The 54,220-nt window shown below is 37.7% G+C and overlaps 2 protein-coding genes across 2 annotated transcripts in view; one reads left to right on the top strand and one right to left on the bottom strand.

Moving 5' to 3' along the window:
* LOC145764665 (ankyrin repeat domain-containing protein 45-like) overlaps positions 1 to 2,141 on the top strand; it is a 10,869-nt gene extending 8,728 nt beyond the window's left edge. Inside the window, exon 6 of the mRNA XM_082576311.1 lies at positions 1,244 to 2,141. Within this exon, the coding sequence (XP_082432437.1) occupies positions 1,244 to 1,275 (32 nt within the window). The 3' untranslated portion in view covers positions 1,276 to 2,141. The remainder of the gene's footprint in view (positions 1 to 1,243) is intronic.
* A 16,872-nt stretch (positions 2,142 to 19,013) lies between these two features.
* Positions 19,014 to 53,264, bottom strand: LOC145788182 (high affinity cGMP-specific 3',5'-cyclic phosphodiesterase 9A-like). The gene is made up of 8 exons (XM_082599870.1): positions 53,041 to 53,264; positions 50,960 to 51,417; positions 22,291 to 22,647; positions 21,927 to 22,065; positions 21,558 to 21,735; positions 21,205 to 21,397; positions 20,537 to 20,714; positions 19,014 to 19,983 (listed from the first exon to the last, which is right to left on the bottom strand). Exons 2-8 carry the CDS (start codon positions 51,361 to 51,363, stop codon positions 19,819 to 19,821), a joined length of 1,614 nt encoding a protein of 537 aa, XP_082455996.1. The 5' UTR covers positions 51,364 to 51,417; positions 53,041 to 53,264; the 3' UTR covers positions 19,014 to 19,818.
* Positions 53,265 to 54,220: the final 956 nt, after the last annotated feature.

Here is a 54,220-nt window from a genome sequence, read left to right as displayed (position 1 = left end):
GGCGAAAAGACTCAGAGTTCTTTAGAGTTTGACACCCCGGTTTGAAAATGACTGTTCTCTGACCTGATTGTGGTAGCTGGTGAGAGTGCAACAGCTGAATTTTCAGAATCAGAACATTTGGTCACGAAATCGACAGTTTCTGTTTGAGCTTTAACTGAGCCTACGCACTGGGGAAAATGTTTGATATCAATACGTTTTACAATTCAAAGACATTTCGTTGCTGAATTTCATGCGCAACTGTCCGAAGTCATTTCGCCTCTGGCATGATTTGATAGTTGCTGGCTATTTTCTATTCCATTTACTGTTGATCGCAAAGCAAGGTTGACGTCTTGTTAGCAAAATGCTGTGCACAAGTTTATTTTCCCAACTCAAGATTAACACGATTACAGGCTTGGTGGATTCGAAGAAGATATCATCAACGTTTTGTTGATGTTTTCAAACGAAAAGTCATTTCTATGAGAACTGATTTTAATTTAAGTGACTTTTTTCCTGGACAGCTCAGCAAATCAACCAGGGTTGCCAGCTCGCTGGTTTCCCGCGGAATTGGGTTTGTTTTGTGTTGGAGTCGAGTGACAATTTTGGCAGTTACGGGTTTTGTGGTGGTTGATTTCGTTTGGTTTCGTTTTTTTACAAACCAAATTTTATAAATACTATTTCTAGCCGTTTTTTGTTGTTTTTTTTTACTTTAATTTGTGCAAACTTTTAGGCTTATTTCAACTTGTAAATGAGTGGGCTACTTTTTACTCGCAATTGAACGAAAAGCGACCTTGAGCTGTAAGCGTGGCGCGAAAAAATACTTTATGGATGAAACACGTGTCTCTCGTCACTATTCTACAACCAACGGCCGAGATACACGGCCTTGTTTTGTAGATTCTCGTACAATGTAGTAGGGTAGTCTATAACTTTTTAAAGTTTTGATTTTGTGGTTAACTGATTAAAATATGAGATCATATCAGTAGCCTACTGCGCGACGTGCACGATAGAAGTAAACTTCTTTTTTTTGTAATCAGGTATAACGGGAATTACCCTTTCACAACATTTTTGTGGTTTTTCTTCATTAATTTTTACATTCGTGTTTTGTATCTGCGATGGACGCACACCATCTTGAGTTTAGACTTTAGACGAAGGAGATATAAAATGAACGCGTAAACTAGGTTCATTCACGGTACTAAGAACACTATGACACCCTTGTTTTAGGGTCCCTTGTTTTTTGCTAAGATTCTATTTAACTTATTGTTTTCAGCGCCACCTACCGGAAGTAGCGGAAAGAAATAAACAAACAAACTTTAACCCGTACTGCAAGTCACCAAGTGTCACGATAAAGACACGTCCGTCAATGCGCTTGCATGTTTCATTTGCAGCAACCACGGATGAGCTTACGGACATCTGATATTTTCTCTTCTTTGTTTGTTTTTGTGCGTCATTCGCAAAATTTCGACTATTTTCAATGTTTACTATACCACTGTGGTCTTTCATCGTTTATACTTTGCAGGTCATCAAGATCATAGATACACCAAATGAGCTTTTTATTTATTAATATTTGCGTAACATTTGGATAAGTCTATCAAACTTTCCAGGCGTGTGAGTTATTGGCGTTGTTAGCGCTAATTCCTTTTGGCAGATTTGAAAGCCGAATACTTATAAGGGTGAGCTTGAGTGATATTTTTATTTGTAAATGCGATCTCTCGTCAGACCACGTAAGATATTACACTCATCATTTCACTGTTTTGGTTTAAAATATAAGCTTTCTACACAAAAGTAGCCCATCAGGTTCCATGATAGGTATCGATAGTTGTCTGTCAACAGATTGTTTGTAGATGCAAATGGTTAATTTATTCCAATTTAAGTTTGTTTTCACTCAATCCTACTCTTTTTCAATCAATCCACAAGTTTGTATTGGAGTTTGAAAATTCACTTTTTTATTAAGTTACAATCACGTTTGCTCTAAATCGTATAAATTGTTATTGAAATATAATGTTCATGAAACACAGCAAACAGCATTTTAGTTTCATACATCGTTGATCCATTTTTGATGTGCTTGTGTTACATTGTTTTGTATAATCAATATTATCATCAAGTATTATCTTGGTAAGCGAGTATTCTCAATAAAATAAACTTGAGAAAAAAAACACGTCAATGCAACATTTTTTATATGTTAGAAGCAATAAGCTACTGCCAAGCCTACGACTTAACACAAAATAAATTAGAATATTCTGTACAAACCTAAATGCGTTGGTTTCTGACATTTTTGTTCACAACATTGTAAGATGGACAAGATTAATAAGTTTTCTTGACAAACTTCGTCAACATTTTTAAAACGCAGTCGAACTTTATTGGTGCGATGTGTAAGCTGGTATTCCTTGCTTATTATAACAACAATAGCTATCGGGGGTTTCTGCAACATTGGCGAGTTGATAAGTACTTGAGTTTTAGATACGCTATTGCTTTTAGATCTACATGGTTTGTTATGTCTACAACGCTTGATGTAAATTACCTTGAGGCTAAAGTTTCTACAAGTGAAAGAAGGCAATTGTGTGTGCCATTTGAAACATGGCCTATCTTGCTTGCATAGGCTCTTCTTTTTGGAATATTCTTTGGCTTTAATTGGCAGAATATAGCCTACGTTGTGCGGTACAACGTAGGCTATGAGTTTAATTACTTCTAACTTGGGGATTTTTATTCGAGGGGTCTGTGTCGAAGAACCGCAAAGAGTTTTCAAAGCAGCAAAACAGACAAAGTTACAAAGTACGGTACAAATGTCAGTTTGGTGACTCTTATCAATAGGCTACTGTCATTTATTATGAAATATTAGCTCATGATGATTAATGGCTGCACACCACTGCTTTATAATCTATCCTTAGTAAACTGTTTAGCTTCTAAGAACTTTGGGCTACCGCTAAATAACTTCTTTCCAGACAAGGTTGTTGGAACAGCATAGCCTTACAACTAAACTATTTAGACAGATAGTTTTGGTGGTGTCTGCTTCGCAGAATTGCTAATTTATCTGAGTTCCGAAAATGCAATCATTATGTTGCTCTGTTGGTGGTGTAATCATACCATTGAAAATCAATTGTGGCAATGTGGGTCATAATTATCGTGTAAGTTCCGTTTAATTTGAACCCTCCATCATTATCCGCGTACAGCACTTTATTTTCGCATTAAAATTCCAGTTCTGGTTTATAGCAGCCTGAAATCGTATGTCACAAAAATATAACAGTTTGTTTACATACAATTTTTTATTTCTTCTTCAGCTTTTGTGACGTATATGATAGTGATGGTTATCTGTCTTATTATGTCTCAAGGAGATAAGCTAATTATTTCCACATTCGATTAGTTTTTAACGACTTTGACGGTTCTGGAACCATTGATTTTACAGCTGACATTTGCTACAAGTCCTGTCAAACTAAGGTAAAGGCCCCATACTCATTTATTGAGCTTTGGGGAATGAGAAGATTAGGTTGTCATTATACAGCAGCCTACTCAGTCTTTGGCATCAACGAGAGTAGGGGGGGCAGTTTCTTTCTTTCGCCGGCGTTTCCTAAAGCAACTATGTCCACCCAAGTTATTACACCATGGGTAGAGGTGAGCCGTGTTTTCGACAACCAGCTTAAGCCGGGTGTCGAACCAGGTTTTCATAATTGGAAAACCAACGCCTCATATCCGCTACGCCATCCCACCGACACCAATAGCACAGGACAACCCTCCCTATGAACCTGCTGACTGCAGCGCTATGACTGGTTATGGGCCATTCTAGCATTCAGCCAGAGAACTTGCTTGCTTTGAATTTTGTTTGGTAGTCTATAAAAAAGTAGGCCTAATGCAAGGGTGGAAATCAAATCCACATCATCGAAATGACTAGTTCTCTAACACTCAAACCGCTAGACCACGCTGCCTACGGAGAAACGTTCACTTTCCATCTGACGTGCATGAGTCAAATGACTGCAATCAGCTGATTAAAATCTTGCCTTCCGATTGGTTACTGAACCTCATTTGCTGCAGTGACCTGCAGATTACAAATAAGCCTGCAGTAGTTTGGCTATTTATTTTCTGTCAATACAATAGCCAACTTAAAAAATTTTCAACTTAAACAATACTTTTTGATTTTGTATAACATACAGTAATGTTACTTAAACTTAAATGTCACCTACCTTGTGTGACTGATAAGCAAGTAGGCTATATATAGGCCTAGGGCTAGGCTATTATGTATCCTAGTTTTTTGTTTTGTCGAAGTTAATACAACGCGGTATAGCATGAGCTACTCAGAGGTTTTCTCCAGTGAAACAATGACCGTCTTAATAACGTCTAGTTAAAAAATTAATAGAAAACTGCAACGTAACTGCCGTTAAGTGAGTAAGCTTACGTATTAACAAAATTGGACTTAAACATTTTTCAAAATGAATTCTCACACTGGGCATGAACTTTACCGGTAGGCTTCCTAACCTTGTCCGACTTTTAACTCCTCTTTTTTGCCTGCCCTGTTGTACTCTTATGTACGCCTTTGGTGAAACCACGCCTAAAACGTCACCAGAAGGCATTCAAAGCCAAACTGTTAAATATTTATTTGTTTCGATTACTTTACAAGACTGAAATTGTAACTCTGCCAAGAAGACTTATGATACATCTCACAAACTGCGACATTACTGTGGCTTATCGCGTCAGGGTTCACGAACGAACTTTGCAAAGCCATCGATTACAATGCTAACATGGCAAAAACATGCAAAGTCAGCCACAAAATGAAATAAAAGTTGTTGCAAGTGGTGGAAATATTCGTAGTTGTCTTCAGGCCGCTGTAAACTGTGACTGTATTGGCAAAGAAATCATTGACTCAACTATACATTCGCATGACGTGGCTCATCTGATGTGTTCGGTGTGGGATGGTATGTGATGTCACAACGTGATACCACTATACTTGGAAATGAATGATCTGCTTGCCTGACACAGCTCTCACAACCATAATGAAATAAAAACATACGATTGGTTGTAAGCCCAAACCAGTTTACGTTTTGTCTACAATGAGGTCATAAAGAAGTAATTTGATTTCAACTGTTTCACTACAATAGGCCTACAGAGGATAATTCGGACCCGGTACCAATGCGGTTCTCGAGCCTATAAATCAAGACACTTCAGAGAAAAACGCACTATACAAAAATATGCGGTGGTTTTTTTAAGTTTTCAGGCCCCTTGAAAAAATTACGAGCTCCTGAAAACATTCCGGGCCCAGGTCCAAAAGTACCTTCTAGACCTCCCTGTCAACGCTACTGGTTGTACTGTAAGATTGATAGCTACCCCACTGTTCAAGCTTTCGTTTACTTTTCTAACCTTCAAAAACCAACATTTAAAAAACTGTTGGAGTGTAGGCTACTACATCATCCTACAAATGTTAGCCTACCAGCTTTGAATTTTTTTAAAGTCAAATTGCATAGATAGCCCAATACTATGTGGTGTAGGCCTATACGCAGGGCCGTTGAGACGGTAGTTTTGTCCAGGTGCCAATGAGATTCTTGGGCTCTAAATCAAGACGCTTTTAAGAAACACGAACAATACCCAAAGAATACGGGATGGTTTATTCAAACTACTGGGCCCCTTGGAAAGGTTGCCTGCCTCTGAAATCATTCCGGGTCCAAGGCACTACTGGGCCTACGATACCTTTGGTAGCCTATTGCTACTAACTTTGTTAGAGCCTCTATGCCAGCGTTTCTTAACCGGGGGTGCTAGCACCCCTTGGGGGTGCTGGAATTGAATTTAGGGGGTGCTAAATGCATGCAGTATAATATCAAAAAATGCCCTTTTACTTTTCTGCATTTTTTCGTCTTTCTGCCAGTATCAGCAGATTCGCAAATGGAGTGACGAATATGTCAAGTATGGCTTTACTGTATTCCTGGACAATCGTGGAGGACCAGACCGGGCACAGTGTATGACCTGCCATTTCGTCTCTTGCAACTCAAATTTGAAGCCTGCTAGACTTCGGCAACACCAGTTGAAGCATCCAACCGCAGAACGTGAACAGACTCTCGATACCCTTTTTACATTGCTTTCCTTTCAATAATGCAGGCCAAAGTTCAATGGCGGCACCGAAATTTTGACATGCTTTTTGCTCGCTGGCGGTATATTTTATAGTGAAGTTTCTTGGTGTCTAACAAACTGTGCTGTCGTTTCAAGAGAGTTGATTGACTTACATATGGTTATAAATAATTGAATTTCTGTTGGAAAATGAAAGTCAAATACCAAATCATGAATCAAAACAGCAGTACAGTTTGTTAGACAACAATAAGAGACATCATTACAAAGTATATCGCCATCGATGTGAAAGCATGTCAAGATTTCGGCCTCTACTAAACTTTTGGCTGGCACTGTAGTAGTTGTATGTTTATGATAGTTAGGGGGTGCTAGACTGTTCAAGCTTGTTTACAGGGGTGCTAGAGTCAGAAAAGGTTAAGAAACGCTGCTCTATGCAGTTAAGCTTCAGCTTACAACCTAGAAAATCTTTTTGTTACCTCACCTTTCATCTGTCTTTGTTATTCTGCTAGCCATCAGTAGCTGGCCAAGTTAATTTTCCAAGGCTATCTGAAATATGGAGTAGGCCTACCGTAGGCTACCGGTAGTCTATTTAATTTGACAATTCACTTCAAGATGTTTACAGCATTTTAGCCTCTAAGCGCAGAAGGCTAATAGAAGATATCAAGCGAGATATGTTTTGTCATCGCGTAAGAAGTGTTTTTTTTTTCAAAAGTGTTCCATCAATCAATTGAAGTTAAACTGTTATTGATGGAGCGAAAAGAATACCTTTCAAGCTGTTTCAACTAAAAGGAACAAAATGTTGCATCCCGGACCGTTGAGAGAAGTCGACTCAGGGACCAAATAGGCTAATTAGTAGCCTATGTTTTGTTTTTTGTTTTTTTCTAAAAAAATATAATTTTTAAAAAGGGGCAATCGCCACCCCCCAAATATTATCTTACCCCAAAATAAAACCATGTTTCAATACTATTACAACATTTTAAAACCATTTCGATTCATATTGAATGATGTTTGCTCCCCACAGTTTTTTTGCCCCGCAAAACTTTCTTTCTTGCCTCGTCACTGAGTGAAGATGCCATCGGATCCACCTGTAATCTCTCAACGCTTTCAATCTTTGTTCTTCAGTCTTCCTTCTTGTCAGGGGCGGATCTACCGGTGGGCCTGATTGATACAGGCCCAGCCAGATTAACCGTGGGCCCATCTAAAACCAGATTCATGAAAAAAAAACATATTAATGTTTAACACTAGATTAGAACAACCAAGTGGCATTGAATTGTCTGTGGCATCACTATTTTACAGCATTTTGTAAGAGATATTCCGTAACACTAATTTTTTGTATGCTGATTGTGGCATTATTGGTACAGGCATGGCCACCTAAAGATACGGCCTGATTTGTCACATTTTGCAGAAATTTCCAGGTTTTTCTAACTTTGGGCGAACGTTAAATTTTTCTAAAAATTAGATTTTTACGCTTTCTTTATTCTTTTCCCCAGATGACACAATAGGTTTTAACATCCTCACATGTTAAAAAACAAAGAAAATTTGATTTCGAAGAGTTTAGTCAGACTGTTAATTTTCAATAACAGTCTGATTTTGCGTTTTTCAACTTACTTTTTCTCATTTGCTACTGCTTCCCCAAGGCAACAAAAAAGTTTTATGCCATTAGGAAACCCCGCAAAAAGTAAAAACATCTCAAAAAATGTCAGTCAAACACTAGCAGTAGCTGTAATCAAAATCTGCAAAATGTGACAAATCAGGCCGCATCTCCAGGTGGCCATGGTACAGGCCCACCAAGATATTTTCTAGGCCCACCCATACACTACGTTCTGAATCCACCACTGCTTCTAGTGTTAAATTTTTTGAATTGCAAACAAATCTCATTAATTATATTAAATTTTTTGCTGTAATTGCCATAAAAGTCCTTGGCATTTGACTGTTTCCAGGAAAAATACATCCGACTTTATATAACTAAACAATATCGAATATTTGCAGTTTTTAATTTGTTTGCAATGACTTGGCAACCGAATGCAAAGTCTATAAGAGTTTCATTGCTGAAAGTTAGCTAGCTTGTTACTCACTTTATCGTCTTAAACTGTGATTAAAGTGTTGACTTGTTTAGCCTCTGCCGGTCTTAAAGACAAAGTTTTGTCACGAATTCACGTAGTTCAGTTCATTGTGGGCAACATAGCTTTGGAATTACAAGAGTTCATAAAATGACGACATTTTAGATATGACCGCCATAAAATGCAAATCGGTTCTTTTAGCGTACTTTGGTGAATTCTGCTTTAAATAAATATTGAATTATAACACTATTTCTACGAAATTATAAGTTACGCTAAACACAGTTTACCTCAGGGTTGTTTCAGCTTGTGATAGGAAGAACCTTTGAGAGCATAAATTGGGCCCTGTACCAATGAGATCCTCTTGCTCGAAATCAAGACTCTTCTGGGCGGACCATAAATGAAATTCTGAATAAAAGTCAAGTACCACCAGACTCCATTCATTCATTTCCGACGCCGACACACGCCCCATCGGCCTGACGTTACAAAAACAGGCACGGGTGAGCCTCAACCGTCTTCTTACGGGCGTCGGGCTTTTTCACTCAACCATGCACCAATGGGAAATGGCCTCTTCCCCCTCTTGTAAATGTGGTGCCGAGGAACGGTACCCGGTCATTTGGTCGACAGGACGTTTGGTCGACAGACATTTGATCGACAAGACATTTGGTCGACAGGACGTTAGGTCGACAGAACGATTCATTTTAGGGTTAGTTAACTAACCTTAACCCTAACCCAACCTAACCTAACCCTAACCCTAACCCTAACCCTAACCCTAACTCTAACCCTAACCCTAGCCCTAGCCCTAACCCTAACCCTAACCCTAACCCTAACTCTAACTCTAACTCTAACTTTAACCCTAACCTAACCCTAACCTAAATGTCCTGTCGACCAAATGTCTTGTCGACCAAATGTCCTGTCGACCAAATGTCTGTCGACCAAACGACCGGCTACGCCGAGGAACAGACCGCAGACCACATCATCAATGACTGTACCATCTTCAAGCCACCTAATGAAGTGGAAGGTCTGCGCGTCATGGATGATGAAACCAAAGACTGGCTGCTCTCTAGTAGCCTTCCACTGTAGTCCGGAAACATTGTGAAGCTGTGGTGGTAAAAGAACAGACCCTCGCCTCCAAAGGCTCACACGAAGAAGAAGACTCTTCTAAAAAAAACGTACTATAGCCAAAGAACTCGTGGTGGCATTTTCAAGTTCCCAGGCCCCTTATAGAAGGTTACGGGCCTCTAAAATCAATCCTGGACTTCCCTGTTAACGCTACTGATAATGAATATATGTTTGAACTATTGTACGAACAAACTGAAAGTGTAAGCTAGGTCTGTGGAAAGCGCTCCCGTCAATGTTTCCGGCAATATCTACATTTTTGTCAAAATTTCTGCATTATTTGGCTCGATACAGTGACGAATGACAGAAGGATAGGCATGGAAGAGCTAAAGGAGGTTGTAAGGATGGAGAGGTGCAAAGGGAAAAGATTTACATAATAACTGAAGAATAGATATCGATAGAACAGGTGATGTGGATGTTGTTACAGTTGTAACGTTGTTTTTACAGTAATGTTTTTACAGTTGTAACGTTAATATTACTTTTTCAGAGACAAACACACACTAAACGACCATGTTTTCAGATTCAAACATGATATAAGCTAGTTGGTCCACTTGTAAAATTTGGTCCTAAAAATAATTTTTGTAGTTCAACATTACGGTAAAATTGTCAGCAAGATTTACTGTACGCAAGCCGGAAGCATTTGATGTGAGCTTGAAAAGATCGTTGTCGATAAGTTACCATCGCATTTTCTTTTCACAAAATCCCCTGTAAAAATATTGCAACCAAACACTGCGTTCATTCATGAAGGAGATTTAGAGTCCAAACACACCTTGTTGCATTGACTAAAATTGCACATGTGGCGACATCTTGAACTAGATCTAACCCTTTTATTTGACTCTTTGTTCACTGATCCGTTTATCATAATAGCGTATCAAAAATACACGCCGAATGTGCAGAACGTTTCTAGCCATATCTTCATATCTTCTCATCTCGCTTGATCATCAAGTCCGCATAAGCTGAAATTTGAGGCACGACACATTTGATAGTGATGCAGAAAGTCCTTTCGCAGATGAACTTTTGTGTTGTAAACTGACCCCAAATAATCCTCTCACCTTGATCAATCTTGTCTTATAAGGGCATACTGTACAGTTCATGGTCGTTGCAGACTGTGATGCTCAACAGTCATATGCTTACATAGGCTACAGTAAGCAATAGAGTTCGTTCAACATGCAACCAATTATTTGATGAAATTTTAAATAAGTGTTGTTTTACTTTTTGTCTACTGTGACTCTTTGGGGCAGACTACTAGAAAGCCTGACAAAAGAACTTTATTTCCACAACAAAAATAAGGTTTTCTATTTAATAATAATAATGTTATGGTTTTATTTATTGTCGCTCTACAACAGCTAAGGTATTTTAGCGACAGGGCTCATTTTCAATTTATATCAGGTTTACGATGCTATTACATTATTACCCGACTCATTCTCACTGCGCTATGCAGGATAGAACACAATCGGTACCGTTTTTAAAGTCTTCGGTTTGACCCGACCTGGAATCGATCTCAGATCTACCAGCACCAGAGCCGAAGGCGAAACCACTCGGCCACTGAGCTGGTAGGTTTTCTATTTGATCATGATCGACAAGTATTCGAAGCATTATGGACTTGTACTCAGTAGCCTACTGCCTCAGGAAAAGTATACACAAGCTGCAAAAACGTCGCTATTGCTTTCATGTTATTTACATACCACTTTTCTACTAAGGAGAAATAATACAATACTTTTGATTGTTACAGTGGCCACCATCGAATCACAAAACGGTTGAAGAAATACTTTTTGTTGACACACTCTATCAGAATTTTTTTCTTTCTATTTTAAGACCACGAGAAAACAAAGAAGTTATTATAAAATATAAGATTATTACTAAAACAATGCAGATTTTTGGACACTAACCGTTTTTAAAGGAAAAAGATTTTTGTCCTGTGTTTAAATCTCCGACTGAAGATATGTAAACAAACATGCTCAATATAACACAAGTCCAGCTTTTTTGTTATTATTCAACGTTTTCGTGGTAGCAATCATTAGTGAGGGAAGTTTTGTTCGTGGCAGGTCGACCACATTGGGATGTGTTAATTAGATATGGCTTGAATAATTTATTACACCCAGCAATGACAATGTATACGTCAGGCATTCTGTGTTTACGTATTTATGCTCTAATAACCTGCTGCGACCTTTTTAAGCAGAGATGTGATTGTGATAGAAGGTTAAACGTAGGCCTACCTCAAATCGGCAATGCAAGGAATAAGTATGAAAATACATTTTTCTACTTGGTCAGCTCGGTCATGCTCAGCTGAATATCGGTTTTGATCTGAGAGATCATCTTCATTTTTGTGGTTTATTGCAACTCAACGTACAGGTGCGACGATACACGTCTGATAAATTTTCAAGAAAAAAAAGCTGTTTTCATTGTAAAGACTGCTTTAAAATTTTTCGCTAAGGCACGTCCTGTCTTTGCTAGACTGTGCTACTTGCTACTATGCTTGCACTTTGCTAGCACACATCTTGCTGTTGCATTGCGCATAGCTCACCGCTTCGGCAGTGTGAACACTTTGGCAAGATGGGTGAAAGTACCCAAATGTGGTTCCTTGGATACCACAAATAGAAAAATCACCATGCTGCATTACTTATATAGTAATAAGGTGTTCTGGTCTAGTTTTCGATTTACTGCACTGAGGAGACCTTAAAGGCGAAACAGTGGCGTCCTATCCGCAGTTATGTATATTAATATTTATTAATTATTATTGTTTGCAAAAGTTGTATTGTTTTGCTTCTTTATCTCCGGAAACCCCGGCGATACCTCTAAACAAATTTCTAAAGTAAGAAAAAATTGTTTCTTGATAAATTAGTTAAACGATGATTATAATTATGGCGTTGACAAATAGGCTATCAATAACGCTGACCCCATAAAAATAAAGCCTGCAGTGAGTTGTGCCAAAGAACCATGACAAATTGCAAAAAATAGTATCAAAAGTTAAAATTTAGAAAGTCTTATTGAAGATTTCAAATATTCAATCAATCAATCAATTGGCTTTAAAAAACCACTTGGAAATGTAAAAAAACACTTTAAAGTGAAAACTTTAATATTTCCATAATATTAAAATTGTGTTGTTTGATGGTTACGGTAGACCTATCTTGAGGTGTAAAAGCTTGGTTTGTAAATTAATTTATTTTTTTAATTCTCTTAATTCAAAGCAAAACATATTGAAATTTTGCAGTACAGTAGATTTGTTTAAAACAGCCTTAGTCTTCCCTAAGCCTAAGTTCCTAAAGAATAAAGATCCTCGGATTAAATTCAGACCTGAGAAATAGATTTAGAAGAATTTGGTCTTATTTCCAAGCTAAAAATTAAAAGTACACCTGAAAATGCAAATGTCTAAAGTCTAAACTCAACCGAAAACCGTAATTGAAATTTTGATAGTTTGGATAATTTGAGTGACACGAATACAATAACTTTAGAGCAGTAGGCTAATCACAATTCAATTAAACTTTTGCAAAATATTTAAAAAACATAACATTTCATTAGGAATCAACAAGCGCAAATCAGTGGCGTAACTAGGCACAATATCACAGGAGAGGCAAGTGACTTTACAAAAATTCTATGATATTGACATTTCTGCAGAGACAAGTCATAAACAGCACTTAGTTCATGTGTATTTATCTGTCCTATAACAATGTGTGAGTTCATGTCATGTCGATTTTTGCCTGTCATTTTTGCCTTAATTCAACCTTTGCTAACGTTGGATCGTTGTGGAGGTGACGAGTTTAGCTGACTGGGGTATAAAATTATCGTTTTATCAACGCAAGTTTATATCAAAGCACGCTTGATATCTTCAAGACATAACTTTTCTGGGTATAATTGAATTTCCGCAAGATGATAATGTTGTTTTTGCTAGTTTGTTTTAGTCATTGTTTTCATGTCGTCAAGTTATAACCTATCTATATTTTGTGAGTCGTGCAAGGCCTGGTGCGTTGCGGTTGAAATGGCTTTGCCCGTGGTAGGATTTCTTTGTGGGGTTTTCTTTGCCTGCCTTGCCCTTCTTTGCTATGAGCTAAACGCATCAAGACGTGTTCCCCTCACGACCATCAGCACTCTTGATAACGCACCATGGCCGATCTTCATAGCAACTGTCCATACAAATCTTAAATATATCAGCTAAAGCTATGTGGGCTAATAAAGCTATAACCTAAATATATGTTGTTTATTTTTTGTTTGTTTGTAGTATTTTCTTTTTTTTATTTTCCCTTTATATCTTAAATTTTTCTGAAAGTGTTGCGACCGTGCCAAATTTCTTACAACTCAATAACTTACTTCGGTCACAAGCACGTTTAACGTTCGCGTTTTGTCGCTTCTACCTTTTTCTCGACCTTTGCTATGTTGACGTGTATTGTTTTTGATATGATGGTCAGAAATAAAAAAAACAACTGAACTGAACTTCATATAGCGCTGTTTTCATCTCAGCTATGTATTTCTTATTTTCAAAGCGTTTTATAAAGCAAACAGCGGAGCCGTATGGAGGAGCAGCCGACCCTTGATCCATTCCTTTGTAGAGTGTCAAGCAGAAATAAGATACAGTGCCACTGTTAATAAGCCTTCAGTATGATCGGACAAAATATTGAATCAATGATTCGATTCAAAAACCGACACTTCGACCACTAAGCTACCGCGGCGTTTTTCTATACTGTTTTAGTTATAGTTGTATTTTGTGTTTATATTTAATATTCTGTAATTTATTCTGGTTGGATACACTATCAACGGATCTTTTAAGCAGCTGATTAAGCTAATCATGTGTCTAAATAATTGCGATTCAGTTTGTACGAAGTTCATCGATGGACTAACCATCGGCGATTCTAACCAGCGAATTACGGCTCGTGCTCATAACAGGTTGCTTAATCTGCAGATGTATTTAATCTTTGGATGATGCACTGCTGGTGCATCCAGCCCTCAACGTTGTGTCTTTCGTAAGCAACTTCCATGCATTCAAGTCCACAGCAACCAAATAAAACGTATAAGAGAAAGTGGTCATTTCCTCTTCCTGCGTGTCTGGCTCTGTGGAACAGACTGCAGAACACATCATCTACAACTGCGCACCATACTTTGCCCTCCAAATAGAGCAAAAGATCTGTGTGTTTGCTTTGGACCTGGGTCTGGGGGGATTTTAGGGACTCGTATCCTTTCAAAAGGACAGGGAAGCTTGAAGAAATCATCGCGTATTCTTTAGATATATGCACCGGGCCAGGATACCGGTACCGGTAGATACCGCCACAGGGCCCAGATTATTTTGTCAACGGCCCTTGTGACCATAAACGACGATGCAATATAACAGTATGAGGATGTAGGATTGTAGGCGCTGCGGATGATTTGAGACAAGAGTGGATGGACTTTGACGATCACATGGCGATGCCTGGCACAACCTGTAATTTGTAGCTAATTGAATTGAGTGGATAGTAGCCTTAAAATGTTTTAGTTTTTTTATAAACTTGTTTAAACAAATAAGGATAGCCAAGACCAACAATGCAAATTTTGGCAAAAAAAGGAAAAAAATAAAAATATGGCTTCGCTACAAATTTTTAAATCACTGTCTAATAGGCTTAAAAAAATACAAAAAATAAAAGTACTTAAAGAAAAATATATCTTGCTAAAAATCCAATATGGTTATTACTTTCTCATCATCTTACGAAACATTGATTTTAGTTTTTAAGCTTTTGCAAATGACTGCAATTAATGGTATTAAATAACCGCGTATTTACACTATCTGCGGGGACTTCTTTCCTCTCGGCATCTTTGTATGTCTATAATCGTTTACTTATTCTAGCAGGATTTAAGAGCACTTGCTAGGTGTGAGCATACGATTGTTGTTTTGGCAATATCATAACTTTACGGCAACAAATGGAAAAAAAGCTTTTCTCCTCATATTTGGTTTGTTATAACGTGAAACAAGATTTGACTTGCTAGGAGAATAGAGAAGAAGTAAAAGGATTACAAGGCGACAACCACCGAGGAAATGTTGAAGTTATTTTAGGACCTGACCCATAACAAAAATTTGTTGGTATTTTTTGCTTTCCTTTTGAGAGATATCATCTTCAACCATCTTTTAATGACGTTTCTAAGAACGCAGAGAGCTTAATTGTTTGAAAGTCATAGATGTTTTGAGTTTATTTCCTAAGTTCAATGCGTCAGAGAAAACACCTCACTACTTGATAACTGACCTGTTGCTTGTGTTTGACTTAATAGAAACCGAGTCGGTGATGGTCACTTAGAGTGAGCAAAATACAAAAATGATACTAGAAAAATGAATTGGTCTATTTTAGAATAGTTTAACCAAGCAAAACCAGTTATGTGGTCATTGACTTGCTTGATTAAGTGTGATATATTTTGTGGTTTTTGTAATAAAGTAAATAGGTTAAAATAAATAAAGTAAATAGGTTACTGTATAAAATTTTACCAATATGTTGTAGGCCTACTGTAACATTTCTTTTTCACTCAGCACAGTAAAATTATTTATGTGACCAAAAAGGCCGGGAAGTAATCTGTCTTAACTGTTAATCGCATCATGAAGTGTTCCATCAAGACACAGTTAGGTTTGTTTGATGAGTACAAACGCCAGTCCTTTTGACAGTGAGTCAAACGCTCTCAACAAACAGCTATTTGCGTGACCACTATCTATTTAACGCGTGATTTTTTGTTCGCCACTTTTCTGAATCAATTTGCACATCACGGCTGGAGTATAAACGCAGTTTCTCTTCTGTTTTAAAGATAGGAAAATAGACTTTGACCTTCAAACGTAGCTAATACTTGTAACCCTGACACTTGCTACTGAATTACAGAAACGGGGCTTCGGAATAAAGTGAACCAATAACGTTAAGTTACGTAAAATGTTGAACCATCCACACAAGTTCATGACACTATGCTTTGAATACGGCACTTTATCCGCTAATACTTACACCCGCATATTCCCAAGAATCGTTTATTTATTTTGTATTTGCAGCAGGGCTCGTGTGTCTTGTATGCTCTACAGATAATCAGATTACACGATTCCAGGAAGCAGTTAGCAGTCTATAGGGCTCTTTCAAAAAATTTCAAGCCACTCTTCTTTTTCACACCACGATTAATTCATACCTAAGTGCTTTGCCATATCCTGCATAGCCATCTATCGGTCATGCTTGCCAAGCCTGATTCTGGTATGTGGTGACTGCATAGGCTAAATGTGAAGGATGAATTTTCGAAAATGACCACGTCACAAAATCTGAGATCTATTGAAAAATTTGGTAATTTTTGTATCATCTTAAGCTTTGATGTGCGCTGCCCTTTCTTCAAACTAAGTTTGGGAAACGATATTTTAACAGGAAAATAACTTTTACTTTGGCCTTCAAACAAAACATACAACTTAAGTAATCGAAAAAGTCCGACGATAGGAACAAGTTGCTTTTTGGTAATTTCAATATAAAAATGATCTTTTTCGTTGCGCATACTCTGTGTCAAAACTAGGAGGCATGGAATATGACCAGAAAGACCACATTATCCACACTTTCCCTTTAGGCACAACCTCCCGGTTACATCACTGGCGAGCAGTAGCGATTATATATAGGAGATCCAAAGGGTGCCTTTGCATCCGACCCCGAAATGATTTCAATGGGCCAGCGGCAACAAGTTGATGAAAATGCCTTTGCTATGATGCATCTCCTCCATGACATTAATAAAATTTTAAAATGTTTTTAGCATGTTTTTTTGCTTTGGAGGTACAATAGTGTTATTGCTACCGGGCCTAAATCGGCCTCTCCGCTGCACTGTCGGTGGACTTGAATTAGGTCATTGGCCAAAACACGCAGGTAAGTGATCGCATCATTGATCATATAATTTTAACTTGATGTGGTTTATTTAGAAGTCTTTCTTTTGTTACTCAAGATTTTAAGCAATTTATTGAGTTTTGGTTTGTCAAAAATTTACCACAAAGTTGGCTAAATCTTTTCAATTAGTTTAAAGAATCAAACTCATTGCCAGTTCAAAATGTCAATCAAAGTTGTTATTCTCAAACTGGAGATATTTTTAAGTAAAAAAGATCTAACGTAATTAATAACTATTTGATACAAAGCCATAAACCTCGGTCAAGAAAAGGTTAAAGGACCTGTAATCACAACATGGATACTTGCAAGCCTGGAATGACAAGTGGATTATACTGTGTTATTAATTTCGAATTTCAGCACTAAGAACAGCCTGTGAAAAAATTTATAGTTTAAACTGAAACCACATCGACGTCACTGGCAAACGATCATCCAGAAGCAGACAAAGCTTTGATACGTTCATAACAAATCCTGCTGCTTGCAGCAAAGAATGTCACGTTCAAGCTCGTCAAAGCCTTGAAGGAGAGCTTTGATGCAGTGTCGGATCCACAGAGGGCACTCCTCCCCTAAAACACAGAAAAGTATCTAGATGTTCAAGGTGTATTTGCAAGGTCGGATCAATGTAGACCCATACACATCATTGCGTTTTGTTGATATCGCCTTCCCTAAGGCTACTTGTTGCATCCGTCCCTTCTTTTGGTTGCGTGACGGAGTTGTGAGAGCGCTTGCGTGAAGCTCCAATGGTCGTTGGTTCGCTTCCGCTTCAAAGCACTCGGCTGTATCTCTGTAAGACTCTTAATGCAATGTAAAAATAGTCAAAACCAACGGAATCGATGAATGGTTAGTCTGCATGTTTAATATTGCTCATTGGTTAAATGCTTTCAGCTGCCTGCTGTGTTGCATTACTTCTGTGATTTGCAATGTAGCCTACTATGTAAAAATAGTCAAAACCAACGGAATTGATGAATGATTAGTCTACATGTTCAATATTGCTCATTGGCTAAATGCCTTCAGCTGCCTGCTGTGTTGCATTAGCCTACTTGATTTGCAATGTAGCCTACTATGTGTCGTCGCATTGGACGCAAAATAAAATATGATAGTCATTGACCGGCTCAGTCATACAGTGGCATGTTTCAAATTTAGACCAGGTAAAAACAGCTTAAAAAAAATCGATTTATTTAGAAATATTTCCAGTTCCAGGGATAGCCGATAGTTTGCATGTGATGAAAGCATCGGTAAAAAGATAGACTCTCGGCCCCAGAAGCTCATACGACGACGTTGGCGATTTCCCTATCACTGTTTCTGTAGTGTTTATTGAGAAATATTTTTATTATAATTAACACGACGTGTGGGAGAGAAAAATGACGACAATGTGCTATTGGCTGACGGGATGAAGGAGGATACAAAAATGCAAGACAACGGTGTCAAATATTTCAACGGAGACCAGAGGCTTGGTTGGGTGACAAAGAGCGAAGCAGACGTAAGGATGCATACGCAAATCTGCCAAGAAAATACGAAAGTATATTTTAAAGATCTGGTTTAGGTCAACGCTTTTAGATGAGTAGCCTGGCCGTTTCCTGTAAGATCTATCTACAATGTTGATTAGGTTGATGTGAAGAGTTTTTTAATTTAAAAATGCCAACCAACGTAAAGGATGATTACATATTCGTAGGCTAATTCGTTTTTTGTCGTTGTTGGTACTGGTACTGACTTTTGTGTAAAAAAGAGAAGATCGAAATCGCTCTCCATATCTCGTTTGTTTGAAAAGGCACAATTTAACGAGATAGCGTCTGCAGTAGCATAGCTCCTAGGGTAGTCATTTTCAACTTTTTTCAATCAAATGAACCGAACTAATCTTGATACTTCTTGTAAAGCTTTCTTGTAGCTTGAAAATATCTACCCTGAGTGGTTTCAAATCGCTGTCGATCAGAATAATTCACTGACTATGCCCCTAACACCAACAAGAAAGCTGCAGCATCTCACTACTAAAGGATAATTTATTCCTTTCTAACGAAGTTCGTGTTGACAAGAAAAGATTTACAAACAATGAGAAATAAAACAATGTGTAGCAATTAAGACTTAAAATAAGTAACGTACAGTGAACTATAAAGGGATACACGTTTAGACGAATTGTTGCGAAAAAATTGAGAATGGACACGTCAGGAACACGCACTAACTTACTACTTTAATTTCAAACGGAACATACAAATCAACAAAGAAATATTAAATACGTTGCAACAGCGTGACGTAGGCTATAAGATGCAACAATACAGCAAATATGTGACTATTTTTGACCGAGCAAAAGGTCTTGAGGCTTGTTAACAGAAATTTCATGTAAAGTTCAAGCCAATTGAAAGGTTGTTGCAGTAATTTTGATTGCGGCGTAAATGAAAGCTTACACGAACGAACTTACATGTGAGCATGTTACAGAAGTGGTCAAAGACATACATTCTGTCACACCCAAAACACAGGGTTTGAGGTAAGAGTGTACGGTGATATGAACGAAGATCGTTGACCTTTGCAAGCCAAGAAAATACATTTTGATTTCTAGTTCGTTGCTGCGTATCCGACTTGGAGCTTGTAACACAGTTGCAGACCTTTTTGCATAGGCGTCATTGATCGGCGGCAAGAATGCACCTGGGAGTGAAGTTTCCTGATAATTTTCACAACTTCTCCCTCTCATCGAAGTATCGTTTCTTTACCAATAGAAGTGCAATGCCATGTCATTACTAATGAGAATGTGCAGGAAGAAGAGATTAGTAAAGCCGCAGACGGGTCTAGGAGTGCTTTCAAACTTCTCTGGCCCTTAAATTTTGTATTTCGTATCTGACCAGGGCTTCGCATAGTGGATTGACATAGACCTCACGGGCTTCCACCACCAGTTTGCTTAGTTCGTCGTACATAGGCAGCATCATACCTCGAATGAAACCCTCTTGAGATTCAGATACATTCACCTAAAAAAAAGGAACAAATGTCAATATTTTTTCAAACGTAATTGACTTTTAGCTGTTCACTGACTCTAATACTGAATCAGTCTAAAATCTTTTAATAAAGCCATTTGTCATAGCACATGACTAGAGAACTGAATTCCGAAAGCTAGTGCAATTCCCTATTACCACAGCGAACTCGCAGCATCAGGCTAAAATAGGAACTCAATCTATAATTCAATCGCTAAAAGCGAAACTCAATCTATTACATTTATCAAACGCCATATCGCCATTGCAATTATTACGCTTGTCCTACCTTTACCTAGTACACTAACACAATTAGCTAACGTATATGAAACACAGTCATAATCATCACAATGCCTGAAAACTAATGATCAAAACAGCAATAAAAAACGAGTGCTATTTTTAAAAGAATGTAAACTATATTATGTTTTCTATTCAACAATCTTGCGTTTATATAAGGGCGTGCTGCAAATTTGCGGCTTTGCGTTGTCATAGTCTTTGAATACCACAATATAAAATAAATAAACAAAGCTCAGTTTGACATGTTTTAACTTACCATATCTGGATCCATGTAAGAAGTAATCGGCAGACACTCCCTCTTTTCACGGGCGCTTTGCTGATAATACTCAGCGAAAAGTCTTTCCACCCATGGTCCGGCAACAGTCTCTGGTCTGACCTCATTGGAAACGTCTGCACATTTGATGATGATCTTCAACAGACCCATCACATGATCGCTGTAATAAATAAATCGGCATAAAGACTATTGTTGATTTTCTTTTGTCAACAAGCGCAAACAGTGTCTGGCAGATATCATGAAAGTCCAACTTGACGCTGACGACTTGAAAAATTTAGTCATGTTGTTTTAAATTTTATGTAACAATATTAAGTTTTTCTGTTTGTGCGATGTGACATTCGGAATTTTGACAAGCCTGCGGTTGATAAGTAATATTAAATATTGACGACTCTAACAAGAGTATTCTCAAGCCTCCCATTTAATCCGATTCTAGCCGGCAAATCAGTTCTTTGCACACAGATGCAACGTTTGCAGACGTCGAATCTTTGTGAGAAAAACTGATTTGCTGACTGGGATGATATTGAAATACCATGAAACGGGTTAAACAACGTGTTGTTTATTTGCTTACATAGCACTGATTTTTGAAACATATCGATTAATCATTTTTTACTCGGAAACATAATTATGTTAAAAAACATACCGGTACTAACCTATTTTTGAAGTCAAAGCCAACGTCAAGGTAATTGCTATAATCCTCCATGATCCCTTTATGTCTTGCAAGATCAGTAGAGAGGATAAGCTCTCCAACGTTGGTGAGGACTTCATCCCGGTTGTTCACGTTCCTAAAGATGTTGCGTTCTTTGTTGGAAAGAATTCGACACGTCACAGCGAAATGATGTTGTTCTGCCAAAGAAAAATGAACAATGATAACACTTTTATAATAAAAAAATAGACTTACATCTTCCAATGGGATGACAACAAAAACAAAGCATTGTTGAAAGTTCTGTCACAATTTCTTTACTCATTCATAATTATGTTTTGGTTAAATAGCGGCAGCTCTTACCGAGAATGCTTTTGTAGTTATACAAGATGGCGAGCGGTGTTCTGGCGTGGCTGTGGTACACGTTGTTCAAGCCAGGATGATCCACATCGTGACACACGGCTGCTGTGAGAAGAGCACCCATGTGGTCTACAGAAATTAATCTGTTGAGCCGAAGCTTGCACAGAATGCTGTAAGCCATCTAGAAAGAAAGGTGAAGATATGCAATAAATAACTAAGACCAGAAATGCCATCAAACAAAGTAGACTTTCGTTGACGTCCAACCCTCGCAATACGGGGAATTAAATTGTATGAATATAAGTCAATCGAGCAAGGTTTCTTTAGAAATAGAATTACTTGAGTAAGCCAAACATATGCCAACCAATTAGTTACCTGTGTCACACAGAAGCAGTGTTTAAAGTTGTGGTAAGGATTGTCTTGGTATCTTTCACGGACTCCAATCAAAAACATTCTCAAGGTTGTTCTTGGGATTTTCCAGGCTCGTACGACTCCAAGATCATGATACATGTATCTAAATATGCATAAAATATTAAAAATTAATTCCATATTTGTTGGCAAGTATTCAACTAATAATGCTATACAAGAAAATATTGCAACCCTTTATACAAACAAATAACTTTACAATTACAAAAATATGAAAAATGTTTGTGAATTTTAGAAAATTTAACGCTGATAATTATAAAGTAACAAATGTGAAATATTATCTTAAAATGATAAAAGTAAAAAGGTTACTCACTCAATGTGATCCACCATCGAGTCCCGATCTAATCTCCAAATGTCAAAAGCAGGCTCAGCCAAGTCATGCATAATTCCCTTTGGGCAATGGATCGCTTCCACTCCGGGCATGGTAGGATCTTCAGCAAAATTGTATTGCTTTTGGTCTTCTTGTGTCTTTGAGGATTTTTGTCTCAAAGACTCAGTTGGTAAACGATCAGTTAAAATTGTTGTCAATTTGCTTTTGTTTTTACAAGTTTGATCAGCAGGAAACGTTTGTTTTTTTGCTGCACTTTTGGATTTGCAAGGGCTGGGTAGTTGGCCAATTTCTTGCTTTTTCGGTGTGTTAATTTCACTCGTAGATTTATCTGCAGTTAACCTAAACACAAAACAAAAAATTAGCAGTCTGCAATGAACCACAAATAAAAGTACAACAAAACCTTTTCTAATATAGCTTCTGTTTGTAGAGACTATGTGTGCTTTTTCATTAGTCTCAAAAGCGCTTTCCGAGCAACACATGAAAGGCAACCTTAGCGGTTTTAGCTCTGTTCTGCTCAAAGGCTTTCTCAAACTCAAGCAACTCAGATCGCTATGGCTTTTATATGCTTCATACAACGCCCGAGGAATCTGATTTTTGACGTTGACACTGAGGTGAAAAAGGCAATGGTCACCAAACGAAAAAACCTCAAATATTTACACAAAGTCAAGACATTTTCGGCCGGCTCTAATTACTCGCACATCAAAAAGTGACGTATCGTCAACGACGCATGAGCTCATGGTTGGCGTGTAAAAGTGAAATAATTTTCTTACAAGAAAACGCAATTTTGCAAAAAGCTAAGAAAAATAGACGTTGAAATACAAAACAGTAAAGCTATTTTTGGGGCTACATCAAGCCATTTTTAGACCACCAGGTAGACCTGAAATAAAGTCGCGACTATGAAGTAAACTGAAGCTATTCCAGCCACTCTATTACGTCAAATAATATAAATTAGGATTTAACCAATAATTCTTGAAACTTGATGATTAACAGTCGTCCTTTGACGACCTTCTCTATTCAGACGCAAACTGGTTGGTATAGACAAAAGCGTCTTGAAAATGTTTAGTAAGAAATAAAAATCTTGAAAATAGGTCAGAATTTGCTATTATAGAAAAATAATGGGGTATACAATTAAACGTATTAGTAACCAACTACACGCCCAGTCCAGCCGTTGCTGGAAAGAAGCCCAATTACGAATCCAAAGGATGTGATGCCAGGGAATTCTATATTTAAGGTAAATGTACGACGAAGTCCGAAAAGTACCAAATTATCGTGGTATAGACCTCGATTTCGGATATTGAATGCTCTTCAGTACAACTTTATACCAAGTAGCCTACAGTAAATGGTGTTTCGGCAACTGTAGTTTTGTAAGTCACAGTTTTAATTTTCGGTGAGAAATAAAATAGTGACTTCGAAACCTCACTAGAAGTTGTCGTGCAGGCTCTAGTTATGTTTTCAGCATTTGATCCGCGTTTGCGATAGTTCAATATGCACTTAAGCTATAGACGGATCATCTGTTCGTGTGAGACAACATTATTCAGATTTCAGAACAGGTGATAGAAAGCCAGGTGAGTGTAGCTCCGTCCAGTGCGGCTGTGGCCCATACCATGTAGCCTATTCCATTTGGGCCCTTGTAAATTGGACATTCAAGAACGACGTGGTCAGACATTTATTTCTACTTCAAAGCAACGAGGTCGTTCGTTCATATTCAAGTTCAAGTGGTGAAAATTTCTTAAGTTTTTTAACATCAGCTGTCAATGGTTTTAAAATAGAGGTTAAAGGCCTAATCTTCAGTGATATCTGTTTCCTGTGTATGCAGTTTTAAATAAAGAATATCGCAGACCTTTAATCCCCTAACGAGCAGATGTACACCGCTCGATTGACTACGATTGCATATGCTACGGCATATACCAGTTATAGCGTGCACTTTGAACTCAATTGCACAACTTAAAATTGTCTTCAAGAAGTCAAATCATCAAATGCAACTGCAACGAACCTCAAACACATTTTTGATATAGCTTCTGTATTATAAAGCAAAAGATGAACAAAACAAGAATCCCAGTTTCCACATTTTTCTTGCTGAGGAGACGGTTTGCCGCATTGCCTCCAGTCAGTTGCATTCGTATTTTTACTCATAACCTACTTATTCCTGGCCATATACAGCAGGCTGTGTGCCTCTTTACTTCAAATAGAACCATTTTCCTATCGAGCAATGTTGTTGTACTGTTTCGTCAGATGGCTATCATGACGTCAGATGGCTATCATGAACTCACGTTTGAATTAATGTTAAAACTTTAAACATACCAAGATTTTAGGATTAGATTGACAAAACAATTTCTACTAGTTTATGCATTAACTTGCATAAAGCATATTTGAAGTCTTCCCATCAAGTTTCGTATCATGGGTCGAAGTTGTATTTATAGAAACTTCATTTTTGGCTTCTTGATCTTTTCTTTGCATAAGTTAAAAATCTTAAGCTTTTCGGTATCTTTGGAGAAGTTATTTCTAATTCTGGGAATGTTTACTGATTATAATGATACCAAATTAAACGGTGTCATCAAAATGCCAAGTCAACACCGCTTTTAACACAAATTGATCTTAAATATTGCATACAAACTACAAAAATTAAAATGAAAAAAATGTAAAGTAAAAGTGGTTAAGACCGATTGCTATGCGATAAATTTGCTCAAGAACTTCATTGCTCCACACAGAAAAAAATTGGTGCAAAATGGATATAAGCAACATACATCTTTCTCACATGAGCAACAACGTTATCCCAGACAACAACGACGTTGAATCAATGTAAAAATGGCGGATTTCGCTTCCTGGGTAGTTTTCACGCAAAAATCTCAAGTTTTCCTAGGGCAGTGTTATGTAACAGTAAAACAAGGTCAAAATCGGTCTCATAGTTTGTTATAAAACTGCTCTTAAGATCGGACTTAAATCCTTTGTTTATTGAAAGATAGATTATTATCATGAAGTGTCATTGGAAAGGTGCCCATCTCCCAGCTGCAACCCTGCTTGTCTAAAGCGATTAGTTGTACTAAGAAATCTGGCTATGAAAGACAAAGCCCAATAACAACAAACTTTATTTCTATCAATTGGAAGGTATTATGCAATACAGCTTTACAATACTTTACCTTAATAAACGATTATTGTGGTAGCCTGTATCAAAAATCGATATCATAAATTTAAACTTTAAATATTTTATCTTTCTGTTTAAACGTAAGTTCATACAATAAAATCATCACAACCAAATCTATCAAGAATTTTTTAATAAACGAAGCTCATTTTGATTGACAGTTTAGCGAGATCCGCAATGAGGTTACTGCTTTGTTGTTTCGATTTATTTGGCCAATGCGAAACCGGATAATTCTATCTGGGTGTCAGCACTGGGTGGTGTGTCTGTGAGTCATTGTTTGGAACAATGAATGGAAAGAAGCCGAGAAACCAATTCAATTTACAATCCTTCCCAATACCAATTCTCCACCCGGAGCAGAACTACCTCGGAAGGAATGGGTGAAGCTCAATCGCTAGCGGACTGGGGTGGGCCGTTTCAATAGCAGCATGTCTCGATGGGGCCTTGCAGACTCACCATCTTTTGCATGCGTTTTAGACTTTCAAACTGCACACCAAATCATCTATCAATGTCTAATTTACCAACCCAATGATGAATATGTGGACCTTACAACAATAGATAAACATACAATCCATTGGCTGCTGTGCCTGGATCTGACAATGTGACCTACGGAGGCCTCAAACGCAGAAAGAAGAACAAAACATCCAAACACACCGTCATCTTACAGCAGAAACAGTAACAGCAGTTACAGTCTATTGTTGATGTGACCCATGACCCTGGAATATCCTTTATTTTTCTATTAAATAAGGTCAATATGAAGGAGAAAGTGTACTTAAACCGAATGCATTGAAAAAAAAATTCACACTGATGGCTGGATGAACTACCTTGACAGCTTTCCACCGCCTTTTTTGAACTGAAAATCTGTCCCATGCGAAGTAGAAAAACTTACAAATAATAAGAAAAATTAGCATTAATGCAAATTAAACTTATTGTTTGTTTCATTAAATACTCCCACACAACATTTATTATGCACTATGCAGCCCAAGTTTGATTTTTTTGCTTGACAAGATAACACAGGGCAGTATAAAGTTAAAAATATTATCCTGATAACTTTCAGTTATCACAACAGTTTTCTATTATTTTTTGAAATAAAATTTGAGTTGGTTGAAGTTTTGCTTCACGAGGAGATCTTGCTTTCCTATGGAGTCTTCAAAATTAGGTTGATACACCACAGATCGACACATTCTTGTGCGACGAAGTTGTATATTGAAAGGTCCCACTTGCTGCACTGGGTGGTACACTGGGGGCACACACAAGAAAATGGTCCGCTGTTTGAGGCTTGGTGTAGTCAAAAGATTGTGTGATTGATTGTTAATATTGTCCAGAGCGGGTGCTACGACTTGAATATGTCTGAGAATGTACAGCCACCTAAAACAAACCTACCATTTTAAAAGTATTGGAAATGAGAAGGCGACGTAGACGACATGACGCTTTTCAACTTGGCCAAGAAACTAGCACGTGACCGAGAGGTAGGGCCGTTGAAAAGACAATTTGGGCCAGGCATCAAAGAGATCTTCGGTCCCCAAATTAAGACACTTCTAAGAAAAACGCACTATATTCAAAGAATATGCGGTGATTTCTTCAAATTCCCGGGCCCTTTAAAAAGGGTACAGGCCTTCAATATCCTCCCGGCCCCGGGTCCAAAAGTACCCCGTGGGCCCCCCTGTCAGCGGCACTGCTGAGAGAGTTAGAAATCAAAATGAATAACTCGTACAAAAAAATAAAACATTTGATCAGGTTACTTTTTGCAAATGTGGAAAATTCGTTTTATTCAAATCTGTATTAATAAAAATAGGAAATGTTCGTTTGGAGATATTTTCGAATGGCAGTAATTTTAGTGTTTTTTTTGCAAGAGGTAATTCATTTTTCAAATAGTGTTATGGTAACCATTCCTTAACCATAGGAACGACGTTGCACTCCAAATGGGTTAGAAAAATCAAATGGATATGTAGTATATATCAAAAGTTAAGGTTGAAATCATAGAGCAATGTTAGTTATTTTGATTGTGTAAAACATAAACGAAAGAAGATTAGTGAATAAAAAAATAACAGTTAACCTCTCAAGTACATATAGCTCCACACAGAGTGAAATTTACATGCCTTTTGACTTTTTTTTATTTCTTTAAAAGTATTATTGACTCAAAAAGAATGTCTAAAAAGACATTACGAAAAGTAACTACGGACAAAGGCCAGTGTTTCGATCTTCCGATCTCTTCAGCGTAGTAAAGTGAAAGTAGAAAGTTGTCTTGAAGCGTTGGTTGAGATGATGATTTGAATTTGAGTGATTGTTGTGAGACAATGAGACTGGATTTAAGTTTTAATTTCATTTTCATTTTCATTCATTTTCTTTGAATTTTAATACTTATATGTGCCGCTAGTATCTAATTTCTTGTATTTTAGATCCATCTCAGATGATTGTTTTGTCCTAGCTCAGTTGCAAATTCTTGTCTTTTTTTCAAGTTTTTATTTTTAACAAATTCCTGCCATTTCTTAGCACAAATTCTCTTAAAAAAAATCACACCTTCTAATAGGCTGTAAAACTACGTTTCGCTGAGGTCCAAAATTAAAACTTAAATCCAGTCTCATTGTCTCACAACAATCACTCAAATTCAAATCATCATCTCAACCAACGCTTCAAGACAACTTTCTACTTTCACTTTACTACGCTGAAGAGATCGGAAGATCGAAACACTGGCCTTTGTCCGTAGTTACTTTTCGTAATGTCTTTTTAGACATTCTTTTTGAGTCAATAATACTTTTAAAGAAATAAAAAAGAGTCAAAAGGCATGTAAATTTCACTCTGTGTGGAGCTACATGTACTTGAGAGGTTAACTGTTATTTTTTATTCACTTGTTGATTCATTCATATCAGTTTGTATCCTCTGGGGATCCTTCTCTTGTATCATGGGCCAATCCTATAGATGTTTGCTGGTACACCCCTTCATTTTCTTTGAAAGAAGATTACTTTGCTTTTACAATTTCTGTGCAGCGTAACTTTAAGAAACAAAAAAGTCGTCACGGATTGGAATAATCCGGCTTAACGCAAAATGATCTCATATAATGTAAACAGGCATTAAATTTTTGTCCAACATTAATATGTAATTTTTCGTAGCTTAGTTGAAAGTTATCAGGATAGAACCGGATTAAACCGGATTGATGCCAGCAGGAGTTTGGATTCTATTCATCAACGTATTCAGGAGCACAGCAAGGATCTTATTGCTGCCTCGGTAGTAAATTCACCTGTTCATCATAAAAACTGTCAGCAAAAGCTTAAAGAGTAATCCTTTTCAGCAAGTGCTGAGGAGAATTGTGCCGAGCCTTATGAAACATGGAGTTCTCTAACAACATTAGCTCATGGCTTTGGCAACATGCGCTTTAACAAATTCTTCAAAGATACAGTATAAGGTGAATTGGAAATTTTAAAGTTAGCAGCCACCAAGACTTGTCTGTGTACATTTGCAACATGTCAACAACGGCTTGTGAAAGTGCTAGATATGACGAGAATAATCTATCTGTGATTGATGACAATGCCACAGAGATTTCTATTCATCTTGCAAGGGAGACATAAAAAACCTAAATGTGTTACTAACGCACGCCTGCTGATTGCAAAAGCAAACAAAAGCAATCAAGGCTGTGTTTAGAGTTTAAGCTGTCTTCTAATGGTTCTAATAGGTATTCTAATGCATCATAATACGAAAAATTTTAACTCTTTAAAAAATGCAGCATATTTTATATTTAAACGAAAAAAAAACGTAATAAACTGTTTTCATGAATTAAACTCAGCCCCAAGGCCCGACTTATGAAGTGACATTTGTATTATTACATCAGATTACACAATTCAAATGGGTTAATGCATATGTAAGTAGGCTATCTGTGACGCTTTTTGACTGTACAAAACATTGGTATCGTCAGGACCGTAGAGAATAATTTGGGCCCAGTACCAATGAAACCTCAGACCCTAAATCAAGAGACTAAGAAAAACGCACTATAGCCTGTATACAAAAAATACGCGGTGGTATCTGAGTTCCGGGATCCTTAGAAAGGTTAGCCTACAGCCCTACAGGCCTCTAAAATTATCCCTGGCCTGGGTCCAAAAGGAACACATGGACCCCCTGTCAAGGTTATTCAGTGTCGTACAAGTTATTCGACGTTGAAGCACCAATGTATAAAAAAAAAATCTTTCCACTTGGGACTAGTTTTCTATCTGCGTTAATGCACCCTCCCAAGAATTGTCTCTCAAAAACAATTCTGTTTCTTCATGTTAAAAGTCAGAATCTCAATAAAAAGGTCACTGTACCTTTTTATGTATTGAGTATTGCATTTAAAAAATATGTTATTCAATATCTTTTTTAGATCTGTTTCAAGTTTAACCATTCAATTTCGGCTTCAAACCACACATGGGCGGTTGATTGTTTTTAGAGTTGGAAAATGTTTTTGATACAGAGAGAGAGAGAGCTTTTAAGACAATTTTAAGCAATTTCCATAAACAACAAAGGGAATCTTATTGTTTATTCATAAAAACAATCTTAAAATAAAAAAAGCATAATCTTTATTTGAAATGTATTCTTGTATTATATTTGCATTAACTTTGTTGTCTGTACGATGTTGACGCACGCGTACAAGTTATGAAATTATACTTGGACAAGATAACAATTATGATCTGCAACCAATCGCCAGATGTTTCATGCTTGAAAAATTAATGAATATATTTTTGCAATTTCCTTGTTAAATGCAAATGTGTGAGTGAAAGCATCACTTTCATTCTATGCAAAGCATAAGCACGTTAAGAACAAAATTTTGCAATAGGGGCTGTTTTTATATGCGTACATCATTTGAAAGCATACCATATATGTCTCAACTGGTGGAATATGTAGTATAGTGGAGCATATAACTTACTATGCTTTGACACTTATACTTACACTATACCTTTGTCGTGTGTTTCTGAGCACGGCGCTCTGTCCCTCAAGCTTATTACTCAGTTAATTATTGCCTTGTTTTCTGCACGCCTTGGTTCTACGTTTTCTTCATTCGTTCATTCATTCAGTTCTGTTGTTGCAGCATTATGTACGTTCGGAAGCAGTTATTTATGTATCCTTTTATTTGCAGATGTAGTTGCTTTCTATTTTATTAAAGCCTTTGCAAGGTTGTTGTACAAGTGAATTAAGTTTACTTCAATTTAATAAAATAGTAGCTATGCATAAGTTCATGCAACCCCAAGTGTTTGGGGTCGACACAAACTCCCCGGAAGCCTCAAGAAAGTGGCAACATTGGAAGCGGACGTTTCGAAACTACATAGCAAGGATTGAGGGTGCAGATGCGCAAGCGAAGCTCGACATCCTAGTAAATTTACTAGAGTCACATGTGTATGCACACATCAGTGAAAGTGACACTTACGATAACGCCATTGCTCAGTTGGACATCCTCTACAATAAACCGATCAACGAAATTTTTGCGCGACACCGACTTAACACATGCAGGCAAAAAGTGGACGAACCCCTGGAAATTTTTCTTCAAAGACTAAAACAGCTCAGTGCTGACTGCAACTTTAGTGCAGTTTCTGCAGCTCAAAACAAAGAAGCAGCCATTCGGGACGCCTTTATTGCGGGAATTACTTCAAGTTACATCCGACAAAGACTTCTTGAAGACAATGTCTTGGAACTACAAAGAGTCTTTGAAAAAGCCCGGTCGGTTTATGATGCCCAACGTAATGCCGAAGCGTACGTTATGCCCCCTGGCGGCGAAGCTTTGAATGATCCTCTAGCTGTGTGCGAGTCACGTTCTTGGGATTCCCAATCCAGCAACAAAACGCCACCTCGCAAAAACGACTGCCTTGCAATAAAGCAGAAAAAATGCTTTTTTTGTGGCAGAAGACTTCATCCCAGAGACAAATGTCCTGCCAAAGAACAGATTTGCTACAAATGTAACAAAAAAGGCCACTTCGCTAATGTGTGCCGTTCGACCAGCAGTAACGCAACCGCTGCATGTCAATCAACAAGCTTGTCAGCTCTCACATCGCTGTCTAAATCAGATCAAAACGTAAACGTATCCATTGAGATCAATGGAAAACTAGCTAAATGCCTTATTGACACGGGCGCCCAAAACAACCACATAAGCCATGAATTTAGTCATCGCGCTAACTTGAAAGTAAGCTATAGTGACGAGCAGCATGTGGATTTAGCTGTAAAAGGCTCATCAGTGAAAACTCGAGGCTCCTGCTTTGCAACTCTACAACTCCTGGATCGCGATTATGCTGATGTGAAATTCAGTGTCATGGACGGACTACTCTGGGACGTAATTCTTGGACGTGAGTTTTTACAACAACATAAATGCGTAAATTTTAACTTTGGAGGATCTGAACAACCTTTGAACCTTGGGGCCTTAAAACCTTTGAGGAGCCCAATGCCAGTACGTTTATTTGAGCATATGACAGGAGACTGTTGCCCAATCGCTTCCAAATCACGGCGATATTCTAAAGCTGATCAAAGTTTTATAAAGAATCAAGTCGCTCAACTCTTGCGTGATGATGTTATTGAACCAAGCACCTCACCATGGCGTGCTCAATTGGTGATTGTAAAAAATGAAAACCATAAAAAACGCATGTGCGTGGACTACAGTCAAACAGTAAACAAATTTACTTTGCTCGATGCCTACCCGATTCCGAACATGCAAAGCATTATAGACAATGTTTCTCAGTACAAATGGTTTTCTACTCTGGATCTACGCAGCGCTTATCACCAAGTTCCCTTGCTGCCTGAAGAACAAGAGTACACCGCCTTTGAAGCCAACGGACAGCTGTATCACTTTAAAAGGATTCCGTTTGGCCTTAAGAATGCAGTGCCTTGTTTTCAACGAGTTATCAATGGAATCATTTCGAAATATGCTTGCAAAGGAACATTTGCCTATCTTGATGACGTTACTGTGTGTGGTGAGACGCGCGAGGAGCACGATAAAAATCTTCAAGTTTTCCTGGGTGCTGCAAAAGACTGTAATCTAACGTTTAATGAAGACAAATGTAGTTTTTGCGTAGAAACAATAACATTGTTAGGATATCGCATCTCGAAAGGTGTGGTTGAACCTGATCCTGAAAGAGTAAAACCAGTTATTGAAATGCCTGTTCCTAACACTGCTAAAGAACTTCAGCGCGTGGTAGGCATGTTTGCTTACTATGCGCAGTGGATCCCTCAGTACTCGGAAAAAATTAAACCTCTGGTTTTGTCAAAAACTTTTCCACTTGACAAGCAAGCAATACAAGCTCTCTCCACGTTGAAAAAAGATTTGAGCATTGCTACTCTTGGGACAGTAAATGAACAACTCCCGTTTGTGCTTGAAACCGACGCATCCGACAACGCAGTATCAGCAACGCTGAATCAGCAAGGACGCCCTGTAGCTTTGTTTTCGAGGATGCTAAACAAGAGTGAAATTCGATATTCCAGCGTAGAAAAGGAAGCTTTAGCGATCGTCGAAGCAGTACGAAAATGGAAGCATTTCCTAAGTGGTCGTCATTTCACGGTTGTGACGGATCAAAGGTCAGTTTCATTTATGTACTCAAGCACAAATCATAACAAAATTAAAAACAATAAAGTGCAACGATGGCGCATGGAACTAAGTGAGTTCAATTTTGACATTGTTTACCGCTCTGGGAAATATAACTCCGCTCCCGATGCACTGTCCAGAGCATACATTGCTACGATGCATAATAATGTGCTACACGATATTCATGTATCTTTATGCCATCCTGGTATAACTCGTTTGCTTCATTTTGTTCGAACTAAAAATCTACCTTATTCTGTCGACGACGTTCGGAAAACGGTGCAAAACTGCAGCGTATGTGCAGAAATCAAACCTAACTTTTATAAACCACCTAATGCGCATCTTGTTAAAGCTACCCAGCCGTTTGAGCGACTGAGTTTAGATTTCAAAGGCCCTATGCCGTCTGTGTCCAAGAACAAATACATGTTAACAGTTGTGGACGAATTTTCTCGTTTTCCTTTCGCGTTTCCTTGTGCAAGTACTGATGCCCGAACTGTTATTTCTTGTTTAAACCAATTGTTTGCGTTGTTTGGTATGCCAGCGTATGTACACTCTGATAGGGGCTCGGCTTTCATGTCCAAAGAACTATCATCGTATCTTAATAGTCATGGTGTTGCATGCAGTAGGACGTCTGTCTATAATGCTCCTGGAAACGGACAATGTGAAAGGTATAATGGAATAATTTGGTCTGCAGTGAAATCAGCATTAAAGTCTCGTAAACTTGACATGTCGCGCTGGGAAAGCGTGCTATCCGACGCTTTGCATTCTATCCGCTCTTTGCTTTGCACCGCTACAAATGAAACGCCTCACGAAAGGTTATTTGTGTATAAACGTCGATCGTCATTTGGAGTTTCTATGCCGACATGGTTATCAACACCAAATAAAGTGTTTCTACGGCGTCATGTTCGTTTATCAAAGTATGATCCTGTTGTTGACGAAGTAGAGCTCATGCATGCCACCCCTAACTATGCTCGTGTTCGTTTTCCTTCTGGCAGAGAAACAACGGTTTCTCTCAAAGATATTGCACCATTGGGACAATCGGATGAACCTGTTTTACCGGTTGACCAGGATGTTCTAGTCGAAGCAAACTTAACACGTTTGCCTCCTCCAGTGGCGAATGGTGAGGCTATTGCTCTACCCAATGGATTTGTAAATAATGACGTGACTTCAACATCACCGGATGTAAATTTAAGTGTGCGTAGTGACGATGGCGACATTGTACAACGTGAAACTACTGATCACTCTATGTCATCGTCTTCGCCTACCACTGATACAACACACTTACGCAGATCTACTCGTATTCGTCGTTCGGTTGATCGTTATGGTGCAGTGCCATATTTTTAGCAGTCTGCTTGATTTCATGTAAAATCACGCCTGCTGTCCAAGTTACGCTTATGAACTATATTTTGCGTGTTTGTGCTATATATAATGCAATTTTGAGAGGGGGAGAATGTCGTGTGTTTCTGAGCACGGCGCTCTGTCCCTCAAGCTTATTACTCAGTTAATTATTGCCTTGTTTTCTGCACGCCTTGGTTCTACGTTTTCTTCATTCGTTCATTCATTCAGTTCTGTTGTTGCAGCATTATGTACGTTCGGAAGCAGTTATTTATGTATCCTTTTATTTGCAGATGTAGTTGCTTTCTATTTTATTAAAGCCTTTGCAAGGTTGTTGTACAAGTGAATTAAGTTTACTTCAACCTTATAACTTACACTAGCTTTACATGTTTGTCTAAACTTTCTAAGCATCAGAATGCAACGTTTATTCAACGTAACGTTCAGTTTTAATATTTAAGATGATGCTGAGGTCAATTATCATCTTTCCTTGTTGAGGCTTTATATTAGTTTTGTCACACTACAGCATTCCAAGCGATCTTCTGATACGATTTACTAGAGATAATCCTAAGAAATCTCTTTCCCAGAACAGTGACTTGACGACTGTGATTTCTTTTCTTTGTTGTCATGCTCTGAGGAAACACGATCTTTTTAATGGCATTTGTACACACCTGTCCTGTCGTGTCCAACTAAGACCAAGTTGTAACCGACAGGCCAGCAACCACAGACCTCACCGCCAACAAGCAATTGTTGACATTCAACACACGGTTTTCTAGCTTGCGATAGAAAATGTACGATATGGGATTGGTTTAGTTTAGGCCTTTAGGGTAAGTGGATGAAAGTCTTTAAACCAGTCGGACATTTTATGTAGAGATGTACCGATACCAATATTTTGGCCGATACCGATCCCGATACCGATATCACTTTTTTAGGCCGATACCGATACTGATACCGATATTTTGGCCGATACTTTGGTGTTACAAAAAGAAGAAATTTTGGTATTTGCAAGGAATTATATCAAATGCTAAGTTTTACCTTATTTGCATAAAACTATTAAAAAAAGCTTTAAATTGGCATAATTTATTAAAGATTCAAGAATCCAATCTCAACCGCATTGTTGTGTCATAATAGTAGGTTTTAGTAATGAAAAGCCACCGTAATTGATGATTGGGGTATAAGGGAAGAAACATTACATCATAATTGGGGTTTCTGAAAAATTAATAAAGTGTTTGCGCAAACTCTCCAAATAGGCTATCATAATTGATAATAAGATGTAAAATGTAAACCAAGTGATTTGTGTAGTCGTACAAAAAACTATTCGACAAGTAATGTGCAACCTAAGGGCGCTTGTTGTTTGGTTGAAAAGCTTTTACCAGGCCAAGACTACCCAGATAGCAAAAATGCACAATTCTGCATCGCTCCCACCCCGCCAAATGCTCAAAAAACCCGTGCAACTCGGCTGCCCCCAGCAAGCCGGCTCCACCAGTCGGCGATTCAACTTCCACCCTTAGCCGCAACAAACTCACCAAGCCCAAACAATGTCACGGCAGAATAAGTAGGCCCAAAAAGAAAGCAATGGGACCACGAATCCTCACCAAACCAATCAAAATGGTCTTGTTGCTCATTGCGAAGAAAGGAGCGTCCCCCCCGGCACAAGGCTGAGCACTCACCAGCACAGCGAGCTGCCGCGACCCCCCAACCACAACGGTGGAGCTTCCACACTAGCCATTTCAATTCTTGTCGATGTCAATTCTTGCTACAAAACGGCTGCCGAGAAACATATAGTTGATTGGATGGTCTAAATGGCTAGCGTGGAAGCTACACCGTTATGGCCAGCGAATCGCAACAGCCCGCCGCACCAGTGAGCGCCCAGCCCCGTGCCGACAGCAGGGAAGGAAACTCCCCCCCCCACAATGAGGCCGCCATCCCAGGCGCAACAAGACTACTTATTGATTAGTTCAGTGAGGATTTGCAGTCCCACCGCCCCACCCCGAGCCCACCCACTCCGCCACAACATTGTTCAAGCCTGGTGAGTCCACCACAACGAAAGGCGGAAACCAAATCACAAACTGACAGAACCAGCCCACCAAAAAACAACCAAGCCACACGGGTCCCTCAAACGTCCAGCAACGCAAAAACGATGCAAAACTACACATTCCCGCCACCTGGGTAGTCTTGGCCTGGTTTTATCCTCTGCTGAGAGTAAAAAAAAAACACAAATGATAAATATTGGAGAAATTGAGTCTCCTTCACAACTTAAGAATCGAACAACGCAAAACTGCCGAAACAAAACGTTTAGTTTGAGTGAAAGAATCACTGTAAGCAAACAATGCCAAAAGGTGCGCGCATGATGTCATGGGACTGTGAGGTATCAAAAATTTGAACACGTTGTTATTTTTCTACTTCAATGTGACGTTAGTTACTACTTTAAAAATCTATATTTTTGTTTCCGCAGAAAATCCGCAGCAAACGCCTTTTTTTACATGTTTAGTATCGGCCACAGTATCGGCCAAATTTTGCCGATACCGATACTCAAAAAATGGCCGATATCACCGATACCGATGCCGATACCGATATATCGGTACATCTCTAATTTTATGTATTGGTGAGGGGCTAGCGTATTTGAAGTCTTGGTTTGAATTTTATTTTCTTGTTTTATTAATTTCAAACTAACATTCAAACCAAACAACCATTTTGCAACTAATTTTGTCATTTGTAAGAGTTGGAAAAGTGGGAAATGCTATTTAGCATAGTTCTTCTTTTGGATTTTTTAAATTTTTGGCCTGATTTAAAAAGAACAAACGCAAAAGTAACGAAATAAATCAAGAAGCTTAAGGTGGCAATCGAGTTGACACTGGTAATTCTAGGTACTGTAAATTTCCCACTAATGATTGCCTGTTTGTTTATTTTCCCTAACATGCCAAGCTGTGCTGTGGTACCCGGCGATGCAATGTGCCTACGTGACAAATTATTCGAAGAAAATTCGTAGTGTTGTTCAGATTAGCGAATTACATTATTATCTGAGGGCAAATTAAGATCGCTGAGTTGTAAAACGTTTCACACCTGTACCTTCTACACCCTGCAGCAGTTGCAGCAATCTAATATTTCTTCGATCAGATTCCTATTCCTGCATAAGAAAATCACAAAATCAGTTGCACGAGGTCATGTGTAAATGGCCTTGTGACGTATGCGATTGTTTGTAAATATACAATTATACATAAGTGGACGAAATTGCGTTTTTATTCTTTAATACCAAACTTTCAAATGTTAGACATTTGTAAAGTGATACTCGTGACAAACTTGAGCGGTTTTAAGGTCCAATGTCATTTTTTTGAAGATTGCTCTAAAAAGATCGAAATCATTGCTAAAGCATTGTACTCTTCAAGGGAACTTTCCATTTTAAAATCATTTTAAAACAATTTTGGGTTTTAACCAAACCTTTTACCAAACAAAAGCACCGATGATAACCGACACTGCATCTTTATTAACGATGTAATAGCTTTGAAAAACACAATACCTCCTTTTTGAAGAGGATAAACATACCCGGTTGCTGTAATTCCCTTCACAAAATTACCACATGGCAACATATCTTAACCGCATTGCCATTTTGTTTCAACAATGGACTTTTGGTGCTTTTGTTAGCATGGTCGTGCAATTATGACATAAGTAGTATGCATTTGAAGAACAAACGAGTCAAATGGTTTGAAAGCAAACAAAACTGGCCTTTTCGTTCAAAAAGAAAAAAAATTGTGTTTCTGCATCAAATAAACTTTGTATCACCTACAGTCCGACAACCAAGTGGAAATGTCCCATTTATGCAAAACATCATTGTTTTTTATTCCTTTTTTTTAGCAAAAACAAAAAACAAACAAAAAAACACAATATTATTGTGACTTTCGATTTTGCAAAGAAACTCTGGAAAAAATGTTTTGATTTAATGGTGTATTTAGACTTAGAGGGTAATGCCTGATTTTGGTACACAATATGCATTGAATGATATTTTTTCTTTTGATTTAATCAGGCGAATTGCAACTTAGGCCTACATAGCAAGCGATTGTCTGTAACGTCAAGACACGCTGCTCTTACAGTGTTCAGGCACTGACCATTTCAATGATGGTCTACTCTTTCACAAGTGACATAGCCTATTTATCGAACTATAATTAAGATGTGAGATAATAACACGTCAAAGCTTGTTAGAGTAGGCATGGCCTGGAGTACGCTAATAAATGTGTAGATATAGTGCCTGAATGGGCATTAAACGTTTTTGCATAGAAACCATGCAGGCACAAAACAGATATATAAGTTTTGTTTCTTTTGACTCACTATCGTTTACATCTACTACCAATTTCACCGCTTTTTATCAAACATGATTTACTTTCGAAGTTCTACGATTTCACACGATTCGACGCAAAATCAACGCTAACGTTACTGACTGTCACATTACAGGGTGAGCGGTCTGTAACAAACATTCTTTTTCCGGTACGGTTAGAAGAAAGTGACAGACGTGATAAATTTATATATTAAATCAATTGTTATCATCTTCAGATTGATATTTATTTACAATATTCATCTTGATCGCTGTTTAAATTACTTCGTTAAGAAAAGGAGAAAGTGCGCTGAAGTATTTGTATAACCCGTCTTCGAAGATATGTGTTTAGATTGAAGAAACCCCAGGCATGACATCTCAAGCATAAAGTGGATGAAACTATTTACAGTCGCATATTTTGTGACTAAACAACTATACTTTGATTTTAACTTTACAAGTTTTGTAAAAATTACCATTTCATGCATCATTTTACAAAAGGAGAAAACGCTACAAAAAATTGATTACTGATACAAGAATATGCTTCTGTACAAATACGGATTTTCAATTTGCAATGGTTCAACTTCAAAGGCAGACAGTAATGTATATAAATATTCATTGGATTCTTTCCTATACTGTAAATATTGCTTAACTTTCTTGGAAACAACGTCGACAAAATTGTCTGCACTCTTTTGCGAGGTGAAAATAACATCAGTGATCACTCCAACAACTTATAATCACAGGAGTCAGAAGACCATGCTATTGCAACCAGAGCCAAAGTAATCCCTGGAGATGTCTTACGCACTTGGGGCTATTGCGCCCCAAAACCAGTAGTGTTCACAGTGGGAGTTCAAAGGGTACGTTTGGATCCGGGCCCGATATGATTTTAGTGGATTTCCAAAAGACCCAAAAACTTATTATTAACTTTTGTAATAGTGCATATTTAGCGGAAGCTTGTTTTTTGGGATCAGAAATACCTTTGGTATCGCCCTCAAATTGACCTATGAACGGCCATGCTTACATCATATCTCGATGTGTAAAAAGCAGCACCTTGTTAGTGGTGTCCCTCTTTGGTTAAACTCAGACATTTTCACCAAAGAAGACCACTTTCTTTGTGGTGATCACCTCATGTTAATGCACTATGCACTGGCCAACTTGACGTTATGGTGATTAACCCAAACTTGCTTTAAACTTTGAGCAAGATTAAGCAACTGTCATATCGCACGCATATGCGCAACATACAAAGTTTGTCTTTTGCAAACTTCTCTTCAAAACTAGGTTTCGGCTGCTCGGCTTTCAGACAAGAAAAAAAAAAACTGTACTCGTGTATGTCATAAAGGTCAAAAAAGCAATCTTAAAAACTTAAGGTAATTTGACTCTTTTGCACAAATAATAATGTAGGCCTAACTTCAACAATCGCGACTAAATGTCAAGAAAAATAATAACCATGATTGTTGTAACATTCGACTTCTTAGAATTTTATGACGTAAACAAGTAGCCTATCTTGTTTCGCGTTGATATAAAGTGGAAACAAAACTAATGTTTAGCCAAGCCCATGACAGACGACAACTTATCGGCTTGTGACATCTTTAAACGTGACAGTGGTTCGTCAAATCCCACTGCAAGCTTCAACTACAAACAAGATTGCTGTCATTAAATGGCTAACGTCATTTATTTCCTCTGCTGGTACACCAGGGGGAGTGCCGATGTTTCTTTCATAATTTCAACTGAAGCATGTTCGTGAAAGGCAGCAAATAATGAGTGCTTCCAAGTATTCTTGTTAGGCTTACATCAAAAGCAGAAAATGGTCACGTGATTTCAGCGTAGCTCAAGATCAGTCAAAGATAAAATTAAAGACCACTCTTTCAATATAAAGCTTGAAAATTAACTTAAATCGTTCGCAATGTATTGTGAAGCCACGGTGCAAAAATGACATTGCAATTTCTATTGCCACTGATCTCGTTTTATGACGTCAGTGTCACGAACGTTATTGTTTCAAAAAGCGATTTTACCACAGAAGCTAACACTTAAACTTTAAATTACATTATTGACAAGGACACGTAGTGTTAGGAAGAATTTAAGTGTGTGCAGTTGGTACTAAATCCACTGTATACAGAATAATTAACTTAAGATGAGGAAATAATTTGTAAAGTCAAACATCAAAATACGAACTACGAAACACAAAAAATGGAATTTTTTTCTTCCATTCGTGCGTTTTTTGTGTGGAAAGCTCATAATTTATAATTTTCTGTGCACACATTACTACGTTTAAAGGGAATTGCTTGTGCTAACAACAACAATTAGGTGATCAAATTAGACGTTGGGCAACAAAAAGCAAATGCATACTTAGATTTACTATCCAATGCCACCACTTTGGCCTTGTACAAACGCAGGAATTACAACTTTCAAGAATTTGGAAAACTCACTTATTTATGTGGCCTAGATCAGCGAAGTAGACCTAAGACCTACACCAAAAAGATATAGACATTGTTAGGAAAAATTGCGAGATGGTGAAGTGTTCGTACCCCTTTAAGAGAGTAAATTTACTAACAAAATGCACTGTACAAAAAAGACTTAAAACTTGATCAGAAAAATTATGATGAGGGTAAATTTTGGCAAGTCCCCACGGACAACCTGCTAACCTACTACCATCCGTTTTCTCTCAGAAATTTTAGTTTAATGATGCTCTGGTAACACTTCCAATTTTTTTTTTATTGATCCGCCAAGTAGTCGTGATTGAATTTTTGTAGCTTCAAAAAGTCGATCAAGCTTGAGGATCGCTGTGTACTTACGGGTGGCCCATGTCTTATGCTTTTTCAAATTTATTCCTAAATTATATGAACTTTAGAGCTTTTCTCCTAAAACCAATAAATTCATCGACCACTTTGGGAGTACGTAAACCAGGTTAGGCATCGCTCTTTTAGTTTTTAGCAGGCTAGTCAGCATTAAGCCGACATATCGACCATCATTCTGCGACAACTTCGTCCACTAATCCAAAGTATTACTGCACATGTTTGGTAGAGGCAGCCTAGAATTTGAAATCCTTGCAATCAGGTAGCAAAAGGTTCTTAACGACAGCCTTAAAACATCTCTGCCATTGTCAACAATGAGTTGAGCTATGTTGATACCAGCAATGAAGTGACAAGAATGCAGTACCACTGATTGATCACTTTTAGCAATAATAGAAACTTCAGTAACGCACATAATAATGCTCACTATTGAATTTACTTCGGCAAACTTAAACTCACAGTTTGGTTTATCCCATCACTCATCTTTTTTAACGACAGGCAAACAAGTTGAAATCCGATTAGCACATAACAGCGACAGATATATTTATAGATTTGTTTATCATTTTTCAATTATGTCTTCCAATTAATAATAATTGCGGAATGGTATCCCCCTTTTTTGTTGACTATAAACCAACTAAATACCATACGCCGTCGTAAACGAAAGACGTGTAGCTATTTTTCTAAGTCGGCTAAGTTACATTATCCTGTGTTTGTAGAAGATTCGCCACAGCTGAAGTCGTTGCTGTGACGTACATAAACAAATGCATCTAAACCGCAAATCGTCGTCATTCGTGAATGATCTTACACTGAAAAAGGATTTAAATTTTTCCGATAGGTTTATGTCAGCATAAGTTTAAATCAAACATTACTACTTTAAGCGCGACAAAAATTTGTAAAAGGAATAAACAACGCACAATTTCACACCGAGTAGATCCCAATTGCAGATTCACATAATTTACATACAGTATCTTCCAAAATACTATCGCGGACTTTGAACAGTAAAGTCAAGTTATTTTTTATCTCACGGTTATCTTAGCGTTGATGAGTACAACTATTCTAGAACGTAATGTGGTGTCTTCAATAGGCAAATTGCTATCACAGAAAGTGAAGTAGCCTCCATAATCGTGCGCGCCATACTATAATATTAAAAGCTGATATGTTCTTGAATATCTGATTTACTGAGGCACTTGCAGAAGAGTTATGTAACTCTTTCATGTAACGGCAAGCAGCTTTTGCAAGACAAAGTTCGGACACTTTCAAAATCCTTTGCTTACTTTACCCCCTCCTCTCCTTATTCTTTCAATCAACTAAATTGCGCGCTATGACTTTTTAAACACAATTGTCTTCTGCAGCCAAAATTTGGTTGTTTCTCGTTTGTTTTAGAACCTTTACATTGAACAATGAACATGTTAACAAGCAACAGGTTAAATTAGTGCAATAAAGCAACAAATTTATCTGTCTTCACAGCGTAGATTCTAAGTTGAACGACAAAAATTTATCTGTCTTTGTAGTCCAAACGTATTTTGGAAATTTGGCATGAGGAAATAAATAGACAGTAAAGTTTATTAATCGGCAATGTCAATCGATTTTTTGAAGTGGTTGAAATTTCAACTGCAGCCCGACAGTGGAAATTTATTTTGCAACGAAAAGGAAACAATACGCAAAGGTAAAACTAAAATAAACTCTTCATCTTATAAAACTATGTTTTTATCTACGCCCAAATTCGGTTTAGAAGCTTTTTTGTAATCTTTGAAGTGTAAGTTTAAATCGACTTTGAAATCTTGTGACGAAATTGCATTTGCGATGAGTTGTTTCACAGTTCTGGAGTCATTGCAATCTTTTTTATCTTATTTTAAGTTCTAATTAGATTTCAGGATTGCAAATCTTGATAAGAGATTTGTTGCATGGTTATTCAAAATCAATTTAATGCCGCGAGCTTTGGCTTTTCTTTTTCCACCATCCAACACCAAGCCTATATGCAAACAAGTTCTTAAAATTAGCATAATTTTCTTGAAAATCAACAAATTTTTGATATAATCAATAGGTCGAATGTATTTGAAGATATGAAAGTGCCCTCCATTTGAAATGTAGCTTTCTATTGCAAAATACGTCTCCTGCACTCATCATTAAGGTTGCTTGAAAGTAATAACGGATTATTGATCAAACAGACTTGTTTCATCATGCGATAAAAGGCACAATTTAAAACTGGTTTATTTTAAATAACTTATTGATATTTTAGAAACAAGAAAAACTTGGTTGAGTACTGTATTCAGCAATTTGTGTGTTGTCGTCAATTAGGAGCAGTCTAACGCAACATAATCAATCATTGCTACTGTCGCTCTATCTAAATCGCAACTGCCTTTAAAAAGGAGTTGTCATTTGAACTCACGTCAACACATGCCAAAAATTAACGAATATCACGTAAAAATACACTTTTTTTGCAATTACGACAATTTTGTTTTCTTTCAAACTTTGATATTGATAAACGGTTTATTTCACGACATTAATTCAACTAGATATTGGCCAAATCACCATGACAACGTCAATCCAACAGAGTATAGGTTATATCTAAAACGGGCAGCAATCTTGCGTCATATGAGGTAGATAGTTGTTATAAGATTAAATATAAAGCTACCAGAAAGCCGAAAAACCATGGTATAATGTATTAAAAGTAAACAGTTTTGATTCATTCATTGATAAGAAGAGCACGATTTTGACTTTCTACAAAGATGTTCTTGACCTTTGTCAAATCCAATTAGATAAATCTGCCACCTCAACACAAGGATGGGAACAGTTATGAAATAAAGATAAAAATATCGAACTTTTAACGTATAATTTTGCGATACAAGTGATTGCGTAAAATATTTCAAACTTTTTTTTAGAAAAAAAAAGCAGTAATTTTGCCATTGAATCCAATGGGCCGTTTTTAGTAGTTTACTGCGGATATAGCCCAAGCAAACTACCCAATTAGAAATCCAGTCGTATTTTGCAGTCTTTTAACTACGATGACTAATACCTCTCATAGATTTGCAGTGTATTTAATGGAGAAAATGATTGGATCTAGTCCATATAAACTATTTTTCTTTCAGAGCTGACATCCAGATTTTTATGACAACTCGTATCCACCGTAAGTTACGCGTTAACACTTGGCTTAGGATGACGGGTGAGTAAATAAAAGTTGTTTTGTTTTCAAGTTTGTTTTTTAAGCTGTTGTAGATAAGAACTTGTGTATTGGCGATTAAAAAAAAAGACAGAACACTATTTCGAGCCAAAGTCTTGTCGCTCATCAACTGAATATCGCTATCCTCTTTGGCGACATCTCTCGTCAAATGATTCACATACTTTGTTCTACAGTAACTACAAGCTGTAGCGGACGTTTTTGTAAGTAGGTTGCAAACAAATGGTCATAGCTCATGTTCAACAACTTTACTGCACTGATGAGAACCATAAATTCAAGCAAGTATTCCTTAGTCTACAATAAACAATGCCTAATTTAGCATGATCTGATTTTCAAGACAAAACTCATGGAAGATTGATATTGGCACCCAGGTTGCCATTCGCAAACCGAATTTCAATTCAATTCAATTTATTTTTCTTTGTCAGAACGCAAAAAGAAATGATATTGTAAAAAAGAAATACAGTAACAAAACCAACAAAAGGAAAAGGTGGCAAAACCTTAATGGTTTAAGACGTGCATAAAAAGATCTAATATTGCGGTATTTGCACCGATAAGTATAGTTAAGCACGGCCACCAAACCTGATACTGTAAAACAAGTAGCCTAGATGAATTAGTTAAGAATCAGTCGCCTCCTCGTTGCTGAAACAATTGAAGCGCCAATTCTTAAAGCAACGAGAACACGACTGAACCTAACAACATCACAAAAACAAACTAACACACACATATTGTAATTAGGTAATGGACTATCAAAACATGGATTATTTACAGATTTTATACAGAAATAAAGTGTTCGCAGCAACGATATTGATGAGAACTACAAATTCAAGCAAGTATTCCTTAGTCTACAGTTAACAAAACTCATGGAAGACCAACAATATTTTTGCTAAGAAAAGCATCAAAGCAACAAAATTACAAAGGTGATGGTTCAAGTAAACCAATACCACGCACTCAGTGCCGGTCTTTAGGGTGTGCAAACCGTGCGATCGCACAGGGCCCGCAAATTAGGGGGCCCGCAATTTACTCAGAAAATGCAGCAATTTTGTCATTTCCAATGGAAAAATTCAACAAAGGAATTGGCATCAAGAAAACCTAGAGACTTAAGGGGTGCAACCTATTTCGTACCCTGAAAAGATCGAGAAAAAAAAACAACATAGCCAAAGTCGCTGATCGGAGTTGCGGCAAAAGTTTCAAATTTCTCTCGATCTTTTCAGGGGACCAAATGGGTCGAAATTTGATTTTGTTACTCCGATTTCAGGGTACGAAAGCGGGGTACGAATTTTTCAGGTGACGAAATAGGTTGCATCCAGACTCAACATAGCTTTATTTCCGAAAAATGCCAAAGAATGCATGACCTTATCCTTTTGCTATGCCACTGGACAGCACCATTTTACATTCAAAATTTTTTGGGGGAGGCCTCCCACACCCCCCGCCGCTGGGTGTCGCCTTCGGTGATCACGCCGTCAGGCTTCACCCGCCGACCGTCAAACCACCCCCTTCCCTTTCAAAATACCTAGCTACGCTTCTGAATTGAATCATTGTCATTGGGGCCCGCAAAGCATATTCCGCACAGGGCCCGAAATACCCTAGACCGGCACTGCACGCACTGTATTCTTAACTACTGCGTTGTGTAAGCGACTTTTATCTCTTCATGTTGACTAAATTGCTAATTTAAAACGAACGTTAGTGAGCTTGAGTTTATAATGCGTTTATTCGGATACAGCTAGGCCTAATCAAAAACGGTAGCGCACGCAAACTACTTCGTGACTGTTCACTTGTTTAGCAAGTTTCAAACTCAGGCTTGATTTGAGCAGTAGGTTTTCATATCATTTCCAAATATTATTCAAAGTAAAAACTAACCAACCAACTGTAAACTACTGTATTGAGTCAACAGCATTGCTCAGGGCATAGCCTACATCGGCTGATGCTTGAGCGATTGAATTCTATAACTTAATAACTATTCACTCAGTTGATACTGTATTTACCATCAGGAGAGATAAAAAAAAAGTAATAAAAACGTAGTTTCGATTATTTCAAATACTAAATCCACACAGTCCTGATAATGCAACCGACTTCAAAAGGTCAAAACTTTACAATGCCAAAAGCAAAAACATTAGTTCTCTAAACCAATCCACACTTCCAATCCACCTATCACGTTTTTCTGAGTAATGGATAATGGAGAGATAGTATAATTCCACTTAAGACTTTTGGACTTGGGCTACGGATTAAAACGTATTGTAAACTGAAAAAGAAAGTTTTCGAAAGGTTTGCTAAACATGAGTTTAGTATCGACATTTGGGGCTGTTAATTTTTAGATCAGATTGTCCAACCATTTGTTCCTAAATTAAGTATCCCATCAATTAGAACCAGTTCAGATTACTTTGCAGGTAGAAATTGATGTTTTCAACTAAACAACATTGATATTTTGCATACGGCTTTTTAGAGGTCACACAATTGCAGGCGCGCATTGAGACCAAGTGGGTTATTAAGATTTGTTCACCAAATTAAGTTGTAATGCAGGCTCGTACCAACAAAATGATGTTAAATGGCGAGTTTTGTTCTAATAATAGGAAACTTCTTCATTTGAGTTTTCTGGTGGTCTTTACCACCCCAAGTTAGCGATGTTTCGTTTCGGTTCATTTGGTAGGTAAAAGATGGTGCAATCGTTAATGATAGGATGTGTGGTCTTTACCACAGTATCAAATTTGCAAAAAAAAGGAAGCCACTCTCCATTAGGGAGCTACTGAGCAGTGAAAACCTTCCTTACTCACTATAGGGGGTGAAAACCTTCCTTACCTACTGTAAGGGGTGAAAACCTTCCTTACTCACTATAGGGGGTGAAAACTTTCCTGGTCAAGAAACATAAGCTATAAGAAACAAAGTAAGTGGAAAACAGAATAATTCAAAACGTAGCAACAAACCTGTATCCAGTCAAAGATTTTATTTGAATAAGCTGAAGATGCTATTATTATAGCGGAATCGATTCTTAATAAATTACACTAATAGGTTAGATTGTTGTGCATATGCCAGCATTTGATGAATGCAAAATAGCAGTCCAGTCAAAGAAATGTCATCAAAATAGAAATTTTGCAAGGTCAGTAAAGTTGCAGCAAATCGTCATTTACGCTAAATTTAGAATAAAGAATAAGTAATAAACACATCTCATCATTGCTTAACAACAGCGTGGAGTTTTTAGGGTTGATTTGTCACGTTTGAAAGTTTTGTAAGCAAATGTATCAAATTATCACAAAACTATATGGCATGTAATCCATCTCTAATAAACAAGCCATCAATAATTTCTTTGAAAACCATACCACACACAACAGTTCGCTCTGATAGCTCAGTTGATCAGCGCGTGACTGTGAACAAAGAAGCTTCAAGATCAAGTGGCGCTAGTTCGACTCCCAGATGTGGGCTTAAGTAACGCATTGTAAGGACTGCTCTCTATTCAGCGGCACCTAATGGATGGAATAATTCCCCGGCAACAACACTTCAACAATCGGAAACTTTACTCTGTCAATCTCGGTAACCGGTGGTGGGTCAAAAGCCTCTGCAAGTATGCGAAACTACCAGGAATAAAACTGCCAAGGTCTTGTCAGTGCGAAGATAAAGATTTAAAACTGAACTAACCAAACCAACAACTGATTCGTCATCTTGACAATACGTTATTGTAATACTAAAAAATCTTGCATAATAAATAGTTAGATTTAAATTCAAATAACCTCCCACACCATGTAGACTTTGTACAGCAATGGTACGCAAGTGTGGGCTTTAGTTTTTCTCAGAACTGATACTAATCGATAATTAGAACTCGAAACGCATTTTTAGTTTTTTTTCTCAGCTTGCAAAATTGTCATTTATTTCAAGTAAAACAGCAACTTTTGCAAGCTGGGTAGTGTTTGCTTTACGTGGGTGGCAGAGTCCAACTCGACAGTTATCTAGCCACTGTATAATATGGCGAGGAAAAGGTTTTTCACTGTTCGAAGCTGCAGTACTTTTCCTCTGACTCTCTTCAGGAGCTTGTCGTTAGAATAAAGTCAACCATGGCCCCCTAAAGATACGGCCTGATTTGTCACATTTTGCAGAAATTTCCAGGTTTTTCTAACTTTGGGCGAATGTTCAAATGAATTTTTCTAAAAATTAGATTTTTACGCTTTCCTTATTCTTTTCCCCAGATGACATAATAGGTTTTAACATCCTCACATGTTGAAAAACAAAGAAAATTTGATTTTGTAGATTTTAGTCAGACTGTTAATTTTCAATAACAGTCTGATTTTGCGTTTTTCAACTTACTTTTTCTCATTTGCTACTGCTTCCCCAAAGCAATAAGAAAGTTTTTTGTCTTTAGGAAACTGCAAAAAGTAAAAACATCTCAAAAAATGTCAGTGAAGCACTAGCAGTAGCTGAAATCAAAATCTGCAAAATATGACAAATCAGGCCGCATCTCCAGGTGGCCATGAGTCAACGTAAATGTGGTAAGGTCATCACTACTGCAGCTTTGAGCAATAAAAAAAACTCTCGCCATATTCAAATTATGTGCGACAACTAGAGTAAATTCTCATCTAGCTATAAATGATATGAGCGCGGTGCTCTGGTCGCAGTTTTGTTGCATTGAGCTAATCACGCAAAACAAATTCATTAGCCATTGTTTCAAACTGTTGCGTTACGAAAAAATAATGATCCTGTTACAGAATAGAGAGTTTTACAACAAAACATTTCAAGCAGTATGAAATACCTAAATAAGTTTTGAATTATTAAGTTCTATACCCTAAGTGTGTGCATGGCCACCTAAAGATACGGCTTGATTTGTCACATTTTGCAGAAATTTCCAGGTTTTTCTAACTTTGGGCGAACGTTTAAATAAATTTTTCTAAAAATTAGATTTTTACGCTTTCTTTATTCTTTTCCCAGATGACATAATAGGTTTTAACATCCTCACATGTTGAAAAACAAAGAAAATTTGATTTCGAAGATTTTAGTCAGACTGTTAATTTTCAATAACAGTCTGATTTTGCGTTTTTCAACTTACTTTTTCTCATTTGCTATTGCTTCCCCAAGGCAACAAAAAAGTTTTATGTCATTAGGAAACCGCAAAAAGTAAAAACATCTCAAAAAATGTCAGTCAAGCACTAGCAGTAGCTGTAATCAAAATCTGCAAAATGTGACAAATCAGGCCGCATCTCCAGGTGGCCATGGTGTGTGATATTATCTTTATTTTTACATGAGGGGGGGTCTAGATCTAATAGAAAGTAGTAAAATAACAGAAACAATTCGCACTCTTCTTTGGAGGTCTATCTTTTGCAAAAAAAAAAAACACGGATGATATTGAAACTGCAGGTTAGCTCGAGGTAACGAGGTTGGAGGAAAAGTGCAGCATTTACATCTGTTGGTGTCCTAAACCCCAAAGAAATCAGGATCCTAATCTCAGGAGGATAGAGAAGGGGGGGGGGGGATATCACAAGAACAGTACTGCCATAAAAGATCAAGACTGGACCTTGAGAGTTAGGGGCACTCCAGAATCGGGGCCCCACAATTGCATGGAAACTATAATTCAGCTAATTACGTTAATCAGACTGCATGATAAGAATGATATCACTGTTAGGCAATAACTAGTGAAGAGAACAAAAGTATGAAAAAATGTGTTGGTCACAACCAGAGATCCCAGTTGTGTTTTTAAGCATGTTAAATGACCTTTAAAAAACATTTTTATTTGATAAAAATAAACATTTTTTTTGTGCACAATCTGTGATAAATTCAAATGCTGAAAGATATTTGTACTTTTGCAGTTTTGAACTATCTGTTCCGCAACAAATAAAACATCTAAACAACAAGCTAACTGATATCAGGTTACGCAACTGTAGACTCTCTAAGTCTAATTAGCGTTGAAGAATATATATATATATATATATTTTTTTTCACATCTTTATCCTGCAATCCGGGAAAGCGGACTTGAGCGCTATGCATCGGTGACCTTTCGACGTACACCTGACCCACGCTGCAGCCGACGGCAGTGTCTGTTTCTGGTTGTCTACTCTACTCTACTTATGACTTAAATTTGGTACTACCCATTACTCGAAATCGATGACTGGGTAGAGACAATTATCGTAAAGTTTCTTGCCCAGAGAAACAACAGCAAGTGCGGGTGGCTGGAGTCGGACATGCAGGCTCTCGACTGCGAGCCCAACGCACTAACCACTCGGCCACTGCAATTCGTTAAAGAACACTCAAAACCGTCGGTTCTATAAACTTTTATTTTTAGGAAGCGATTAGCGCGAACCGGCCGAGTCCCACCATTGGATACAACACACCAAAGCATCAGTCAATATTGGTGTTTTTTTACATAAAGCTTTTCATCTAATCTACCGTAGCTATAGAAACCCAGCCTTACCTTCGCTGTTGCGACTGGTCTCCATTTGTTGCATCGGTGCTTTCTTCATACAGAGAATCATCGTCATCGATTTGCAATCCCACTTTACCATTTTTGTCCGCACTATTTTCTGTAGTGTCCGAAGACGTTTCATGTTGATCTTTTCGCGATGCACCCTCTGTGGTTAAGAGAACAAACAATTCTTCCGATTGTGACAAAGACGCTTCTTCGGTTTCGATTTCTTCTGTGATGCTTGATGATGACGTGCTGTCGACGTCATTTGTACCAAAACGAGTTGACGTCAGCAAGTCTGGCACATCAGCGCTGGTGTTGCTGCTTGAATCATCAGATTTACTGCTATGGCTTGCTCTTGATACATCTAAGATAGAATCATCCATACGTGTTTTACCGATACTGTCCATCATGCAGTTGCATAGGTACACTAGAATCAGCAAGGAAGAATTCACTGAATGCCAAACCTAGCAGAAAAGCAAGCTTTTTGAGTAAATGGCCCTGTTTCATATCGTACAACTTTCCCTAGTTACGTTTAAAAATACACTTTTTACATTGAAAAAATGTTGCTTTTTTATTGAAAACCACCACTATCCTTGCTAAATTTTTTTCAAACTGCGACGCACCTTTACCAAACTTTGTGAGAACTTCTTTCACAACGAGCACGCGGGCTCCATTGTGTTCAAACTTTTGTTCCAAACTGTCTTTTGTTATTGCTGTAACCTTTACGATGTAGCCTTGATTATATGCTTTGAAAAAGAACGGCTTCACAATAAAGCGTATTCATTATGAAGATCAATACAATAATTTTTTTGACACGGACATTTTTTGAAAGAAAAATGCTATTTGTTCTTTAAGAACCACTCGTGTCGTGCTGCCTTCCACTACATACAGGCACTTTTCCCACTTCAAAAATCTCCTATCACAAAAGCTTTGGGATTTAGGCCTGCGCATTGATATCCTTCCTGTATATTCTATAGCCTACTTCCTACTGTATTCTATTTTGCTTGTCCTTTCCGACACTTCACTTTTAGTAACAACAAAATTGTAATATAGTTCGGTTCATCTATTTTCATTCGACGTCCACTAAGATAGGGGTCTTAAACTCAAATTGCTCCGAGGACCAAACGAATCCAGACAGCAAATCCGTCATTTTTACATTGATTCAACATCTGCAGACGTTGAATCAATGTAAAAATAACGGATTTTGCTGTCTGGGAATGGCACATGCGGCTAGTGGGTTGTATATTTGAGACCCTTGCACTGGACTAATTCTTTTAACGACTCCAGTTTGTTTTTAAATTTTGCAACATATTTACGACGTAAACAGTAAACACATTATTACGTGCTTTGCAAATTATCTCTCTGCTTTACGCTTCACGTTAGTAAGAACAGAATCTGTACTGCTTTCAACAAGCTTTCGTGTGATTCGATCTAGAATTGCATCATCAACTACAAGTAGAGAGGCTCTGCCACTGATATGGCAAAGCAGAAATGAAACAAACTTTTCGGGAACGGGATCTTAAGCTTTTTCTTTCATTTTTAGTTTGCATGTTACTGTAATAGCTCGGTTTTCGGAAAGAATGCACGTTGGTAAAGGGCACTAATATTATTCGTGAAGCGTTTCTCCCATGACGTAATAATTCAAGCTGCAACACAAGGTGCGATTAGTTGCAGGGCGCAACATTTTGCAAAATGCATTGATCAATCACCTTTAACCCAGACAACAAACCATCCGTTTCTTTATATAGATTCAACGCCTGCGAAACTTTGAATCTATACAAACGGTTAATTTGCTGTCTGAGAAGTCTTCACCTAAAATGAACTTTATAAAAGTAACTTTAAAGCGTTTAAGCAAGCGCACAAAGGGAATTTTGTCCAGGCCCGCAAACTGCTAAAAACCTTTAGAGGTTGATATCGCAAAGTACAGAAAATTGTTGCATTTCAATAGAAAAGGTAATGAATTCAAAATACGCTTTAATTAGAAGCTTGCAAGCAAATTGGGGCGACCGCCCATACCCGCCCAAAAAACAAAAAAAATTAACTTCATTTACGGTGTGTTTGCAAGATCAAACTAGTACAAAACTTACTTATTGTGTTTCGTGACTTCGCTGGTTTATAAATCTGACGTCTGATAGCACATAAGATTCAACGTTTTAAAAGCTCTGTGTGAACATTGAGGCTCGTCAAGATTAGCAAACAATTCATTTCCTCCACTTCAAGCGCAACACTTCACTTCGCTTTTGGTGTAAACTGGAAAAACTTGAAAGTTTCTAGGCTTGTTCAACAGAAAACCGATAACTTTCATGACATGCCTTCCCTGTTACTGTCCAACTGCAGCCTTTCTGCTGAATGTGGATCGATCAATACAATAGCGAAATCGAAGGTGGTAGAAAGCTAAGTTTGTTTTCTCAACCGTGAAACTTGAGCCTGCACGATAAGCTTAATGATATTGACTGCACTCCCACACCAGCTGGCTTGAGTAGGCTAGGCTACGTCATGTTAGTTGGCTGTTCTTCGTGATATTGTCAATGACACCTGCTTGCTTTTATGTGGTCACAGTGTTTGTGTAGAACTTTTGAAATCAAAGAAAATAGATAGGCTACATTATAATGTCATTGAGTAAATTTTGCTCAGAGAAAACAATTGAAATCTTTGCTAAAAACCACAAAAAATGCATTTTGAAGGTAATTGTATGACCCTAAAAAGACTAAATGCTGCTACACAACCAACTAAGTTCATGAGCAAAGTTCTTCAAACAAGTCAAAACCGATCTTCAATGTTTTTACCAAATCGATTATAATATCGACCATAAACCAGGTAGTTTTGAAGTGTGACTTTGATAAAAATTGCCGTTATACCGACAGGTTAAGACTCACACTTAGTGTAAATCTTTTTCATCACAAAACGTTTTTTAAACAACACTTGCTAAGTTTAAGGCAATGGACTATACATCAACTTCTTGCTGAAGAAAAGAAATTGAAATGAAAAGAAATTTCTTCTTTGAAAAGTTATGCAGCTATTTCACAATCTACAAAAATGCCTTTGCAAAGACATTCAGCTAACAATTACATAACACTTGTGATTAGATCAACGATTCCGCTCAGTGGCGGATCAAGAAGGGAGGCGATCCCCCCTAAAACACAGAAAAGTAATTTTATTCATGATGTATGTGCAAGGTCGGATAGACCTACACATCATTGTGCTTGGATGAAATGTTTTATTGCGATTTCACAGCCTCTGATAGCTATATGGTAGGTTTCACATAAT

This window comes from Aplidium turbinatum, chromosome 2, assembly GCF_918807975.1.
Source record: "Aplidium turbinatum chromosome 2, kaAplTurb1.1, whole genome shotgun sequence".
NCBI lineage: Eukaryota > Metazoa > Chordata > Ascidiacea > Aplousobranchia > Polyclinidae > Aplidium > Aplidium turbinatum.
This window is presented reverse-complemented; position numbering and strand designations above follow the sequence as displayed.

What these genes read in the sequence shown, in the direction of transcription:
- LOC145788182 (XM_082599870.1), bottom strand. Translation starts at nt 51,363, where the DNA reads ATGATGGACAGTATCGGTAAAACACGTATGGATGATTCTATCTTAGAT. An exon ending in TAACTACAAAAGCATTCTCG is followed by an intron (nt 21,398 to 21,557) that starts GTAAGAGCTGCC and finishes TTTCTTTGGCAG; the next exon opens with AACAACATCATTTCGCTGTG. An exon ending in CTTACATGGATCCAGATATG is followed by an intron (nt 19,984 to 20,536) that starts GTAAGTTAAAAC and finishes CCTTTTTTTTAG; the next exon opens with GTGAATGTATCTGAATCTCA.